The sequence below is a fragment of the Mytilus edulis genome, chromosome 14 (assembly GCF_963676685.1).
Source record: "Mytilus edulis chromosome 14, xbMytEdul2.2, whole genome shotgun sequence".
Taxonomy (NCBI): Eukaryota; Metazoa; Mollusca; class Bivalvia; order Mytilida; family Mytilidae; genus Mytilus; species Mytilus edulis.
This window is the reverse complement of record NC_092357.1, coordinates 49,293,236-49,364,677: the sequence shown is the minus strand read 5'-3', so window position 1 is coordinate 49,364,677 and position 71,442 is coordinate 49,293,236. Positions and strand designations below refer to the sequence as shown.

The following is a 71,442-nucleotide window of genomic DNA, read 5'->3' as shown; positions in this document are numbered from 1 at the left end:
TCTCCCTTCCTTATAGTCAGCCCACCCTCGTTCTGTAAACTTAACAGAATGTTGTCCACATACAAATCAGTCATTCAAACTTTGCGAATTATGCGATGTCGACAAATGCAGTCGTAAACAATTTTGATAGGCATAGTGCTTGATTCCTTCTGTACAGGATGATAAGGAATGTAGTGATACTTTTCTTAAGTTAATCTGTTTCATCTACCTTCTCTATGAATCCTCTTCGTTCATGTTCTTGTATAATGTTCCCGTACTTCTTTAACATATCTGAGTTTTGAGTAAGTCTTTGAAGGACGTTTTCTGTCCTTATGTTCGCGACTACTTAATTTATAGGCAATTCATCACGTTTTCAAGGTAACATAGCGGAATATTTGTTTTCTCAGAACTCAATTGATCTGTCCTGATAGACTTAAATATATGCATTGTCGTCTTCGTCTACCTCCCTACTATTTATTCCTATTGAATCTAAATTCCAAAATCTCTCCAGATTGAATTCTTTAACTTTGTGTGATACTAGAACATTACACATACTAGTCTTCGACGTGTTTGTTTTCTTACCGTATGTAAGTACCGAAAGCATTTATCCGATATTGGATTTCACGGCGGTCGGATCGTTTACACGGACTATATAATCGTTAACAATGTCCCCGTAGTGATATGCGCCTACCAGCAACGATGTCTCAAATGAATCGTGCTTTGTCACCGTGTGCGCTATCTTTAAACCACGCAAATAACCGTTCTGTGTATCAATATTACGTATGTGATTCTGTATAGGCATGCCGATCATCTGTACTATCAGTACTTTGATTGACAATACGTGTCCTACATCGGTTTTCAGATAGATTGTTGACTTTTCTATGTGTCTCGCGTTTTTCTCTGCACCTCCAAATGCCGATTAATATATTATTTATGTTCCCGCTATCTGTAAATTTAGTTAAGTTTTGCGTTTCAAAAGATGTTTGCCCTCCTTCGTCAAAAAGAATATCCGTATCGATAAAGAACTGATTAGAGCCTACTTGTGCCACGGCAGTTTTCAAAAGTACATTCGATTGCAATTCTGTCCGTTGAGAATACAAAATAGTAGTATTATGTTCCGTATCATCAATGTCATTCACGAGTTGAACGTTGGGCGAATTCGAAGATAGTGGGTTTAACGTGCATTACATTAGCTTGTGTGGTGTTTCTCATTACAATGTGCGTTTAGATTTACATTCGTTTAGTCTGTGTATACCAAGGTAGTTAAAGATAACAAATTTGTTCATACGGCATTATGTGTCGGCTGTTTTACTGCAATGAGTTGGTGGATGTATTTCGTGACAGTAAACGCTAGGTCTAATTTTAATATTCTTGTAAGATTTAGATTTTACCAATTTCGGATGTCGACTCTTTTGTCCTGTGTCCGGTATAACGATATCGTCTAATATGCTTTCAGGGAGGTCCGTTATACCAACGTTTTTGTTCTATGTCCTCGCGCGAGATATTTTCTGACTTCAACGGGTAATTTGTTGACAATAATGGGAAGAAGTAGTGTGCCGTATGTTTCATGGGTCTTACCCAAAGTTTCTAGACCTTGACGCTACCTCCATTTTGATCGTAAAAAACTTCGTAAGCTTGTTTACTGATTTATAGGCGAAGGAATTTCTAAATCTAGTGTTTCGTGTTCTACTTCATGAGCTATCAAGCAGTTACACTTTTGTATATTTGTAAGTAACTAGTTAAGATGTACGGACGACTCACATGAGTCCCAGAAGGTTTGCCATTCTGAAATCGTGCCTTCGAAAGTTGGAAGCGTAAGTTTTGGTACGTTACTCAGATTAAAAGTTGTAGGAAATGTACTTTATTGCGTGTTGATTGTGAGAATGGCTTGGGCAAACTTGTTTTCAAACGACAGTGCGTTGTGTAGGTTTGCTATGTTTTGCGTTGAAACAAACGGTATAGTTTTTGGATTTAAAGTGTGCGTTCTAGTACTTTAGTATTTGATTCAATGTGACGGGACTGCAGGATTTTGGACATTTGTATGAACTTACGTACGTGTCAAATCAAGGTTATCATATTAACCGAAAATTCATCTGAATGAAATAATCTAATTTACCACATCTTCCTGTTCCGTTAACTTTAGAATTTGTTCATTCAAGTCCTAAAACAATGTTTGTGTTTGCACAAGTTTTCCTAGTGTTGTAATGACTTCTACTTGATCGAATTTTGTATTCTCCTTTGTTTCATCTAATCTTCGGTATACCTTGAACTACACGTATTTTGCGACTGACTATCTGAACAACGGAACCGAAATTACGTTAGTGATTGCGAAAAGCAGATTAGCGCAAGTGAAAACCCTTACATAACCGCAACTAGAACTTATGGCCGCAGTTATTGGAACTAGACTAGCTTTTCATGTAAAATCGACCTTCTAATGTAAAAACGTGGCTTTCTGGTCGGATAGCTGTATAGTATTGCACTGGTTAAATCATCGAAACTGTTTAAACGATTTATTGTGAATCAAGCGCGAGGAATAACAAAATCTACAAAATCAACATTAATGGAGATATTGCCCAAAAGAATGCAACCCAACCAATCTCTTAACACGAGGAATTGACGTCGATCAATACATCGATAGTGTCCTTTAAAAAAAGACCGAATTAGTTAACGATATTGACAATTACAGAAGAAAACGAAGACGAGGAATTTCTAAACAATGAAGTTCATACTGATCACTATGATATCAGTAACGTTATAGACAATTGGAAATATTGATATTTTCAGGAAAGTGATTTGAGTAACTGCTTACGTTCAGCGGTTTATATTTAACTACCAATATACCGATATATCAAACATCTGAGATAAAAACACAAGGCAATATCCTAGCACTAGACAATTGTGACTCTTCATAGATGACGGTAGCTTTTTGAGATGCAATGGAAGGATTCACAGCGGAATCATTTTAGAGAATACCAAATTTCCGTATTTATTACCTGCGAATCATTTACTTACCAAACTGATAGTGACAGATGCACACGAGCGTTCACTTAATTCGGACTCAATGCTACGCTTACTTACGTATTACAATCGTATTGGGTACCGATACTTAGACAATATGTTAAGGACTAATTGATCAAGTTTTCGCTGTTGTTTATCATTGTAATGTTACGTAAGTGTCACGTGTTGACATTAGAGTCAAAATAGATATACATACATTCTATTCACTTTTGTTATTGTTAGCTATATAGTTGTCCGATGTAACCTCTTAACGATATTGGTGTCCAGTGAACCTCTTAACGATATTGGTGTCAAGTGACCAGGATGAATTTACAGCTGAAATCGATACTAGCAGGACATAGTAGTGCCGTCTCCGGAATATTCCAGAAATTCGACGAAAAATGGGGAGAGCGGCACAAAACTTGTTGATTCCAATAACCTTCGAAACAGAAATCGTTAACTCTGATGATTATTTATTTAATTTAGAAACAAAATACAGCCAATAGCAAAATTTATCTAAGTACAAACATCAACGCTAAACACAAATGCCACAAGTTCGCAACATCACGCAAACGTACTTGAATGCATAATTTTACATACCTTCATACATGAGCTTACGTTATTTTTTACGACAAAATTGAAACATATGCACGTGGTTTAGAATCCCTTGGTCAGACAGAGAATACATATGACCCATTATTGGTCCCTATCATATTGAAAAAGTTACCGGGGACGTACGCATAAATCTTACAAGACACCATGAATCAAATAGTTGGCAATTAAATGAACTACTACATATACTATCTCAAGAACTCAACATTATGGAGAGAGGCAATTCCTCTGATCATACGGAAACTTAAACCACTACAGCAGCATTTCACACCAATGCAAAGGTACGTACAAAATAAATCAACACAAATAAACGTAAAATCATGTGTACTTTTGTAACGAATCACATGTTCCCGTTAATTGCACTAAGATAATTGATCAAACAGCAAATATTTCTGTTGTTAAACAGCATCGTTTATGTTTTAACTGTCTTTGACCCCCAATATAGTTGATTGCAAATCACACAAAAGTTGCAGGAAATGTAAAATAAAGCAGCATACTAGTTTATGCAAAGACGAGGTTAAAAAGATGAAAAACAGAGTAACACTAATGAATATATTACTAGTAACACAATTCAGTAAACACAACACAACGCGAAGAAAACGGGTACAGTTCTTCACTCACAGACACAGACTAAAAACTGTCGTAGCGCAAGTAAGTTCGGGCATTCAATGTACTTACACAAACACATTATTTGACAAGGGCGCACAGATGCCCTCATCACAGAAAAATAAGCTACAGAGCTTGATTTGACAATTACCAGACAGAAGACCATACACTTGTCAGGATTTTGTGACACAAGTGATGGCACAGACAACGGCAAATTACCTATCAACGTTTTGATTGTACCAGAAATAGCTGTACCAATGAAGACTTATGTACGTAATATAACAAATTTAAAGTATTTGTTTGGCTTGAAATTAGACCATCCGGTCTCACATGACTCAATGGTTGAAGATTCTCTATTGAATTATATCTAATTCGATTATTACTGGTCAATTGTCGATGATAGAATAGTATGAGGAACAGGACATACTACCGTCAAGTCGGAAATCCGTAACCTTCTGTCCGGCACAATCAATTGAATACCTGCAAATCCAGATCACAAACTTACGTCAATGATGAACATATTAGTAGGTCACAAAGTTGAAGAGTAGAACTTTTATAATGGAGAAATTTATGGAAGTTGAAGCTGCTAGTATAAATAATAGTGACAACAAATCTGAAAACAGACAATTCCAAGATGTATATAAATCAAATGGTAGAGGTTACTATATGGAAACATAAAGATATGTTGATAAGTTACCTTGTAAGGAGGAACACCACACCTTACTAGACAACAGAAGTATTGAATAACGGAGAACAAAAAATGTCATTAAGCGTCTTAATCGTGAACTTTCACTTTTACAGAAAAACGGAAAAATTATTAATGAACAAGAAAAACGTAGATTTATCGAGAGAGTTGATGAACGATCAGCCAAAACAATTGTTCATTCCATACCGCACCATCATTTCCGTAAAAAGTCGTCAACCACGCCAATCAGAATTGTATTTGACTGTAGCTGCAAACCTTCACCTATTAATCTAAGCTTGAATGATTGTTTGATGGATCTTTGGCCAAACTTTAATGATTTAACCGGAATTTTTCTCCGATTTAGAATGCACAAATACGCCGTCTCGACAGGTATAGAAAAAGCCTTACTTATTATGGGCTGGATGAAGAGGATCGTGATGTTACCAGATTCTCTTATGCGTAGTTACCCGGATGACCCAAATAGTCAACTAACCGCAAACAGATTCAAGTCAGTATAATTTGGAGCAACTTTCTCTCCGTTTATCCTAAATGCTGTTATACGTAAACATTTGACTGCAATTCAACAGACTGGACAGCAATGTCCAAGAAATACTTTTATGTTGACAATATTATATCGAGCTTTAATTAACAAAGAGCTTTGTTAGACTTCTTCCATGCATCACGTTTAGTATTTGTAAATGATTTGTATGATGCGAGAGCATAAGAAATTGAACATTTATCAAAATCATCATGTAACCGAGAAGCTTAATCCTTATGGAACAATTTTGTTTGGTGGATGGTGGGAGAGATTGAGAGGAATAACGAAAAACTGCATTAAACGAGCACATATGGACAATAAAACACTCAACACGATAATGATTGAAGTAGAACGTTTACTCAGTGATTGCCCACTAACATACGTTTCATCGGATCAAACGCGGACGACGAACCCCTTACTCCGTCACATTTATTATATTGAAAACGGACCAAGACGCTACCGTATAACGGCCTTAAAGACTGTAGTTTTCAACCAGGAACCAAAGACACTACGCATGAACCAGTAACTGGCTAGACAATCGAAGTTTCTTTCATTAATTCTTAAAAACTACATAAAAAGATGGAAGCAGGAATACATAAATTCGCTTAGGAAATATTACCGATACACAGATCGAAACACATAGAACATTAACGTCGGAAATATGTAGTTCAGATTCAGGACTATGTATCTAGAGTAAATTGGACTTTGGCGATCAGTGACAAATTTTTTTACGGCAAAGATGGACTTACACGATCAGCCATAATTCGAACAAAAACTGGTTTGATATCTAGACCAATCATCAAACTTGAATTCTTTGGAACTTGAAAATATAGCAGCTCAGAGTGAGGAAAAGACGAAAATGTGTTAAATATAAATCGTGAAAAGTAAAATCATAACGTGTGATTAGCATATGGACATTAAAATGAATTTAAACCGTGGGCTGTTAAATATTTTACATATAAACTTTAAAATTTTACTAGTAATTTATTTTATTAGAACTTTAATAATTAATGTTGTGATCACTTTCATTTATTTTAAAGTAATTCATGTGCGGCCCAAGTATGTTAAGAGCAAAATCACAAACGCAACGTTCTCGCTGCCCATATTCATTGTAACATGTGTGACATGTTGACATTAGAGCTTGAATAGAAAGAATTATTCACACGAGTCATTATATCAGAAGGAGAGGTATCCATTGCCTCAAAAATGACAAAAATCTTTAATGCCCTAGACTCGTACGACTTAGCCAGTAAAGGATAAGGTTGGTACCTTTATATATCACAAAGTCGAAATGAACTATTGCCAGCTGGCCAAACCAAGACATTTTCCACATGGGTACATGACACAAGAGGTATATGTAGTAGTTGTATAATGGCCCATAGTACTTATGTCCTAGACCCGTACGAGTTTGTCAGGAGGGGATAACAAGGGTTGTGGTACTCCGATTCATCACGAAGTCGAAAAAAACTATTGCCGGATGGCCAAATTAAGAAATTCTCCACGTGGGTCATTATATCAGAGGAAGAAATAGGAATTGCCTCTAAAATGACCCATACTACTATACCCTAGACCGTACGACCTAGTCAGCAAAGAGAAAGATGGGCACCTTTATATATCTCAAAGTCGAATTGAACTATTGACGACTTGTCAAACTAAAAGATTCTCCTCGTGGACCATGATACAGAGGTTAAGGTACTAATTGCCTTTAAAATGACCAGCAAGTAAAAGTATGTTTGAAAATTTTGATATACAAGAGTACTTCCCCTACCCTTTTCCTACCAATACGTACGGATCTATGATATACGATACATGGGCCTTTTTAGAGAAAACACCTACGCTAATCTTTTTGCTAGCCCACAAGGAGAAACTCTTAGTTTGGTCTTTGTGATATACAAGAGTACTTCCCTTTGCTGTTCAACAGGTACGGGTCTAGGACATAAGAATCATGGGTAATTTTCGAGGCAACATTATTCCATACATCTGATATGTTTGACAACGCAATCAGGGTTAGTGCTATGGCCCATCTTAAAGGCAATGGCTACCTCTACCTCTGCTAATATGGTCAACGTTTAGATTATCTTAGTCGGTCAGCTGGCAATATTTCATTTTGACTTCGTTGTACACCGGGATACTATATTCCCCTTTAAACCGTCTGCTGACAAATTTGCACAGGTCTAGGGCATGATTGTTATGGGCTATTTTAGAGGAAATGCCTACTTCTACCACTGGTATAACGGCCCACGTGGAGAATCTCTTAGTTTGGCCAGCCGGCAATAGTTCAGTTCGAATTCGTTGTATCCGGGATACCATACCCCCCTTTGAACCCTCTACTGACAAACTCGTACGGGTCTAGGGTATAATTTGTATGGAGCATTTTAAAGGCAATAAGTACCTCTTCCTCTGGTATCATTGCCCACGTGGAGAATCTCTTCGTTTGGCCAGCCGGCAATAGTTCATTTTCGAATTTGTGATATACCAGGGTACCCTCTTTATCCTTTCCTGACTAACTCGTACGGGTCTAGGGCATAATTGCTCTAAGCCATTTTATAGGCAATACCAACCTTTACCTCTGGTATGATGGTTGATGTGGATAATCTCTTAGTTTGGCCAGCCGGCAATAGTTCAGTTCGAATTCGTTTTAAACCGGAATACCATATCCCCCCTTTTAACCCTCTACTGACAAACTCGTACGGGTCTAGGGTACAAGTGCTATGGGCCATTTTAAAGGCAATAAGTACCTCTTCCTCTGGTATCATTGCCCACGTGGAGAATCTCTTCGTTTGGCCAGCCGGCAATAGTTCATTTTAGAATTTGTGATATACCAGGGTACCCCCCTTATCCTTTCCAGACTAACTCGTACGGGTCTAGGGCATAAGTGCTCTGAGCCATTTTATAGGCAATACCAACCTCTACCTCTGGTATAATGGTCGATGTGGAGAATCTCTTAGTTTGGCCAGCCGGCAATAGTTCAGTTCGAATTCGTTGTAAACCAGAATACCATATCCCCCCTTTTAACCTTCTACTGACAAACTCGTACGGGTCTAGGGTACAAGTGCTATGGGCCATTTTAAAGGCAATAAGTACCTCTTCCTCTGGTATCATTGCCCACGTGGAGAATCTCTTCGTTTGGCCAGCCGGCAATAGTTCATTTTAGAATTTGTGATATACCAGGGTACCCCCCTTATCCTTTCCAGACTAACTCGTACGGGTCTAGGGCATAAGTGCTCTGAGCCATTTTATAGGCAATACCAACCTCTACCTCTGGTATGATGGTCGATGTGGAGAATCTCTTAGTTTGGCCAGCCGGCAATAGTTCAGTTCGAATTCGTTGTAAACCGGAATACCATATCCCCCCTTTTAACCTTCTACTGACAAACTCGTACGGGTCTAGGGTACAAGTGCTAAGAGCCATTTTAAAGGCAATAAGTACCTCTTCCTCTGGTATTATTGCCCACGTGGAGAATCTCTTCGTTTGGCCAGCCGTCAATAGTTCATTTTCGAATTTGTGATATACCAGGGTACCCCCCCCCCTTATCCTTTCCTGACTAACTCGTACGGGTTTAGGGCATAAGTGCTATGGGCCATTTTAAAGGCAATGATATAAATTGTTAATGTTAAGATTAATGACTGAGATTGGTCTCCGTAATTTTGAAGAATTATATGTCATTGAAATAGTACTTGACAGTTTTTATTTTTCTGTTGTTTTTATTTCTGCAATTAACTATGTTTCTATTTTTTCTGATCTGTTTAAATAGAAAATACTGTCTGTATTGTATGTTTTAGTTTCATGATTGGACTATATTTGTAGACAACGAACAACGAACAAATTATGGAATGCCCATATGACCATCAATTCTCTGTAATTCCTAAATTTCTATACTAGTATTCAATCATTTTTTTTATTTATTGTAGCTTACATTAATTCAATAATCACAAAATTGTAATAAGAACTGTTCTTTACTTTATTTGATTGTTGTAATGTCCCATTAAATTTCTATATCTAATTATATTTATTTCAACTTGTTATTGCTTCAGTTTACATTATTTCTCTTATCACAGAATGTTAAAAGACCATTACTTTGTTTTATATTTATGGAAGCATTTGCATTGTTTTTATTACATTTACAATGTTATTTAAAGACGCAGACCTAGAAGTCCTTGAAGAAGACCAAAAGTTAATTTAGTAAACGCGGACCTCGAAGAAGACACCCATTGACATGCCTGTTTGAAGTAATATCACATATAAATAGGAACGTTATTTAATCATAGTTATCGTTCATAGTTTCCAACAACACTTCTTCGAACGCAAGTCATCTCATGAATATTATTGCCGGCTCATGAATATTATTGAAGGCTGGCCTCATGAATATTAACGCCGGCTGCTATCGACGGCTAGATCCACACTAGTCAAAACGTTGGTTGTTCGATGTATCAATCCAATTTCTTTTTTTCGAAATTTAACTCAATAAGGTATGGGGGAAATCTGGATTCAGAATATTTTTTTCTGTCACCTTTCTGCTTGACCACAATATTTTTTAGGAAACAACTATCACCTCCTCCCCCATTGAAGTTAAATGGTCGTTCTCTTAGCGCACTACATTTTATGGAGTAGGAATACGACGGAACATAAACTAAAACAAATTCTGATGATTTACATGTAAGCCTGAAGCAATCATTATTCACGACCAGAAAATCTTATATTTTGATCTCTATTTTCTATGAAGAAATAAACATTTTGATTGGCTTACATGTCATATTTTTAAAGAATCGCATTCGTTTTCGTTAATTGGTTAGTTGTTGTCTGCACAACGTCCAGTGGGAAATATTTCATGCTAAATGAAAGCCGAGAACAAGTTTACAATAAATGTGTTGCTAAGTAAGTTCTAATAAATAAATGGACATTGTTGAAAGGCGGGAAACTAAAATTGCGACTGGAAAGATTGATATTCTGAATAACAACTCATATTTTCCATAGCGTCGGATCACTTACAGATTTAACGTTCTTATGTGATCGAATAAAGATTTTTAGATTATACAATTCCAGGTATACATTCATTAATAAAATAAAGAATGGAAATGGGGAATGTGTCAAAGAGACAACAACCCGACCAAATAAAAAACAACAGCAGAGGGTCACCAACAGGTCTTCAATGTAGCGAGAAATTCCCGCACCCGGAGGCGTCCTTCAGCTGGCCCCTAAACAAATATAATTTATACTAGTCCAGTGATAATGAACGCCATACTAATTTCCAAATTGTACACAAGAAACTAAAATTAAAATAATACAAGACTAACAAAGGCCAGAGGCTCCTGACTTGGGAAGGCGCAAAACTGCGGCGGGGTTAAACATGTTTGTGAGATCTCAACCCTCCTCCTATACCTCTAACCAATGTAGAAAAGTAAACGCATAACAATACGTACATTAAAATTCAGTTCAAGAGAAGTCCGAGTCTGATGTCAGAAGATGTAACCAAAGAAAATAAACAAAATGACAATAATACATAAATAACAACAGACTACTAGCAGTTAACTGACATGCCAGCTCTATACTTCAATTAAACTGACTGAAGGCACAATCCTTCCCGTTAGGGGTTTTGTATCATACCATCATAACATATATGAGAAGAACATAACCCGTGTCATGCCAACAACTGTTTTTTAAAATAAATGTGTTTAGTTCCGATGCAAAGACCTTATCAGTGACTCAATATTAACGCCAAAATATGCAATCTTTAATGACTTGACAACAGTATCGTAATTATATCCCTTCTTAATAAGTCTATTCAAAGGTTTTGTGAGTTTCTGAGGTGAATACTGACACCTTTGTGCTTTATAAAGAATATTTCCATAAAAAATTGGATGTGAAATACCTGAACGTATTAGAAGTCTGCATGTTGAGCTATATTTACGAATGATGTCTTTATACCGATGATAAAATTTAGTAAATGTTTTGACTAGTTTGTGATATCGAAAACCCTGGTGTAATAATTTTTCAGTATACATAAATTTCTCTCGTTAAAATCTAAAACATTGTTACATACACGAGCGAATCGTACAAGTTGAGATATATAAACACCGTAAGATGGTGACAAGGGAACGTTTTTTTTATAATTTAAACCGATTTGACTTTTTTTCCCCCCTAAAATTCTGAAAATTTGTTACATTTGTAAACATTTATTATTTCTTAAGAAATTTTGTACATATTAAGAGCATATTTATGCAAAGAAGATTTTCAAAATGTTTTTACAAAAATCCGCTTGTGTTTATCTGTTGTAATAAAAAAAGTTAAGTGTGTCTATCCAAAGGATAAAAAGTAAACAAAAAAAGAAACTTTTAGTAAATGTCTCAAATTTCGACCCCTTTTATCTCTGAAAGTAGCACAGGAGGGTATGTTTTTTATTAGATATCTTAATTGCTTAGGTGAAAAATAACATGTATGAAAATTCCGAATGACACAATTAGTAAACAATTCAAATTAGTCGGAGTTAGAACTACAAATGTGACAAGTTTTTGGATCTGTGCTCATTCTTAAATATAAATTTCAACATCTCTAAAAGAAGCTCATGGAGGTATACTTTTTATAACATTTATGAATTAGTTAGGTGAAAAATAGCTTGTATGCTAATTTTTGTCAAAAATCATTGTGTTATAAAAATAGAATCGTATGCCTTAAAACGCGATAATGACGTCATATTATCGCTTACAGGTTTGAAACGTTTGTGCGTTTTACAGTAGATACGTCTTAGCTTGGTAAATAACAATTATCTCACTAATTTGGACAATTTACGATTTTAAGATGTCCTACAAAATTTCTATTGACACTGCCATATTATGCAAAATGAAATGACTTGAGAGTGCCTGTAACAACATCTATGAATTCATGTCCACACATGACTGATGATGTGTTAATGTTTTTCGATTTCCTTTGCATTTTGATTACTTATAGAACAAACTTTGGTACAAAACAAATTTATTAAATTGTTGATTCTTTCATTTAATTCAGTTCACAGATCAAGCGCAACGGTTATATTAAATTGTAAATGTTTTCATTACTTCAATTCACAGACATTTATTTAAGCAGCTGCATGCTTGACTCTCTGATAATATAATACAAAGTAGGTGAATTCTTTGTAATCATAGTAATGCATGTACGGATTTTCGCATCAGAAAGAATGTGTTGTATCAGGACTTTAGTTCTAATGTCATGTTTGAGTTTTGCTGAACTCGGTCTTTCAAAACAACGTTTTATATCGACGAAAGCAAGGCTTAATATGTTCAGCAACACAAGAGTTGTAATGCCAATAGCACAATCTTCAATCGCTTGTGCTATTTTTTGCTCTATAACTGAGGGATGCTGTTCTGCCAGCTACAATGAGAAGTCCACACAATGTGGTTTAGATCAAACTTGCTGTCCACAAAGTGACTCAGCAGAAGAAGGAATTATAATGAGGAAAACCAACGGTAACTTAGTTATGATGGTTTATGGTTGTCTTTTTCTTCTTTTCACGTGTGATTTAATTATATAGCTAGAAATATGGAACAACTTAATTCAATAATTAATTTGCACAGTTTTCAGGTGAAACTAAATGTAAATACACATTTTTAGTTAAGATTAACTTTTTTTTATAATTCCTGCCGATTGATGTATACAATTTTGTATTTACATTGTGTTACGTTTTTCAGAATCAGTTTCACGGTTATGCCCATGTGGATGGACTCTTCATGAAAGCAAATGTTATTTCTTCAGTGAAGACACAGCAATGTGGAATAACTCCAAGGTATTTACTTAACTCAGTTTACTAAAATGGCTACGTAGAAAATTTACAGTGGACATATACAAGTGCTGCATATCTTGAATATATCAAAAATTATTATATTTGTTTTTTATGATATTTTTCAAAGAACTGCTTTAAAGTTTGACTCTACTGTGATGAAGTCGCGAAAGTCGGTTGTACTGTACTATACAAGGAAATTTAACTCGCATGAATTTAACGTGCAATTAAATGCATGTGAATATCACGTGAAATTCGCGTGAATTTCATCTTAAACGATCTTAAACGTGAAACTCATGTGAAATCAGTTCATGTGAATTTCACGTGATTTTCAAATGAATTTTTAATATGAATGTAGTGAAATAACGTCTACATTTTCAAATTTTATTAAAATCATTAAAACAAAGAGATTTCACCCATGCCATGTGTAACATATGCCTACTGGCTTGTAGTGCATGACCTTATATTTTGCACTAGTGCTCTCTTTGTTTGTGAATACTATAGTTATTTCATTGGCGTCTTTACACTTGAAAGACTATCAAGGATGTAAGCTTCTCTGTTTCAAAATAACAAGCTTTTTTACAATACTGTCAGGAAGAGATTGTATATAAATAAAGTATCTAATAATCATCGTACTGGTTTCTTTCTATTGAGTTAAATCTAGTGCAAAACAAGTTGATATTAATTAACACATGACATGGGTAAAATCTCTTAGTTCTAACTGTGCTATAATCTGAGCTAAGATGTGCATTAACTACCTCAGATATACTGCACAGTTCAAATCTATTCTTACCTTTATGAGCGTTTCCTGGATTCTGAAAGGGGGTGACATGTATTCTATAAAATTAAAAAATATCAACGATTGTAGTGAGACTAGAAACGTTTCGTTCTCAAATTCAAGGATGAACAACCTATTCGTCCCCCACCCCCCCCCCCCCCCCCCCCAAAAAAAAAAAACCTACAAAAAAAAAACAAAAAAAACGAATCCGCCATCTGACTTGAAGTTACAAAAATATGATAAATTAAACACTTTGTACAAACAGCGCAGTTTCAAAATAAGAAAAAAATGATGGATTGATTATTGGTATTTTAACGTCACTTTTAAGCGCCACATTTCGGATATTTCGTAGCGCCCAGTTTTTATTGGTAGAGGGAGCCGGAGTGTCCGGAGAAAACCACACACATTTGATTTGAACTGACAATTAACTTTGGAGTCGAAAACCTCAGCACGGGTGGAGTTTGCCCTCAAACCCTCAGTGTTGACCGTCTAGTGATTACTGTAGAAGAACTACATTTTTGTACTTATAGACTTCTTGGCAAACGAGTTCCAGATGAAAAAAAGAGAGATTTCTCCTTCCTTTTTTATTATCTAAACTGGGACATAAAATATTTTATTTTATTTCGTGTACACAGTGTAAATCTTAAATTAGTGTTTCAAAGTCAGAACAGATAATAACGATTTTTTGTAGTTTCTGCCAAAAAAGAAATAATTGTACTTAAGAATATAATTTTATTCAAATAAATGAAATCTGATTTGAATAAGTTTTCGACTCAATGAATTTCATTACGATTTCTGGCATATTTATTCCTATAAAGGGACTATTTGGGTATTGAATTTAAATTTGGGGTCGGGGTCGGGGAGGGGGTTTAAGATTGGATAGCCAATCGTTGTTTCTGTTTATTTAACATTTTAAATTTATGTACTAAAATCTTCCTCGTTTCATCTTTCTCTAAGCATATCATTAAGGAAAGAAAAGTAATTAATCTTTACTCAATAACACCGATTTGAAAGTACAATATGTTAATCGTCACTAATTTCAACTTTCCAGAGACATGCAAATAAAAAATGATAACTATCTAAACAGGGGAAACATTTTAGCTAATTATCAACCCAAATAAAATTAAAATATTTATTAAAAGTGCTTAAAAAATTTGATACAATTAAAAAAAAATAACAAACATTCCTACCCTGACTGAGGTTATAAATATACATTTAATGTGTATTATTTCTAAGATTACGGATCATTAGTTGTAGGATCAAGTCAGAGTGCCATTACATAATAATAATCTATTGATTGCAGACTGCTTGTGAAGCATATGGAAGTAACCTGGCTGAAGTAAAAACAAAAAGTACACGAGATTTTCTGAGGAAGAAAGCAGCTGAGTATGCAGCTTCTGGTTTGTATTGACATTTCTCTGATATGATTGTTATCGTTGCCGTTTTAGATTACTATATTACATACATATTCCTATTATGCAATTATTTTGCTTCAATGGTACTGTTTAGATGACATTCAGCTCTCTATATACATATCTGTAACTAATCGAAGTCGACATTGTGAATTCTAGAATTTATTTACCTGTAAGTTTTTGCACCTAGAAATCTTCTTTTTGGCAAATTTCACGCATCGTCATGTAAACTCAATTTGCGACAGTCAAACTACCGATTGACGTCCGAAAAGCTTTAAATGCAAAACAGGTATCTCTTAATAATACTCCCGGCCATTACAAATAAGAGAAACCAAAAACATAATTTCGACCAAAACATAAAAAAGGTATCCAGCATTTCCAGACAAGTGTATTTGCTTGTTCTTACTTTAATCTTGATAGGCACACTGAGCTTTCTATCAATTACGCCTTTCACCCAAAGAAGATGTTTAAGGATTTAAACTGCTAGTAGGTTGCCTTATAAATTCAGCTTTTGTCAACAGACGCTTCAATGGTCTGATTTTTCGAAATGCAATCGATTTTCTACCTCAGGAATAGTTTACCTAAACTGAATTGGACAAAATCTATTGATCTTCAACTTTGTATTTCATTTGGCCTCGAGCGTCACTGATGGGTCTTTTGTAGACAAAACGCGCGTCTTGCGTGCAAAATTGTAATCCTGGTATCTACTTGTATGTTAAGTATTTTTAAACTATTAAAGAAAAATATCTCTTTCGTTAAAAATATCAGATATTGTAAACACGGTCATATATCTTGTAGGTTTTGTTTAAGACGAAAGTATTGAAACTCCCAATGCTTTTACGCAAATCGAACTTGTGTTTTTTATCTCGTTAAGGTGACGACAAACAATTAAATTTAAAGGATTATTATTATTGACCAGACTCAAGCTAGCAGCCACTTTTTTTTCCAGCAGCCACTTTTTTTCCAGCAGACAATTTTGAAGATATTTATGTTTTAAAAACAAACAAAAAAACGGTATAAGACTCAAACGTTCCTAATATCTCAAAATCTTAATTCAATGTAATTTAACAGTGGAATTCGACAATTTCACGGCTTGTAGTTATTCTCAAAATATTCTAATCCCCAATTTGATGAGATAAAAATATTGTGGTCAAGCAGATGACAAAAAAATATTCTGAATCTAGATTTTCCCCATACCTTATCGAAACATAATTTGATTGATAGCGTCGAAAAAAAAATCTTACTCTTGACAAAAAAACAGAAACATAACCCCTACCCCTTTGAAGTTAAATGGTTACTCCTTAATTGACAGTGCAGGTGATGCAACTGTGAGTAATGCATCATTCAGTTGTTTGAGTTAAGAAGTCAGTAATTATGATGAGAAAATGGTTACCTTCTGACGTCCTTCAAAATGAGTAATAGAAAATATAACATTACATAAATGTGCCAACCAAAAACATAGGTCAAGGGCATGAAGCACCTATGCTTGTTGATTACGGATTAAATAAAATCTTTTCTTTCGATAAGATTAAGAACAGCACGTTGCAGAACATTGCAGATTCTGTCATACATGCCAAATGGTAGGAATATCAAACAAGTAATTTCTCAAAAGCACCTCTCTTAGATAATGAATTTTCCCATGTGTCATATTCACAACATGATCAAAATTTATAGTAACTTGAATATGAGTTTCTTGTTTCATTTCCTGACACACCTTCATAGAATATGTGGAATATGTGGTATGAAAGCTAATGAGAAAAGTAAACCATTAAAGGTCAAAGTACGGCCTTCAACACGGGGCCTTGACTCACATCGAACGGCAAGCTATAAAGGGTCCCAAAATTACTTGTAACACCATTCAAACAGGAAAACCAACGGTCTAATCAATATAAAAAATGAGAAACGATAAACACGTATGAACCACATGAACAAACGACAACCACTGAACATCAGGTTCCTGACTTAGGACAGGTGCAAACAGATGCAGCGGTTTAAAATTTGGATAGACAGCAACCTACTCCCTACCCTGAAACAATAGTGTAAATTCACAACATAGAAAGACACACTATAAGATATCAATTGAAATGGCTTAACTCAATCAAAAGACATATTAACAAAAACAAGTGAACACACTGAGCAAATAAATTTAATCTATGATACAATGGAAATACCAAATTTATAAAACAAGGGAGTTAAATGTTAAACAATATCAGAAGACAACCATAACCTTGGACAAAATGACGCAAAATAAAGTATTGTACACAGGTAAATAACAAATAATTTTGTTGTAAGTTAAACATAGAGTACGATTTTTTTTTTATTCTACTCAAAATAAGCTTTGTACTTTTGTTATTAAGATTAATTGTGTGTCAAAGTGAAACTTATGCAGACAGAATTAAGAAAATTAACACTTTAACGTAAGCAAATGCTTATACTTACCCTAGATTGAAGATTGTAAGGATAAAATAGGGAAGCCAATATGTGTTAATAAATTTGACCATGTAAACGGTTATTGGTAATTCCCTAAACAGGATACAGACTAAAAGGTGTTTTTGTTTTGTTTCTCTCTATGCCCAAATATTTTTTTTTTTTATCAATATATAAAGTAGTAACAATGGAAACTATACTGCAACTAGTTGTGTTTATTTCCTAAATATAGTAACACAGCTATATTTTGTGCAATGTCAATTTCATCATGGAACACGTTTTCTACCATCAGGGGTTCAGTAAGGGATATTTTTTTCCCAGGTGATAAGTCTCAAACAAAAAAGTTCACATTTTTCTGACATTAACCTAATATTGTATATAAATAAAACTCCGCTGTCACATTTGAAAAACTTGTCACTACAAATTCTCAAAGAGTTAATGGTTCTGTAGGCTACACTGAAGCTATCATATTTTACAATGTTACTTTTAAATAGCATTTACAGCAGGATCTTCTTACCCTTTCAAAACATCTGAAGTCTTCTCCGGTTTTTGTTTAGGTTCGTGTTGCTTAGTCTTAGGTTTTCCATCTTGTGATTTGTGTACTGTTGTTTGTCTTTGTCTTTTTCCTTTTGTCTTTTGCCATGGCATTGTCCGTTTATTTTCTAGTTATGAGTTTGAATGTCCATTGGTATCTTTCGCCTCTCTATTTACAAATATGTACATTGTTTGATAGATTGACAGAAGCAATTTTAACAGTACATATGGATAATAATAGATTTGGTTTAAACAACTGCAGATTTCTATGTCATTTCATTCGCGAAGGTTAAATTAAACCCATCAAGATCTCAAGGTTGTCATATTATAGTTATTCTACCAGAAATTGAAAAATTAAATAGTAGTTATGATTTACTAAAATTTCATGTATCTGTACTCAGCAATTGTTAAAGAATAGCAAATGTTACTCTTTTTGTTTTGTAAAATTTTGCATCGAAGGATGTCTTTACCCACATTGTTTTAATTTTCATCCGAGAGACAATGCACATCTTTACCTTTATACATTTTGTTTTGCTTACTGTTCTCCCAGTCATTTTTAGGAATAATTACTTTTGTCAACAATTAAAAATGTAGTATGGAGCCTATCTTGACGGCATGCATAAAGTTGACGGCAACTTTAAAATGGGCTTTTAAAAGATGTTTTATTCAACCTTGTTTAAAATATCTTTTAAACAGGCAGGGATTTTTTTATGACAAAATAATGAATGCTAGCCATAAATATCCACATTACTAGTAAGGTTATCAAAATCAAATATATAAAGTATGAAACGGCAAAAACTTGTAAAATATACTTAGCGCAGACTCAGAGATATACATAATAATGGCTGTTACAATATACTTCCCACGTAAATCTACATGTATTGGAACCTATTTGCAGACCCTTTGCCGATTTTATTGTTTTAAAAAGTGCAATTAAAAAAAAGACAAAATAACTTTTATTCTTATTCGTATGCATAATAAAAAGAAGTAATGCACAAGAACTCGAAGAAATCAACAAAATAAAAATTAAATAAAATTCCGCGAAAGTCTATTAATCTTTTTGGCGCATTTAAGTCATTTCAAAACATGACGTCATACAAACGAAACCGCTAAAGTTGAAAGTTTTCTGTTACGTGGACCATCGGAATTCGTATGATATTGTATTAAAACTGATTTTTGAGGTAGGTTTTGTTTTATTTTCTATTCTATTGCATTATTCGCATATTTACTCATTTCAGCAAGTCAACATGGCGGCTCCTTAGTTACAAAATGTCAACTTTGGATTTGACGGAAGCTTACGAGAAAAACATGTAAATTAAAAATGGCAAATGTTGGGTTTGAGAATTTAAAGAATTTAAAAAAAATAATTCTAGCAGTTATTCACGAAATAACGTACGCAAGCTACATATATATAAAGATATTTGAGCTTTATCTAACAGGGAGTGAAAAAGAACAGCCACACACACAGCATACCCACCCTCGCTTCAGTTTTTTAATGACCGTATTTGTCCTATTAGAATCGAAATAATTGATGGAAGCCATGATAGATTGTTGGAAATTTACACATGGTCTGGGCCGTGATATTCGTTAATTTTATCCCTCGCTAACGCTCAGGATAAAATTCGAATATCACGGCCCAGGCCATGTGTAAATTTCCAACAATCTATGGCTTCCATTAATTATTTCTTAAATGGAAGAATCGGCAAGAGAAAATATGTAATTGCTATTTTTTTATTACAAAATAACTTGATATTCCAAATGTGCATAATATAACAAGAGGTTTAAAAAAATCTGCAAAATATGAATGATTCGATAATCCAGGCTGAACACCTGAACTTTTTAAATGTCCAGCTGTCATCATGTTACAAAAAGTCAATAAAAAGAAATGCTATTTTCTGAATAGGGTCCACGACATAGTTGCTAATCATATCCATTACACTGCTCTTAGCATATATTTATGTATATTTCCATAATGTGCATTTGCTGTAATTTTTTGTTCCAAAAAAATAGAAGTAAATTGAACGTTTATGTTTAAAGTTATTTGATAAACTAAGTGTCCAGTGTTTTTGTTACGCGTTAGTTTTCTGGGGGGGAGGGGGGGGGGAATGCCTACGTCGTAAAAGATTGACGTTACGTTTGTGGACTCCGTCCTTGTGGTGTTAAAATTTGTAGAAAGTGTGCTTCGAAATAAGCAAAATACATTTATATACGCTTAAATTAAACAAATAAATTGAAGTTAAGATACACAAGACTTTTTAGAAAGTGGTCAATAGAGGAATTAAATTCTGGGGAAATTGGCAATACCCTCACTTTGGGATTTAAAGTCTAAATAAGATCGCAATGTATTATTTTCTTGGTTTTCTTATTCCTATTCCGGTCCTCCGTTAATACCAAATTTACCCGTTGTTTGTTTGGGGTTCTTTTATCTTTATATATCTTTGCATGAGTGACAATAAACTTCTCGTGAATTTTGTTTTCTCACTTTACAGTACTTTGATATGAAAATGTAACAAGAAACAATAATTGTGTTTGAGTTTAGTTTTACAAGAATATATTTAATTTTGGATGTAACGCGTCTTCTGATTGGCTGACGTTATTTTGTTATCAGCCCATAGACATAATTAAGTCATGTGACCGTGACGTCATCAACGTTTTTTCATGGTTTTCTACGGTTTAAAATGGAATTTAGAATTAAATTATAATAAATGACTGTAATATTTTTTCTGTCTATTCGAAATAACATAAAAACTAGAGGCTCTAAAGAGCCTGTGTCGCTCATCTTGGTCTATGTGAATATTAAACAAAGGAAGCAGATGGATTCATGACAAAATTGTGTTTTGGTGATGGTGATGTGTTTGTACATCTTACTTTACTTGTGTTTACAGTCTTGCTGCTTACAATTATCTCTATCTATAATGAACTTGGCCTAGTAGTTTCAGTGGAAAATGTTAATAAAAATTTACAAATTTTATGAAAATTGTTAAAAATTGACTATAAAGGACAATAACTCCTTAAGGGGTCAATTGACCATTTCGGTTATGTTGACCTATTTGTAAATCTTACTTTGCTGAACATTATTGCTGTTTACAGTTTATCTCTATCTATGATAATATTCAAGATAATAACCAAAAACAGCAAAATTTCCTTAAAATTACCAATTCAGGGGCAGCAACCCAACAACGGGTTGTCCGATTCATCTGAAAATTTCAGGGAAGATAGATCTTGACCTTATAAACAATTTTACACCTGTCAGATTTGCTCTAAATGCTTAGGTTTTTTGAGTTATAAGCCAAAAACTGTATTTTATCCCTCTGTTCTATTTTTAGCCGTGGCGTCCATCTTGATTTGATGGCCGGGTCACCAGACACATTTTTTAAACTAGATACCCCAAAGATGATTGTGGCCAAGTTTGGATTAATTTGGCCCAGTAGTTTCAGAGGAGAAGATTTTTGCATGTTTTGTAAAAGAAAACGTAAGATTTACGAAAAATGGTTAAAAATTTACTATAAAGGGCAATAACTCCTAAAGGGGTCAACTGACCATTTCGGTCATAGTTACTTATTTGTAAATCTTACTTTGCTGAACATTATTGCTGTTTACAGTTTATCTCTATCTATAATAATATTTAAGATAATAACCAAAAACAGCAAAATTTCCTTAAAATGACCAATTCAGGGGCAGCAACCCAACAAGGGGTTGTCCGATTCATCTGAATATATCAGGGCAGATAGATCTTGACCTGATAAACAATTTTACTTGGTCAGATTTGCTCTAAGTGCTTTGGTTTTTGAGTTATAAGCCAAAAACTGCATTTTACCCCTATGTTCTATTTTTAGCCATGGCGGCCATCTTGATTTGATGGCCGGATCACCAGACACATTTTTTAAACTAGATACCCCAAAGATGATTGTGGCCAAGTTTGGATTAATTTGGCCCAGTAGTTTCAGAGGAGAAGATTTTTGCATGTTTTGTAAAAGATAACTAAGATTTACGAAAAATGGTTAAAAATTGACTATAAAGGGCAATAACTCCTAAAGGGGTCAACTGACCATTTCAGTCACTTGACTTATTTGTAAATCTTACTTTGCTGAACATTATTGCTGTTTACAGTTTATCTCTATCTATAATAATATTTAAGATAATAACCAAAAACAGCAAAATTTCCTTAAAATTACCAATTCAGGGGCAGCAACCCAACAACGGGTTGTCCGATTCATCTGAAAATTTCAGGGAAGATAGATCTTGACCTTATAAACAATTTTACACCTGTCAGATTTGCTCTAAATGCTTAGGTTTTTTGAGTTATAAGCCAAAAACTGCATTTTACCCCTATGTTCTATTTTTAGACATGGCGGCCATCTTGGTTGGTTGGTCGGGTCACCGGACACATTTTTTAAACTAGATACCCCAATGATGATTGTGGCTAAGTTTGGTTTAATTTGGCCCAGTAGTTTCAGAGGAGAAGATTGTTGTAAAAGTTAACGACGACGGACGACGACGGACGACGGACGCAAAGTGATGGGAAAAGCTCACTTGGCCCTTCGGGCCAGGTGAGCTAAAAATGTGGTGCACACTGTTAAATAACCCGCTACGCGCGTTATTCAGTGTGCAACAAATTTTTTATGTTATTTCTTCATGGACAGAAAAAAATATCACAGTCATCATGATTCCTTAATTAATTCAGAAATACGACATATTCCAGACAAGTATTATAATATGTTATAAAGTGCTACATGTTATAATCACGGTTGTATAATTGGTTATCATAGTAGTTTCTATTAGTTTTCTTTACATGTCAATAGTTTACGAAAGAGTATGTTAGATACCAGATTATATAAATTGATATTTTATCCTATTTGTACATTTTTTGTTTTATCCTATATGTTTAGATACCGTGATAATTGAACATATTATGTATGCATTGCCGTCACGAATCAGTGCATCAACGTCACGTGTGCATGTCCTTCCATGACAATTCATCAATTAAATAAGCTTTATTCATATAACCGCATAACTATCACATCGTCTAGTACTTGTATCAGAGCGTTTTACCACTATTACATTTTATTTCATATAAAAAAATATATTGTTAACATTTTGTAAGTCAAATTGACTACGAAACGATTTTTTTTTATACCAACTTCAGCAGCCTGAATTTCAGCTCACCTAGGTGGGTTCTACTAAATTGTCTTGCTGATAAAGTCGGTATATAAATGCCATTATTTTATATGTTTTATAATGTTGATTAACAAATGCATTTTCCCCAAATTCAAACAGTTTAAATATATTGTTTGTAGCTGAGGGTTTCTGGATTGGTCTAACAGACATTGATGACAATGGTGTTTGGATATGGGCGAGTAGTAAGACCGAGGCCACTGTTACTGATTGGTACTACACTCAACCATCAATGTTTTATAATTCGCAAAAACAGGATTGTGTTGCCCTGCATAAGCCGTTTGGATATAAATGGAATGACCATTATTGTGGAGTTGAAAATCAATATGTCTGTGAAAAACTGTAAGTTAAACAAAAAATAACTGTTCCCTTGAGCTCTTTCTTACATAAATGATTTTTGATGACGACCTTGGACAGTCTTCTTTTTGAGAATCAACACTAACATTTTAATGTTTGATATATGTGTTGCCATAAAAAATGAAGAATTTGTATTCGCCACAATATTTATCACAAAAAGTTAATCCCGAATGTACAGAAACAAGTATGTCATTATTCTCTCAGCCCGAAGTACAATTTACCGTTGCGACTAATGATGTAGTTTAGTAAAAAAAGATATAATTTACTATTTTCATATAACCGCATTTTGACTCTTGTACGACAGATAACTTCTCTTTGGTAGGACATCCTGGTACTCGACCAAGCAAGGGCAACGTAAAGAAGTAAAATCAAGCTTTCAATCGGTACATTTTATTTTTTGAGAAATTAACTGTTTTATCTTTTCTCATGTTTCTATACACGACAAAATAATCAGAAAACAGTCAACTTGCCCCCAAAATTGCACAGATTCTATGTTTGATTTTACTTCTTTAATTTGCTCTTATCTGAACGAGTACCAAAATATCCAACCACAGATAAGATGATCTGTCGAAAAATTATATAATCTGGAGTAAAAAGTCAGTATCTTGAAAAAAGTCTATTGTTGTTTGCGAAGTGTAAGTCCTGCATTCCTAGGCAACTAATAGATTATATAAAGGCGACTAGTAACTACCAAGATTTGCTGCGTACATTTTTACTTTTACTCTCAAATTTGTGGACGAATGATTTATTGAAATAGAGATTAATTCTGTTCTTTATTGTTTTTCTTATTATAATTACTGACATATTTTGACATACTTGTAACTTTCTGGTTTTTTTTTCGGGAAATGAAGCTATTCTTTTTTTTTCTTTAGTCATGAATCACTAGTGCCAGTGTAAGCTTTTGTCATAATCTGGTGTCTGCCCATCGCAGTTTTCATCGTGCTCGACGTCCGTCTTAAACATTTTGACAAATACTTTTCATATGAAACCACCTGGTCATTTAAAACATAAGTCGATAATTATATAAATAATCATTTGTAAATTTTTTGATACAAAAGAAAGGATATGGGGTATCCATCCATTACGCAAAATCAGTACATGCACAGAACAAAACGCAAAAAGCAAAGGAACAGCTCTTTAGTAATTGTTTTTATGCTGATGGATTGGTGGAAATGCTATGATCAATTTTAAACTAACCACTCCATGACTTTGTTCTTCAATTCACAGTTGTAGCGTACTAGATGTCGTCTTAAACTTGCATGGAGTTGAGAGTTTTTGCTCCGTGTTGAAGGCCTCACTGTGACTTTGAGATGAAGAACAGCAATAAAAGTTCTGTTCCTTTGCTTTTTGTAGTGGTATACTGTTTTACCTCTCTCTGTCCGTCCGTCCATCCGTCCATTCCTCCTTCAGTCCGTCCATCCGTCCCATGAATATTTTTCGTCGCATCTTTCTCAGGAACTACATAATAAGGATTTTTGAAATTTGGTTTCAGTGTTTATATAAGTCAGCTATACCGTGTGATGCGTTTTACCGAACACTTACATCATTTTACACATGAGTAGCCAAGGTGAAAATGTTCGTCTTATTTTTCTCAGGAACTACAATACAAGGATTTCTGAAATTTGGTTTCAGGGTTTATATAATTCAGCTATACCGTGTGATGCGTTTTCAGATTTCAGTTTACCGAAATATTTGGCGGGGGTATCATCAGTTAGCAGTAGCTCGCAGTTTCACTTGTTCTATATTTGTTTGTAATGTATTTTAATATAACATTATATAAATAACACATATCTGAGAGGGTGATAGAGCAGATTGTTTCCACGAGAAAACATTGTCAACCGCGGCGAAGCCAAAGTTGACAATGCTTTTTCGAGGGGTACCAATCTGCTCTATCACCCTCTCAGCTATGTGTTATTTAATCTATTATACTGAATTTCCTATCATTATTATATCTTTTGCAGATTAATTTTATCTTTAAAGTATTTTATATGACGTCACGTACGGGTATTAGGTAAAACAACAAAAGTTAAGCAGAATGGTTTTGTTTTTGTTTTTTTTACAGTCAAATAATAAAATCTGAGCCAAAAAGTAGAACTTAAGCATTGTATTTGATTACTTAATGTAAATTCAATTCATTGTTCTTTAAATTATCGATTTTTGATTGGTCTGGACGAGAGGGTAACATTAAAATCAAATTGTCTCCAGCTCAGCCATGTGATAGAGTAAATTAACAGCCTCGTATGAGCCAATCAAAATATGGCATTTCAAAAAGCTTTAACCAGTGGCCAGTAAATACACTATTGTTTTTACTAAGCAATGCGTCATTTACTTAAAATAGTACAATGAAATACACAGTCAGTTTTCTGCATCGTTTTCTGACATTTAAAACAAAATGTTATAGATGGAGTTGATCGTTCTTATGAATTTTTGAATATTATTTCACATACTTGTAAAATAATCACAGTTTACAATGTAGACCAAATTTTTGAAACCCGTGTCGAATATTTGAGTATGCTGATAAAAAGATACAAAAAATGTTGACAAAAATCCGGCTTTGTACATCCTAAAGTTTAAAATTTATTTGACACGAGCAACTAACGTTATTCAATAAATGCTAACATCACATTTTAAACTTCGGAATGGCTACAAATGTATGTATATTTATGCTTTTAGTTTATATCTGTAGGCACTTCTGACCCAAATATAAAAAAAAAACAGAAGAAAAGTTCGAGGAATCTACAACTATTCTTTCTTGGTTTAATCAACTGCAACTGAAATCTACAGAAGTCACAAACTGAAGGGTTTTTCCATTAAATTATTTCTGGATGAAACACCACAACAATTAAAGCAAAAACAAAAGAAAATTCTGATTGCAAAAGGATTAAATCATGTAATTTGAGAATTGTTGTTGTGAAACATTTTGTATTATGAATTGTATATTTTATTGTATAAAGCAATATTTTGGGAAGTCTAAAGCTACTGTACATCCTCTGCTGTCAAATTATATTTCATGATCTTATCAATCAACAATAATAAAACTATATAATTGTTTTTTTTAAATAAAAAAAAGTATATTCCTGCATGTTTTTAAAACTTAGCTGAAAATATAGAATATGTGTGTTAATTAAATAGGAAATTCATTCTTTTGATACATTTATATTGTTATCGAATTATTTTATATTAGTAGCGGATCCAGGTCCAAATCCAGGACAAAACAGGGGAGGGGGGGGGGGGTCCGACTTTATGTCCCAATTTAAATGCATTGAGCATCCAAAAAAGGGTTGTTATAACCCCTGGGACCCCCCCCCCCCCCTCCCCCACCACTGAATATTAAATACATGTATTTGGCAACAAGCGCGCGGTTTTTACAATCTTTTTTAAGGGGGATGGGGGAATGGAATGGCACATCCTGCTTTTTTTTCATCAAAAATAAAGATCACAGCCTGTTTATTCTAAAATTAATTAGCCACCCTCCCCGCTCTCCTTTTCATCCATAAAAATCGAACGTTATCCTACTTACTACTAAAATATTTCTTTAATATATTACTTCTTTACGAAGTTACATTTTAAAAAGTCTTGAATTTGTACAACATTCATATTTTACTTGAAATGGTTCTTTTTTTATCAAATTATTAGATTCCTGATTTGTTTTCCTGAAAAAAAATCTCGGTTGAAGGGAAATGAAAAAAAAAATGTGTTTATACTATAACTTACATTTACTGCTTTATGGCTACATGATCTAATATAAGTTTCTCAAATGTTTAGTCTTGCAAAATGTATAATTACTTTCTTGAAACGTCGTACAAGTCAGATAAAAAAAACCAAAAGTAACAAAAGAAACAGGCCGGTAACAACCAGCCGAATAGTTTTTCTGCACTTGTAGTCAGGTCAAGGTCCTCAGCTATCGCCTCGGACCTTGACCTGACTACTCGTGCAGAAAAACTATCCGGCAACGGTGGTTACCGGCCTGTTTCATAGTTACCTTTGTATTTTATCTTATACTTATCAACCCATTGACGAGTTTATACGGCCAAGTTAACTAATTATCTGGTATTAAAGCGTTACAAACTAAATTTCTGAAGAACGCACTGGAATACAAAGAACAATGATAGACCATTAAGTAATAGAGAAGACAGTCGAGCAGACTACAAACAAGACTAGTAGTGAAATTTGTCAAGGTTATTGTAAATTGGGTGTAACTGTTTTATCTTTTCTATACACGACAAAATAATCAAAAAAACAGTCAAATTGCCCCCAAAATTGCACAGATTCTATGTTTGGATTTACTTCTTTAAGTTGCTCTTATCTGACCGAGTACCAAAATATCCAACCACAGATTAGATGATCTGTCGAAAAATTATATAATCCGGAGTAAAAAGTCAGTATCTTGAAAAAAGTCTATTGTTGTTTGCGAAGTGTAAGTCCTGCATTCCTAGCTAGGCAACTAATAGATTATATTAAGGCGACTAGAAACTACCGAGATTTGCTGCATACATTTTTAATTTCACTTTAAATTTTTTGTGGACGAATGATTTATTGAAATAGAGATTTGTTATTTATTGTTTTTCTTTTTACAATATTTTTGTGCTTACTATATATTTACAGTACTGTAGTAAATTACTGTATTTTGACATACTTGTACCTTTCTGTATTATCTTTTTTTCGGGAAATAAAGCTATTCTTTTCTTTTTCTTTAGTTATGAATCACTAGTGCCATTGTGAGCTTTTGTCATAATCTGGTGTCTGCCCATCGCAGTTTTCATCATACTCGACGTCCGTCTTAAACATTTTGACAAATACTTTTCATATGAAAACACCTGGTCAATTAAAACCAAAGTCGATAATTATAAATTAATCATTAATTTTTTTTGTGATTTTTTAATAAAAAAAAAGGATATGGGGTATCGATCCATTACGATATATCAGTACATGCACAGTACAGTACATACAGTACACAGTCCGTTCATCCGTCCCATGAATATTGTTCGTCGCATCTTTCTCAGGAACTACATCATAAGGATTTCTGAAATTTGGTTTCGGGGTTTATATAATTCAGCTTTACCGTGTGATGCGTTTTCAGATTCAACAACTCTCTGTTTACCGAAATATTTGACGGAGGTATCATCAGTGAGCAGTAGCTCGCAGTTTCACTTGTCCTATATTTGTTTGTAATGTTTTTTAATAAAATTATATATATAACACATATCTGAGAGGGTGATAGAGCAGATTGTTACCCCGAGAAAACATTGTCAACCGCGGCTTGCAGATTAATTTTATCTTTAAAGTATTTTATTTGACGTCACGTACGGGTATTAGGTAAAACAACAAAAGTTAAGCAGAATAGGTTTTTTTGGGTTTTTTTTTCGTATAGTCAAATAATAAAATATAAGCCAAAAGGTAGAACTTAAGCATTGTATTCGATTACTTAATGTAAATTCAATTCATTTTTCTTTAAATTATCGATTTTTGATTGGTCTGGACGAGAAGGTATCATTCATAAAAAATTGTCAGCCGCTCAGCCATGTGATAGAGTAAATTAACAACCTCCTATTAGCTGATCAAAATATGGCATTTTAACGTAAAGTATAATAAAAAGCTTTAACCCAGTAAGTACACTATTGATTTTACTAAACAATGCGTCATTTACTAAAACTAATACCATGAAATACACAGTCAGTTTTCTGCATCATTTTCTGACATTTAAAACAAAATGTTAAAGATGGAGTTGATCGTTCTTATGAATTTTGGAATATCATTTCACATACTTGTAAAATAATCACAGTTTACAATGTAGACCAAAGTTTTGAAACCCGTGTCGAATATTTGAGTATGCTGATAAAAAGATACAAAACATGTTGACAAAAATCCGACTTTGTACATCCTATAGTTGAAAAATTTATTTGACACGAGCAACTAACGTTATTCAATATATGCTAACATCACATTTTAAACTTTGGAACGGCTACAAATGTATGTATATTTATGCTTTACAAGCTTTTTGTTTATATTTGTAGGCACTTCTGACCCAAATATAAATAAAAAACAGAAGAAAAGTTTGAGGAATCTACAACTATTCTTTCTTGGTTTAATCAACTGCAACTGAAATCTACAGAAGTCACAAACTGAAGGGTTTTTCCATTAAATTATTTCTGGATGAAACACAACAATTAAAGCAAAAACAAAAGAAAATTCTGATTGCAAAAGGATTAAATCATGTAATTTGAGAATTGTTGTTGTGAAACATTTTGTATTATGAATTGTATATTTTATTGTATAAAGCAATATTTTGGGAAGTCTAAAGCTACTGTACATCCTCTGCTGTCAAATTATATTTCATGATCTTATCAATCAACAATAATAAAACTATATAATTGTTTTTTTTAAATAAAAAAAAGTATATTCCTGCATGTTTTTAAAACTTAGCTGAAAATATAGAATATGTGTGTTAATTAAATAGGAAATTCATTCTTTTGATACATTTATATTGTTATCGAATTATTTTATATTAGTAGCGGATCCAGGTCCAAATCCAGGACAAAACAGGGGAGGGGGGGGGGTCCGACTTTATGTCCCAATTTAAATGCATTGAGCATCCAAAAAAGGGTTGTTATAACCCCTGGGACCCCCCCCCCCCCCCTCCCCCACCACTGAATATTAAATACATGTATTTGGCAACAAGCGCGCGGTTTTTACAATCTTTTTTAAGGGGGATGGGGGAATGGAATGGCACATCCTGCTTTTTTTTCATCAAAAATAAAGATCACAGCCTGTTTATTCTAAAATTAATTAGCCACCCTCCCCGCTCTCCTTTTCATCCATAAAAATCGAACGTTATCCTACTTACTACTAAAATATTTCTTTAATATATTACTTCTTTACGAAGTTACATTTTAAAAAGTCTTGAATTTGTACAACATTCATATTTTACTTGAAATGGTTCTTTTTTTATCAAATTATTAGATTCCTGATTTGTTTTCCTGAAAAAAAATCTCGGTTGAAGGGAAATGAAAAAAAAAAATGTGTTTATACTATAACTTACATTTACTGCTTTATGGCTACATGATCTAATATAAGTTTCTCAAATGTTTAGTCTTGCAAAATGTATAATTACTTTCTTGAAACGTCGTACAAGTCAGATAAAAAAAACCAAAAGTAACAAAAGAAACAGGCCGGTAACAACCAGCCGAATAGTTTTTCTGCACTTGTAGTCAGGTCAAGGTCCTCAGCTATCGCCTCGGACCTTGACCTGACTACTCGTGCAGAAAAACTATCCGGCAACGGTGGTTACCGGCCTGTTTCATAGTTACCTTTGTATTTTATCTTATACTTATCAACCCATTGACGAGTTTATACGGCCAAGTTAACTAATTATCTGGTATTAAAGCGTTACAAACTAAATTTCTGAAGAACGCACTGGAATACAAAGAACAATGATAGACCATTAATTAATAGAGAAGACAGTCGAGCAGACTACAAACAAGACTAGTAGTGAAATTTGTCAAGGTTATTGTAAATTGGGTGTAACTGTTTTATCTTTTCTATACACGACAAAATAATCAAAAAAACAGTCAAATTGCCCCCAAAATTGCACAGATTCTATGTTTGGATTTACTTCTTTAAGTTGCTCTTATCTGACCGAGTACCAAAATATCCAACCACAGATTAGATGATCTGTCGAAAAATTATATAATCCGGAGTAAAAAGTCAGTATCTTGAAAAAAGTCTATTGTTGTTTGCGAAGTGTAAGTCCTGCATTCCTAGCTAGGCAACTAATAGATTATATTAAGGCGACTAGAAACTACCGAGATTTGCTGCATACATTTTTAATTTCACTTTAAATTTTTTGTGGACGAATGATTTATTGAAATAGAGATTTGTTATTTATTGTTTTTCTTTTTACAATATTTTTGTGCTTACTATATATTTACAGTACTGTAGTAAATTACTGTATTTTGACATACTTGTACCTTTCTGTATTATCTTTTTTTCGGGAAATAAAGCTATTCTTTTCTTTTTCTTTAGTTATGAATCACTAGTGCCATTGTGAGCTTTTGTCATAATCTGGTGTCTGCCCATCGCAGTTTTCATCATACTCGACGTCCGTCTTAAACATTTTGACAAATACTTTTCATATGAAAACACCTGGTCAATTAAAACCAAAGTCGATAATTATAAATTAATCATTAATTTTTTTTGTGATTTTTTAATAAAAAAAAAGGATATGGGGTATCGATCCATTACGATATATCAGTACATGCACAGTACAGTACATACAGTACACAGTCCGTTCATCCGTCCCATGAATATTGTTCGTCGCATCTTTCTCAGGAACTACATCATAAGGATTTCTGAAATTTGGTTTCGGGGTTTATATAATTCAGCTTTACCGTGTGATGCGTTTTCAGATTCAACAACTCTCTGTTTACCGAAATATTTGACGGAGGTATCATCAGTGAGCAGTAGCTCGCAGTTTCACTTGTCCTATATTTGTTTGTAATGTTTTTTAATAAAATTATATATATAACACATATCTGAGAGGGTGATAGAGCAGATTGTTACCCCGAGAAAACATTGTCAACCGCGGCTTGCAGATTAATTTTATCTTTAAAGTATTTTATTTGACGTCACGTACGGGTATTAGGTAAAACAACAAAAGTTAAGCAGAATAGGTTTTTTTGGGGTTTTTTTTCGTATAGTCAAATAATAAAATATAAGCCAAAAGGTAGAACTTAAGCATTGTATTCGATTACTTAATGTAAATTCAATTCATTTTTCTTTAAATTATCGATTTTTGATTGGTCTGGACGAGAAGGTATCATTCATAAAAAATTGTCAGCCGCTCAGCCATGTGATAGAGTAAATTAACAACCTCCTATTAGCTGATCAAAATATGGCATTTTAACGTAAAGTATAATAAAAAGCTTTAACCCAGTAAGTACACTATTGATTTTACTAAACAATGCGTCATTTACTAAAACTAATACCATGAAATACACAGTCAGTTTTCTGCATCATTTTCTGACATTTAAAACAAAATGTTAAAGATGGAGTTGATCGTTCTTATGAATTTTGGAATATCATTTCACATACTTGTAAAATAATCACAGTTTACAATGTAGACCAAAGTTTTGAAACCCGTGTCGAATATTTGAGTATGCTGATAAAAAGATACAAAACATGTTGACAAAAATCCGACTTTGTACATCCTATAGTTGAAAAATTTATTTGACACGAGCAACTAACGTTATTCAATATATGCTAACATCACATTTTAAACTTTGGAACGGCTACAAATGTATGTATATTTATGCTTTACAAGCTTTTTGTTTATATTTGTAGGCACTTCTGACCCAAATATAAATAAAAAACAGAAGAAAAGTTTGAGGAATCTACAACTATTCTTTCTTGGTTTAATCAACTGCAACTGAAATCTACAGAAGTCACAAACTGAAGGGTTTTTCCATTAAATTATTTCTGGATGAAACACAACAATTAAAGCAAAAACAAAAGAAAATTCTGATTGCAAAAGGATTAAATCATGTAATTTGAGAATTGTTGTTGTGAAACATTTTGTATTATGAATTGTATATTTTATTGTATAAAGCAATATTTTGGGAAGTCTAAAGCTACTGTACATCCTCTGCTGTCAAATTATATTTCATGATCTTATCAATCAACAATAATAAAACTATATAATTATTTTTTTTAAATAAAAAAAAGTATATTCCTACATGTTTTTAAAACTTAGCTGAAAATATAGAATATATGTGTGTTAAGACATTCGAAAAGGTCTTAAACAGTATATTTTGATGTTCAGAAGCAGTATTTCACCAAGTTCCTCTACACAAATTTTCTTATACAACAAACTAATGATTTCAAATAGGCAAATGAGAATACGGAAGGCGGGTATTTTATTTTTGCGATTTAAATTAAAAAAAGTTGCATCCGGGAATAAATACTTAAATTCATAGTTTTCAACAAAGTGCTTATCAAAAACTTTTAAGTTTCTTATTCATGTTTGTATCGCACTGTAACAGAAATCTTTAAGTGCGTGATATATTTCGAATAGGATCTTACACCAAGACCTTGTTTCTACCACTAAGGGTTGAAATCACTTTTTTTCAAGGAGAAGTCTGTTCTCGCACAGGATGTAATATATATTAATATATAATATCTGATTGTCTCAAGAAACCATCGCAAAGAGTCTTTGAGGAGTTTATCAGTATTTGTGTAAATCAAACTTCGAAAGCAGTGACACGCCCTTTTATTCAAGGAATATCCAAGTTGGTTTTCTAGAAACATATCATCCTCTTTAGTGCTACTGATAACCATATCAAGCAGGTTTTACTTAATGTTGTTATTACAAATGTAATTGGTAAACATGTGATGGCATTTAAAACTATTAAACGATATCTTAATGACAGTTTTTCATAAAGTTTCCTATTATTGTCAGTAGTACCATCGATAATTGCCCTTTAAGAATGGATAATAGAGACTTTAAAATTTATCACTTTGAATCTTGATAACCTAATTAAATGGGTACCCAACACTTTTACTAAAATTAATTTGGCTCGTTTAATTTTCATAAAATTTTATCAAAGTATTTACTTTGACCCTTTAACAAGAATATAAAAATTTCAAAAACTTTGAACCAACCATTTTGTCAGAAAAATTACACTGGTTATATAGCAGTTTGACAAACACCAATGTTGTTCATTGAGAAGCTTAATATTCCTTTTACAACACAACGTAATTAAAACGTTTAGCTGACTTTAAAACAGAGTTATCTCCCTGTAGTGTTAGGTACCACCTTAATTCTTTTGATAATTGATATATGAATCAACTGAATGGCAACACAAGAGAAATTAAATTCTTTTTTTCAAACTTCAATACAATAGTTATCAAAGGTACCAGGATTATAATTTAGTACGTCAACACCGATATTAGGTATAGCATGCAATAAGTAAACCTTTAGAGCAACCACCATAACATAGGAATACTAAATTTATTGCTTCAATTTACCGACCTTATTAAATTTAATTCTTTTAATATTTGGTGTATGAACCAACTGAATGGTCACACAAGGGAAATTAAATACTTTTTTTAAAACTTCAATACAGCAACGACATTAAACATAGCATGCAATAAGTAAACCTTCAAAGCAATAGCGATGATAGACATACTACATAAATATGTCTAAAGACATGTCACTGTTTATAGGTAAAACATTTTAATTGTTAAAAGTTTTAATTTTATTTGTGCAATATTAATTCTCAAAGGACTCTTAAATACATTTGATAGCTATACGTTTCTAGACTAATGATGCTACCTACATGTACCATTGGCAGTGTGGTATATAAGAAATAAAATGTTATTATGTTACACTTTGTTACGCATGACTTATTCAACTTAATTATGCTGTAAACAGAAGCAAATAGAAATAATTGTTTAAAAAAAGTTTTCTCTAGACTCGTATAAGTTGCGGGTTGTATTTCGTATTTTTTTCGTTTGATGACAGAAATGCCTTAATATTGTTGATGCTTCTTCTAAGGTATTTTCCAAATTTTTAGTCAGCCCGGTTCTTTATGTCATTTACTTCTTTCTATCAGGGGTAATATCAATGATTGGTAGACTCTGACTATTGAGTTGATAACTAAAACTTCCGGTTCAGCTTGTCGGTCTGGTATGAATATATACTTTTCTTCATATTATATTTATATTTTATAGGCCTGAACTTGCATATATTCAATGGGAAAAACTAAACAGAATTGTTAAAATGTCTGTTTCCCGCCAAAACATATGATGAATAAGCGGATGCATTTCCCTTAGCGAAATTTAAATGAAACGGTTATGGCTGTTCTATTCACCTTTTTTACGCTCATAATATAGTTAATACTGCAACATGTTGTGTTTATTTCCTAAATATAGTAACACAGATATATTTTTTACAATGTCAATTTCATCATGGAACTCTTTTTCCACAATCATTAAGGGATGAAAATAATTTTGAAATTTGTATTACAATTTAAATAGCTTAAAGGGAAACTTCGCAAAAAAATCAAAAATTGATATTATGTTCATTCTGTATAAAAATGCTCAAATTCATGAATATTAAAGTTTTATTCTGATAGATAAGAGATCACCATCGATTTTAAATTTAGAGTATCAATTCTCTGAGGTCGGCCATTTTGTTACCTTCACCGAAATGCACCCAAGATATGTCTAAGGACCAAAACAACAGTAACCCGATGTAGTCGTAATTGCGTGTCGATATCTTGTCAATCGTACGGTTGTTTTATCCGACTAGTTAACTAAACTAAGTTGATATGGAAAATTTTCTTATCTTTTTTTTTAATATCCACGATCTGTTATTTTTAACAATAATGATAATATTGGAATTAGGTAAAAAGTAAAAATTTCAAATCATAAATAAGTGTTCCGTGAAACTTGAATTGTTTTCGGAAATCTAATTAGTTCATAATTCTTTTATGTAATAAACTTTATTCAAATAAATTAGGATCTTCGCTCCACTGATCACCTGCATGGCTAAAGGTATTACTCCCTATGGTATTGCAGGGGGTGTGACACGTCCAGGTATTCAAGCGATTTCTGTCGAGCTTGCAAATTCATGCATCGTTTCACTTCTTAGGGTATTGATCAGTGTACACGGCCGATAACTTATAACTTTCCATTTTGAACTATTAGGTGTATAATATGCATCTCTATCTTGCGTGTCCGAGAGTGATAGTATATACTAGTCATTACTAAACTCATACGCTTGTTTATGAATAACATTTCTGATGAAAAGAAAATTATTTATAAAAATATAGATAGTTCCTAAAAATAAACAACAGATTTGATGAAATAAAGATCCAAATATACATATTTTTTGTCCATGGTGAAGGACAGATCGGACCAAACCAGAAATTTTGATTTTAAAAAATGTACGCACTTGTCGACCATTCGTATATACTACGCCAGGATGAAAAGTTACGGAACTATAGCGCAAATTCAAATATATACATGTTTACATTGCACATAAGAAAGAAACATACATTTTGTGTAAATTGGAGTAAAAGTTTAGTCCACGTATGTAATCATCAAATGTCGAAAGACTATTGTATACCAAAAGAAGAAGAAGAAGATATTTAAATACAGGTCGATATATAACTTTCTTTGGCTCATCGAAGTTATGGACATTTATATATTAATTAGATTGTTCTCGAATAAAGGAAGAAATTCTTCATCATCGCAATTGTTCCGACATGCATGTTATATGTACGCAACTGGACGTACACTAATAATCCCTAAGGGATGTAAATAAACTATAGAGTATCAAAGTTTCAAATCAATTTCGGGATTTATTTTCTTTCTTGATATTCAATGACAGCAATTTAAAGAACAAACCGCTTGTCCGCTTTATGGGTATTCTTGCCAGTTGAAACAGACTTATAATAACATTAAACAATAGGGAAAGATGAAATTAAATTCGTTCTGTTTTTTTATACATTGTTGGTCAAATAGCTAAAGTATTATATATAGTTGCGGTGTGAGACGAAGACTATTTTGTTAAGGACATTCCCGATTATGTATAAATTTTGTTGATGTTTTTTTTCACACTTAAAAGCATATATGTTCGTAAATTTCGATTCCATTCCAAAAAGATTCTTAAATTTTCTGTCAATTTTTAAAAAAAATTATCAAATATCTGAAGTATTCGTGCGTTGGGATTTGAAATATTTTGATGAAAACATTAATTCCTAAATAGGTAATTAAAGATAACTTTGGATGGACTAAATTATATAATTGCAATTGTTAATGATCTGTTTGAAATATTTAAGGCTGCCAATCCTAATCTAAAATAGTACAATTTATAGTTCATACACTCGTGATTAGAAGGCTATTTTTTTATTTATGAATTTATACTTCAATTAAAATAATTAAGTATTTTATCGTTACTGAATTAATTAAAAGTCATAATTCATTTAAAAGTGATCTAAATGCTTATGCAAAAAATAAAAATATACAACAGCTATCCAGTTATTGTGCGACCTTATTATTCCCGTTATTTTTTTATTTATTTTTTTACATTTCTGCAGGGACGTCTTTATAAGTCCTTGATTTCTGTGTCTATAACTTTGACTGACTCTTGTTTTCGATTCATACGAAATGTTGTTAACACCTTTAAGCCAATAAACCGTGACATCTAGATTTCACTGAATGGTCACAAAACAATACACATTTTATTTCCACCGTACAAGCAAGTGAAAATGTTTGCTGGAATGAAGCAAAAAGGTTAGAACACAAACGTGTATTTTTATTACACTATTGATCATGTCAATTCATATGTTTGTTTAAAGTATTTGTAGAAAAAATCATAAAAATGTTCTATTGTATGAATTAATTTTATTATTAAAATTCGTTGCAAGATATCCACACGATCTAATTTTAAAAGTTGCATGGCTATCACCTATTTTTCGTTGGTTAATAGCTACACCAAAAGTCGTCGATGCGCTTTAAATCGCGTTATTAGATGGTTAACGAACAAGACTTAAATGAGATATTTTCACTCCCGGCATGCATCAAAGACTTAAACTACGTCACATAAGTCAGGAAGTTTCAAGAAATAAAATTGATAATTCCCAATTTTCTCCTTTATTAAATTTCATAATAAAATAAAACTTGGTGAATATGTTTTTTATGGTATTATGAACATAATAAGATGAAAAGTGAAAAATCGCGAATTATCCCTTTTAAACTTTCAATATATTAATTGAAGTAGCAGTATAAAAACAATATTAGGTCATTAAATATAACCTTTTTGTATTCGACACAAAACTGAGAAACGGCTCAGTAAAACCTAGACCTTACCCAGTTTCTCGGCCTTATACCCAAAAGTATTCTGAAATTTACCTAATATTGTATATTTAGAGTGCACGCATTTGCTCCAAATTAAAAATACGAAGATGTGGTTTGATTACCAATGAGACAACTCTCCACCAGAGACTTAATTGGTGTAGAAGTTAGCGACTATAAGTCACTATAGGGTCTTAAACAATGAGCAAAACCCATATCGCATAACTAGACTTACCAAACTTAAATGTAAGTGTTGGCCGTTTATGTACTATAGTTAAGAATAAATTATGTACAAGTTTTCATAATCATTAGAAAGAATTTAGAGAAAATACTGTTAAATCAGGTAGAGGTAAACTCTTTACCTATTTTTCAATTAAACTTTTTTTCGGTACAGAAAAATACCTGCAATTAAAAGAATTTAAAGATAGACAAGCACTGTGCAAGATCATAATAAGTGCACATCCCCTAAAAGTAGAGACAGATAGATATGCTAAAACCTGTATAGATAAATCACAAAGATTATGTAAAAAAATGCACCTTAGATAAAGTTGAAAACGAAGAACATTTTATATGTCAGTGTCCTCTTTATAACTCTTTAAGAAAAGAATTTTATGATAATATTTCAATAGGTTGTAAAAAAAATTAAAAGTTAAGCACAAGTGCCAAATTTAATTGGCTTTTTATTCAAGAAAACCTAGAGGTATTGAAAAATTTTGCTAATTATATTAATAAATGTTTGGAACTGAGAAAACTATCAATGTAGTATAGATATTGTGTTATTTAACATTTTGAGAATATTTGCCTGTTAATAAAAGATATATTGTTATGCCTTTTTTATGTATATGGCTCTGATCTGGTTGTAGATTAACATATAAGAAATAGTTAAATTCATATTTATGATTTGTGTCAACATTATTGTAACAATTATAAAAATCATTGTAATAAATTGGTTTGCTCTTCATGGGCCCTTTAATTAGAATAAAAATATCTTATCTTGTCTTATCTTATTATAGTAAGCTATAAATGCTAACGAAGTGATGATGCAAAACTATCAAAACAAGAAAACAAATAACAAAAACTGCTTACCCATATGTGTGCCTACACGTGTTCAACTAAATTTGGGTAGGGTTGTTGTTGCTTAGTCTTTGATTTTTTTGTGGTGTTTTATGAGGTTTTTTTTCTCTTTTACCATATTGTTGTTTATTTCAACTTGTGGTATTTAGTTTTACCCTTTTCACAACCAACCTCATTACAACAATTTTAAACGATTAACAAAGTTATTCGTCTTACAATAAAATTATAAAGAATACAGTTCATGGAGTCTATAGTCTGTACGGAGACTACTATAACACTAGTCTCAGGTCTATAGTCTGGTTGAGTTCATACTTTCTGTAATTGATTTGCATAATATGTTCTCTGTGGTGTCATTGCACAACAGTGATTCGTCTCACTCGAATATCACTGCCTGTAAAAAAAAAAAACTAATAAAAAATGACTGGTTATTTTGTACCTTATATGCGCGTTTCGTATATACATGGACACGTCAGTGCGCTAGAATTAAAACAAAATCTAATACGAGGTTGAAGAGCATTGAAAATATAGAATTCCGAAAAGCTAAGACCGTAACCATCTACAGGCATAGCATAGCCTTATCCTTTCGAATAACTGAACTGGTGATATACGCTGGAAAGAAACGTCTGTCAGCAGTGTTAGCCAGTAACATAATAACATGTTCAATTGGCTGTTTCAGAATCCAAAGGACAACGGGTAATTTGATTGTTCGTACCACAAAATGAAAATAACGTCACGTCATTGGTTGAATTTCCATTGTTTTTAATCAATCACGACGTTTTGGTGTACACTTTTGAAAATATCACCCAGAGTTCATTAGATTCTGAAACGGCGATTTAAATGTCGTAATTTTCAATCCGCGATAATTTTAATCTATAATTCCATAGCATGCGTGTAATTTTTATGTACGTCATTTCAAACCTCCGAAATTGAACGGTCTGGAATATTTTTCGTAATCCCTTCGGTTATTGATATAAAAGTAAGGATGTGGTTCAAGTTCAAACGAGACAAGTTGAAATTTCAACAAAAGACCGAAAGATGAGGTTGTAAAGAACTCCCGTTCTTCGTTAGGCCTGGCTTCAATAATGAGAAAATATCATACTGTATCATAAGCTGTAAAAAGGCCAATATACCAAATAAAGGCAACAGCAGTATACCGCTGTTCGAAATTCATGAAACGATTGAGAAAAAACAAATCCGGGTTACAAAGTTAACTAAAACTGAGGGAAACACATCAAATATAAGAGAACTACAACAGAAACACAACATTAAAATGTAACATACACAGAAACAAACTATAATAAACGCATTCTATTTGAAAAAGAGAATTTCTATTTTATTCTCTTTTTTTGGTGGTTTCAAATTCGGTTGACGATGTGAATTGAAATAAACACTTTTTGTCAACAAATCTATAAGTTAATGGAAATGCGCTTACATGATTTTATCAAATTTGAGGAAATCTCCCCACTAAATGAAGAAAACTAGTATTCTTGAATTGAAAAACGTACCAGTGGGGAAAATCCCCACATACACTACACATATAAAACCAATAACATTAGAATGGGGAAATATCCCCACATTCACATCTACAACCAAAAACATCAGAATGCCGAAATTCCCACGATAAGATTATTAATTGGAAAATACAAGCTTTAATATTGCTGACCATCAAATGGGGAAATTTCCCCATAATCTCATTATGTTCAAATCATAGAAAATATTGTTGACTATCAATTGGGGAAATTTCCCCATAATCTCATCATGTTCATATTAGATATTGTTGACTTCAAATTGGGGAAATTTCCCCATAATCTCATACGATTCAAATTTACGGCAAATCAAATAATTGTATGTACTAAAACTGTCATCCCAAGTCGTGAAATTTAGACAGTGTTTAGACAGTTGACTACTTATGAAACAAATGTGTACTAATGAGACAACTCTCCATCCAGGTCCCAATTTGTAAAAAAAAACCAACTTTATAGGTATAAAAAGGTCATCAACACGGAGCCTTGGCTCCTACCGAACAGCAAGCTATAAAAGGCCCAAAATGACTAGCGTAAAACCATTAAAACGGGAAAACATAAGGTCTAATCTATATCAAAAACGAGAAACGAGAAACACTTATGAACCACATCAACAAACGACATCTACTGAACATCAGATTCCTGACAAAATGTTTGAATATTTTGTGGTTATCCGTATGAAGAAGGCAGAATGTTTTGAATACAGATTGCTTTTAAACACGAGGAGCTTACTTTAAATCGTCATCATTAGGAACAGACCTCCTTAAAAGAGAGGCAAATGATACCAGAAGAAAATTCAAACTCATAAGTCGAAAATAATCGGACAACGCCATGGTTTAAAAAGAAGACCAACAGACAAACAATAGTAAAAACACAACATAGAAAACCAAAGACAAAGCAACAAGAACCCACAAAAACACAAGGGATTGTTATATTCTTACGAAACCACAAAAACCACAAAACGCACACAAACAAGGAATTTAAATCTATGGTTGTTTAAAATGTAATAAGCAGACACTACCGACCGCACTACTAAAAATCAATTCCAATCAATTTGTTATACCAAATATCGATATTCTTAAATTTCAAATAGTTTTCCTGAAGCTGTTGATGTTCAGAAAATATCTATCCTGTATGTAAACGGTGGTTATGTTTTAGTGAATTTATAAAAGTAATTCTTTCAATGATGAAACTCAATAACTTGCACAAGTACATCATCATAAATTTTAATATGCTCGGATTGTGTTTACTAATTACTATAAAAAGTGCTCTACGACACATTGTTACATATTTTAATATTGCAACTATATTGAACAGCTTTATGTGCATAATGTTGTAACACACTTGGCGATTCTACGCACATCTATCTGTTGTTGATGATTTTTGCATACTTTTTCATCTATTTATTTTCGCCGTTGATGTTGTCTCATTGATGGTGTGATAATTACTTCTTATTCTACATACAGTTTGTCATATTAAATTACAAGCACATTCAGACCAAACAAGCTAATTATGTGAATGTTTGTTTTTTTGTCATTAAGATACCATGATAATGTCCCAATATAAATTAAATAACATATATAACCTTGTTCATTCTTGTATACATGTATAAATATATAGGATCATTTGACTGATGTTAAATGTCTTTTGTTCAAGGACAAGGAAATACAGCTTCCTTTTGTTGTTGATGTTTATTATATCCTGTTTTGAGAACATTATCAGATGACTTGTGAGTTTCTTGTAAGTTCATATATATATGAAAGTGTTTTGTTAAACAAAACACCTTCAGCTGAATTCATCTCGATGTCTTTTGTCGTAGATTCTGTAGACCTAACACTCTTACTAAGTTGTCGTCTGCAAATACGACTTTGTAACCTGTAAAATAGAGACTATCCAATCAAAGGGACAGAAAACCAAACACAAATTATGCATATACAATTAGATCAAACATATATACATCTTTCCTTTCATATGATGTTTCCCTAGACTTTATCGAAATGTTGACTCCTTAGTGAGTCTTTTACTTCGAATGATATGTGCATTGTTTCTGTTGATTGGACATGTGATGCTCTGTGTTCTCTCCAGATACGCCAATTTTCTCAGCCAAGAAATGCAAACGGTCATTTTTATATAAATTAGACCGCTCTTCGTTTTCCTGTTTGAATTGTTTAACACTAGTAATTTTTTTTGGGCCCGTTATAAAAGGTGTCAGACCACCAATTAAAAGTCCCTATCTGTTCAACCAAATTTTGCAATTTTCATAGATTTCTAAATTTTTTATCTTAAGTTTAACCTCTTACAAACCAGGTATGTCCTGAATCGTACAGGTATCACCTTTCTTCATTCCAATTTTCGACATACCTTTAAAGCCATATAAGAAAGAAGAGACCTTCCGAATGGATGTACCACTAAAAATAACCCCTGGTTTTCTTGAAATCTTAAATTAGTATACTATGGAGCGCATTAATCCTCAATTTTTAATTTCAACTCATAGACAAGTAAATTTGGGCTCAAAATGGTCTTAATATATTTCTCTTTCACCAAAAGTTTCATTTCTGCAAATTTGTTGTGTAGTTTAAGTAAACAATGACATCAAATGCACTATTTTTGTCCCGAGTAGGCCTACTTTTACGTTCTAAATTTGAGGGAGTAATTGGTGGTCTGACACCTTATAGCTTGCTGCTCGGTATGAGCCAAAGCTCCGTGTTGAAGGCCATACCTTGACTTATAATTGTTTACTTTTATAAAAAAAATTCATGGATGGAGACTTGTCTCATTGGCACACATACAACATCTTCCTATATCTATGATATAGCCTAGAGTGCACAATGTGGCCTTAAACAACAACAAAAAAACTACCTGACAATCAATCAACTCATTACTCATCGTTCTTTTGTAATCTCTCTTTAATGTTTATCATGGTTTACCTGATTAAGTTTTTTCTAGGACTGTTGCATTATACCATTTCTTCTCCAGTTTCCAGAAGCCCATTACTTTTTCGTTCATTGCAAAATCCTGAGAAAAAAATTTAAACAATGTAATCTTCTTTAGAATTTCACCTCTGTTTGAATGCTGCTTTTAATTTTATTAAAATGATATGTTTTAAACTAAATAGGAATACAAAGATGTGGTATGATTTTTAGTGACAATATCACATAGACGTAAATTGATTTGGATGTAAGCAGCTATATTTTACTGTACAATATTCAACAATAAGCAATCATATGCCGTAGTGTAAGCTTAAAAAATACGATTTAACATAATGTCAAACAAGAATGTGTCCATAGTACACGGATGCCCAACTCGCACTATCATTTTCTATGTTCAGTGGACCGTGAAATTGTGGTCAAAACTTAAAATGAAGCGAACGGACGAACGAACGTACGTACGGACGAACGGAGGCACAGACCAGAAAACATAATGCCCCTCTACTATTGTAGGTGGGGCATACAAATTTAAACGTGAATATCAACGGCCGATAAATAGAAATGCTTCATAGATCACAAACAGCAACCAAAACGACCACTAAATTACTGATTTGGGACAGACATTTAACATGTACAAATGTGGCCCAATTTAACGTCAAGTAAAAAACAAACAAATATTTCAATTAAGTGTGAAATCATTCCAGCAATGACACATTACTGGAAATAATTATTAGATTATTTTTGAAGTTCACAAAAAATGCAAATGTATCATGATGTTCCAGGTTTACACCCTCCCCACCTTTTCCGCGAACTGGATCCCAACCGGTTTTCCAAAGAAAGCTGAATTATAACACAACGTGCAAATCTGAACTTAAAAATAATATAAATATATGTTTTTGTTTTAGGTGCTCGTTGATATTTTGCGGAGAAGACAGAAATATAACGGTTGATAGCTTAAAACTACATTGCATACACATGTTATATATTTCACTGATTCACTTTGCCCAAGGCATTACAATTTTGTAATCTAAGTTTCAGTAAATTATTTCATAATCCACGACATGGGACTAGCAGAAACAAATAAAACATACTCATACTTCATACTCACATTTGTTACTTCCAATGATCTGATGTTTATCTGATTCTCAGGTATCTTCATTTCCTTTGAAAATAATTGAGTTTGTAAATCAAAGTAATCATTGTTTTGTTTAATTGACTAACCACACATACTGAAACGTCTCGTCCGATTCACTAATCACTGATTTCATGTGGAAATTATTAAAGAATAAGCTCTAACTACAAGTATCGCATAAACTTGACATTTTAAAATATGATGACAATGAGCATGATGAGGTGAAGGTCAAATAAATCCTGTCAGACAGATATATACACAGAGTTCGAGTCAGCCTTATCCGGCCATCTTTTAAAAATCAAATATCTCGAAATGAGCTCCATGACATTTCAATGTATTTAGCTTATTTTGAGGCTTATCTAATGCTCTTCCGGGTAATAGTAACAATCTTAAATTCTTGCTTTATTTAATTTCACCTAAGTTCATCCTCAACTTACCTCGTTTGCATGTAAAGTTCTTGACTCGAGCTCAATTGTCATCTCTGTTTCCTATCAAAATAATATTTTGTTTTGATAAAAACTGTCACATTTTTACAAATAAAATCCTATTTTGAGGTTCAATTTATCATATTAAAAAGGTTAACCGCACAATCAGCAGTAAGCATACACTACAAACTGCTCAGAGTCTGAATTGACCAGTTTTTGTGCTCGACCAGTAAAATCGAGCACACATTTTACTCGACTAATCTCGACATTGTCTCGACTGTACTTAACTGTACTTTAGTGTACTCGACTATGTCTCGACTTTACTTAATTAGTCTGATTCAGTACTTGATAATCTTTGTGTAGTCTGAAATGGTCTTGACCAATGCTCGACCTGTCTCGACCTGTCTTGACTAGTCTCGACCTGTCTCGACTAGTCTTGACCTTCAAATTTAGTTTTGACTGGTGTAAATCAGCCCATCTAACTAAATTAAATATTGATCTTACAAAATTCAAGCTTATTAGGTAGTTTATTTTATTGCTGTGAAATGAAAGAATTTAATTTTACAATAGGTAAAAATTAAAATTATTATATAAATTCAGATAGGCATCTTTAATTTTTTTTATAACTTTTTCAAATCAACTTGGATTTTCATCAAACTATGTAGCTATCTTAGATATATATTAAGCTTACTAAATCCCAGGTCATTTTATTTTTTCTTGTATTGCTGTCAAATTCAAGAATTAAATTAATCTATTTATTTTTATCTATTTGTGTTACTAAGGAAGCTACCATTTAATTTCTACATGTTCAATGACTAACAAAAGTCTTACCACGGATATGATTCCACGCCTTTAAGAAGGTTGATCTTGAAAATAAAGTCCCTTTGAACTGGTCTTTAAATAAGGATTTCTGTGTATCGAAATCTTTAAGCTGAACACTTTGAACCTCTCCATCCACTCCTAAAACCTGAAATATTCAAATAAGTCAACGAAATGTATTGCTTGACCCTTATAGGTGTAATTTTGCAATAAAGATTAGTATTAACAAAAACCATAAAGCCTTGAACCTGATCGCGTTCAGTTATATTTAGAAAAAAAATATATGCTTTGCGAATTGATGTATATCATGTATTTAAAATCTAGGACGCAATTTCATCGGACATTTTACGGGCAAACGTATTTACCCATTTCAAGGCAAATATTTGTAGTCAAATATAGTTAAAAGTACAATTACATCAATGCCAATTTTATAACAACATAAATGAATTAATATCTTCCTTTTCTTAAAAATTGTTTCACCTTTTAAATTTTTCTAGCTATTGTAGTTTTCAAGATTATAGGAAAAGTTAGCTTACTACCAATTTAATGCTTTGAACTCTGGTGGATAGCTTTCGCATTCGCATTTCCTTAAAAACGTAAAATATTGGTAAAACTCATCCTGTTACTGATAATTTGAGTATTTGTAACTTATGTGCAAATTGCGTATTGTTGATCATTTCTTGCTACATCTATTTTAGACGTTAAAATAATTGGCTATAACGCAAAAGTCATTATTATATATCATGTATATAGTGCTATAACTTAACTTCTAGATTTGATCTTTTCGGTAATGCATATATTGCCTTCATTATTATTTTTAATGTATCTTTTATAGTAGACTATTTTGAAACAAAATGAAACTAGAGGCTCTAAAGAGCCTGTGTCGCTCACCTTGGTCTATGTGAATATTAAACAAAGGAAGCAGATGGATTCATGACAAAAATGTGTTTTGGTGATGGAAATGTGATTGTACATCTTACTTTACTGAACATTCTTGCTGCTTACAATTATCTCTATCTATAATGAACTTGGCCTAGTAGTTTCAGTGGAAAATGTTAGTAAAAATTTACAAATGACTACTAAGGACAATAACTCCTTAGGGGGTCGATTGACCATTTCGTTCATGTTGACTTATTTGTAAATCTTACTATGCTGAACATTATTGCTGTTTACAGTTTATCTTTATCTATAATAATATTCAAGATAATAACCAAAAACAGCAAAATTTCCTTAAAATTACCAATTCAGGGGCAGCAACCCAACAAAAGATTGTCCGATTCATCTGAAAATTTCAGGGCAGATAGATCTTGTCCTGATAAACAGATTAATTTTGCTCTAAATGCTTTGGTTTTTGAGTTATAAGCCAAAAACTGCATTTTACCCCTATGTTCTATTTTTAGTCATGGTGGCCATCTCGGTTGGTTGGCCGGACACGTTTTTAAACTAGATACCCCAATGATGATTGTCGCCAAGTTTGGTTTAATTTGGCCCAGAAGTTTCAGAGGAGAAGATTTTTGTAAAAGTTAACGACGACGGACGACGGACGCAAAGTGATGGGAAAAGCTCACTTGGCCCTTTGGGCCAGGTGATCTAAAAAAGAAAACCTGTTAAATTCGTCAATTAAGAAAAATAAAATTTCTCGTTAACACATGACCAGTACTGAACCATTTCCGGTCATTATCGCACCCTGGTGGATTATGACGTTTAAAGTCTTTAACATTTCTAAAACAATAACTGAAACCAAGCAAAATGTACTTTCTTGAAAGTGAATTTTAATGAACTCTTGAAATTTTAAGATTTATTGATTACTTGTTGGTGTTTAATGCAACTTTCATCACTTTTGGCTATAATATTATAGTGGATGTCAGCTTTTGATTGCCCAAACGCTAAAAATAATTGTCAATCAAAACTACAAAATGTATTGAAAAATGTAATTTTAAATTAGAAAATGTGAAATTATAAAAAAAAATCGTTCTCATTTTTTTCTGCATTGGCATAAGCCAAGACTAAGTTAACTTAAGCTACAGTACCTTTTTAAAAAAATCCTAATCCTCCAGGTATGATATATTTTATTTTTCCCCATTTGAAACGTCCAAGCACAAGATAAAAATCACCACTGTTTAATACAATGTCCCAACTTGCCTTAATGAATATCCTACCAATGAGTGTTTAATTAATAATATGTTCACACTAATTTATACTTCTCACCCTAGCCTGCATGTCAATCACAGTTAAAATTTGACCCTTCTCTTGAAAACAGCCGGTATTTGACACGCCCACATCGGTCTAGATGTGTACTTTGAAATAATCGTCGATTTTATAATTCCACCATGGTTTTCCTAATTTAAAATGTGTTCTTTTTATTTCTTTCAATGCTTATGATATCCGATGCCGTATTTAGCGACAGCGAAGATGAGACAGAAAAGGGACAGGTATGTATAATTTTATTTCAACTTATTTTCAAATTAAAATCGTTATCATGGCGAATGTACGCATAATATGATATACACTTTATGAAAAAAAGCAATAAAGGTTACGTTCAAGTGCGTAAAACAAGTATTACCATTCCTTAAAACCACAAAGGAATTTCCAATATTGCAAACGTGTATTTTCAGCACATTTTTCATTCCACGCATGTATCTATTTTCTCCCCGAGTGTGATAGATATATGATATATGTACATTGTCGGAAAATATACAACTTATGTGTATGAGCATTCGAAACATGACGAAAAACTAACTTCGCCGAGCTTTTCTCAGACTCGTAGCAAGTACTTATATTTGTTTTCTCCGAAAATAAACGTATATTATTTTTATCCTGAAATTTACACCATTCACTTGAAATTTTAGTTGTATAAAATCTAAAAAATGTGTCCCTTATTTTTCAAAGAATTTGACATGTAGCTTAACGCGGACCCCAAAAATTAACTGTTACGTAAAAAAAGGAATATCCGCATTACCGCTCGTTCAATATGGAAGTCGGACAACAGAACATTAATTTGAACAAGTAGAAATAAAGCAACAACAAAAATATTAGTGTACCTGTTGTTTGTACAATAGTTGGCTGATTGCAGGATAAAGGAAATATAATATAAGCGAATATACAAACACCGTTTAACTTTATTTAAAAACGTTGATCGATTAACTGATAATTGCATGCTTAACGTTTAGTTGCATGTTTTTGAAATACAAAAAAAAGTAGCAGTTTATACTGTATAGCTGTCCATTATTAAGTATCCTTCAAGGCAACGTATTTATTCGTATACTAGATAACATTTTACAAATAGAACTAGACTAGATAAGGGATCCTCCATTTGATTTTTATGGGGGGGGGGGGGGGGGGGGTGCTAGGATGAAATTTGAAAAAAATAGGCAGGACAGGAGTTTTGAGTTAAAAAAAAAAAGATGAGACACTTGCAAAAAAGTCAGGATGACAATTTATGTAAAAAAAGCAGGACCGGATAAAGTGAAAAATAAAAAGGTAGGACAGAGATTAAAACTAAAAAAAAATGCAGGACAAGATTTTTCATCCTAGCCCCCACCCCCCCCCCCCCCCCCATAAAAATCAAATGGTAGCTCCCTAACATTTTACAAATATAACTAGACAGATGCATCCTGATACCTCTGCACGCAGAATACATATGTATAGTATGTGATTCTAGTACTGTCAACGGTACAGAACATTTTCTTTTTTTCCATTGCAATGAATAAAGACGATAGAATGTCTATGTTGTCTAAAATTGCTAAATTGCAAAAGTTACTGACAGGGCTTTCAATAATGGCTAAAGTCATCACAAAATTATTTTGCTATCTAAGAGCATAAAACGTGTGTACATTTAGAATATATCATCTTTTAAATGCGTATATCTTAAAAAGTCAAATGTAGCACATGAAGTTGACTATAGTCCTTAAGCGTGATAAAGATATTTATTATGCTAATGTTTTTAAATTGGAAAGGTAGCAATGTTGATACGAAACTCTACTAGTACTGCCAAGCTTATGTTTGTAATGTTCATGTAACCCCGATTTAAACTTCTCATGGGCGGATCCAGCCATTTTAAATAGGGGGGTTCATGACCCACGACAAAAAAGGGGGGGTCCAACTACATGTCCCAATTAAAATGCATTGATCGTCCAAAAAAAGGGGGTTCAAACCTTGGATCCACCACTGCTTCTCTTCTCTTCTATTCTCTTCTATTTATTCAATAGGACACATTTCCACACATTTAAAACTTGACGGTGACACCGTCAAGTTTTAAATGTGTCTAATGTAATTTAATTTTGTTTTAATCTTTAATGAGGTCTTAAATTATTGATGTTATTGCATTTGTCTATCGGTTGTCCTTAATTTGCACACAGCAACAGTTAAAATAAAAATAAGAATGGTTATGAATAAAGGAGGAATAAAGGTAAAACAATTAGACTGCCAAAATCATCCGTGAACTAATATAAAAAAAAAAAGGGGCATTGAAAATTTGGCGGGAAATCATTCTCTCTATATTTTTCATACATTTAACATTTGCACCTTTTTTCTTACAAAAACTTTTAAAAAAATAACAAGGATTTTATTAGATTTTTAAATAGAACTTTGTGTAATAACATTATGAAAATATATAAAAGTAGGGGTTAGCGGGCAAAATATTTTGGGAAGTACATAAAAAAAAACCAGAGGATTCCGAATATCTTGCAAAAATCCTAAAAACAACATGAATACACATCCTAAGACGCTTAAAAAACATTTTACTCACTTACAAACGATTTTTATGAATTAATGTATAAATACGAATAAGCATAGAGTATTACATGGTATTCATTTGTTCCGCTCTTTAACGAATGGCCAGTTTAGGTGCATGTATAATGAACCTATCTGGTTTTCCAGATTTTTGTATACTAGTATACATAATTGTTTATTTATGATTACGATAAAATAGCTTGTGTTTGTATCATAATATGTTTACTGTCTCAGACGCGAGATGTGGTAATGTTGTTATAATTTTTACTACAAGCTTTAACTTGAGTTTTCATCGCAGATAAAGATCAGTAATTTTACATTTACAATGATTCGTTCGTTCATTAGAAACTATATTATCTCTGACATATATCAATACAATAACTAGTAATCGACTTGTCAATTGGTTTTACATTTTACATCATCTGAAAGGTGTATGCACTACACCACTCCTTTATTCAGCTACACAAGAAAGATCCCATGTGGTTTGATTCTTCAACTGCCCGGAAACGTTTAATATTAAATGATATCCGTGTTATAAAATGAATGAAAGCTATGGTATATATGAGTGGTTTACTATTTTCGACTTTAAAACAATTTCCATTAAACAACCATCTATGATGCATAATACATGTAATACTGTGCTAGCTATCAAACACATACAAAACAAAAGCGTAAGAAAACTAACTTTTATTTACGGTATTAAACTTTTTTCAGAGAAATTTTATCTATATAGTATCATGGTAAAACAGCATAATTACTTTTTGGTATGTTTTATAGTAATTGGTCTAGATCTGATGTGTGACATGGCACAGTATTTAAAAAAAAAATGAACAGAACGACTGATGAAGATATTACATGTAAAGAATAAATATATGACGACATGTTTTTTTTTCATAACTATAACTTTTATGTATGCACGTTTTTTAAAATTAGTGTTATAAAATAGTTATTCTAAGTTAAATGTTGTTGGGTTTTTTTTTTTTTTGCGTAGATTTAACATAACAAATCACTGCATTGTGTGCAAAGTGGCGCAAAAGCATTACAATAAAGCGGTCGTAAGGATTTACAGGCTACCCGTAGGTCTTTAACAATGAGAAAAAAATATCACATACTATACTCATGGTCGATTCAACAAAACTTAATCTTCTTTTCTGTATTTTGAAAATATATATATTGAATAAAATTAAGGGATATCGAGATGAAAAATATGATCGAATGGAGCTATAGATTGTTTAAAAATAATTTAGATTTAAAAACTCGTTGGAAACGCTTTACTTCATTCAAAAAACAAATGCATACATTTTACGAACTGGACTCGACGATCTTTCAAATCGTTCCCTCAAGATACTATGTTGTTCCCACAAGATAAATATCTCGTTTCCTAAAGATGATATGTCGTTCCCTCAAGATGTTATGTTGTTCCCCCAAGATAGTCATCTTGTTCCCTCAAGATGATATGTCGTTCCCTCAAGAGATCATGTCGTTCCCTCAAGATATTATGTCTTTCCCTCAAGAAACGATGTTTTCCCCTCAAGATGATATGTCGTTCCCTCAAGATGCTATGTTGTTCCCTCAAGATAGTTATCTCGTTCCCTCAACATAGCAATATCAATACAATGTTAAAACTATGTTGAGGGAACAACATAGTATTTTGAGGAAACGACATAATAACTTGAGGGAACGACATAACATCTTGAGGGAACAACATAGTATCTTGAGGGAACGACATAGCATCTTGAGGGAACAACATAACATCTTGAAGGAACGACATAGTATCTTGAGGGAACGACATAACATCTTGAGGGAACAACATAGTATCTTGAGGGAACGACATAGCATCTTGAGGGAACAACATAACATCTTGAAGGAACGACATAGTATCTTGAGGGAACGACATAATATCTTGAGGAAACGACATATTATCTTGAGGGAACGAGATAACTATCTTGTGGGAACGACATAGTATCTTAAGTGAACGACATAGCATCTTGAGGGAACGAGATAGCTATCTTGTGGGAAGGACATATCATCTTGAAGGAACGACACAGTATCATGAGGGAACAACATATTTTTTTTTCTTTCATGTTCGCATTCTGCCACCGTAGTTTCATGACCAAACTACAATCTGAATGTTTTTTTTAATTGATATACATATTTAGACTAACTTAAAGACCTTATTGCTAAACAATTGATAATTCAATAAAAGGCTATTGTTACAGTTTTCAGTCATGATTTACCTCAAAATTTAGTGAGTCAGGGGCCTGGTTTTCGAAAGTATCTTATGACTAAGACATGTCTTATGATGGTCTTATGACATGTCATAGTCGTAAGATATGTTTTCTAAAGTGTCCTAAGTTACGAATTGTCATAACTTTTGTGGTAAACTTAAGACCCCTCGCGACATGACTTATGATGGTCTTATGATTGTAAACTAAAATTTTAATTACTTTTCATGTTTAATTTCATGTTAATTGCAATACAAATATTTGTTGTGTATTTCAGTTAGCTTAATAGTAAGGATTTTATTTTTCTCAACTACGTGAACTAAAATTTGAATCTCCTGCGACATATAATTTTGAATTCTTTTCTAATAGTCATGGTTTTGTATAATACATATACATATTACTTAGTTCCTAGTATAGTTAATAGAACCAGAGACATATATATGTCTCTGATAGAACTATATCAACGTATGTGCACGGGCATTTCGATAAGCGGGTACTCGATGTACCGAATCTAAAAAGTATTCACATTTAAAAAAAAGTATGATTATACACGAAAACGAAGTTCAAGTTTATTATTTATCACAAACTAATTTTTAACAAATTTTCAAGTCAAATATCAATTCCTTTTTATATAAAATTTCATGTCCATTATATGAAAGAAATAAAATATTCGTAAATATTAATATGTTCATACTTTTCATTTTAATTTTTATATTTATCCCTTTTTAATACAATATATATATTTCTATCTTTATAAGCCTCTTTTCGTGCTTTTAGTTTGTTAAAGGAGAAATAGTGAACAAAATTAATAAGAACAAATAACACATTATACGTTTTTAGTAAGTTTAGGTAATGCATGGATTCAATTTTACAGTCAACATTACGCTTTCAAAATGACAGCAGAAATCACTATTCCGTTGAAGCCTTTGCGATTTTTTTTTTAATTTTCAAGCGTCATAAGTTTATTTGTCTCTATAGATTTGACCACAATGTTTATCTAGAAACAATATTTAACTTATTAAAACTGCAAGTATTCTGCATGTATGATTTATTTCTCATGCCATAGTTTATTAATTTAGAAATATTTACATAGCCATGCAGTAGTGAACAGACAATTTGTGTAGTAATCAATCCTCCTGAGAAAATAAAATGACCAACGATTATGATAGTTATTAAGTAATGTACGAGATAACTAATGACCGCAAAATCTGAAGTTTATCCCAACAAATTCCCATCTGCTAATTCCTCAATGTCTTGTTTCATGATTTACATGAACGATCAGATTCAGTATAATTATTCCCGGAGTTACTAACATGACTAACATGTTTAACCCCGCCACATTATTTATGTGTGTGCCTGTCCCAAGTCAGGAGCCTGTAATTCAGTGGTTGTCGTTTGTTTATGTGTTACATATTTGTTTTCATTAATTTTTTGACATAAATAAGGCCGTTAGTTTTCTCGTTTGAATTGTTTTACATTGTCTTATCGGGGCCTTTTATAGCTGACTATGCGGTATGGGCTTTGTTCATTGTTGAAGGCCGTACGGTGACCTATAGTTGTTAATGTTTGTGTCATTTTGGTATTTTGTGGATAGTTGTGTCATTGGTAATCATACCACATCTTCTTTTTTATATTCTCACTAAACATGCTCAGTATACAATATATGTTATTTCAATTGAACACAACACTACTGCACAAAAACAAATACAAAATAAAACCGCGAAGAGCCTTAGGCCGCCATCATCGTCATTGTATTTAACTAAAATATTTAAGTTATAATATGAAATCTACTTCAACATAATATGCTACGAAATGAGGCCTGTATGGTTTATTGCTTAGGGCTACGTAACGTTTTCCCTTGACCCAAAATTATCCAGTTATGCAGGGTTCTGTTCGAAGAATGAAACCAAAGTACTGAAATACTGAAAATCGGATGACCGCAAGTTCTTGTGAAAGGTCCGAGAAGCACTTGTCTCAGAAAAAACCCCATATCTATACCTGAAAATGAGGTTTTATGTGCAGATATAATTTTTTTCTTGGACAAGTTCGTGCGTAGATAAATTAATGACAGGGAATTCATCCTCACCGTAATGACTATTATATTGAAGTACGTGATACAAATCCGTATAATTACTCAGGTATATTATTGTTATATAGTATATTAATACTTGTATATTACAGTTACGTGTATTTTCATTGTATATCATTCTATTCTTCTATATTAATAATAGTGCAGTGCTAGTGCATGGTTGAGTTATCGTTGCTTAAGATTGCAAACGTTCTTGAGATATTCTACCGCATGCGTGTGCATATTTATTTTGAATGATTTTTCACTAAATGTTTATACGTATAACAAAACATTTTAATATTATTAATTTATCTTTTCAAAAAAAGTATGTGATGAGTAATGGATTTTTAACAAGCGATAAGGAATATAAGTTTGCACTTGATGATGTCTTCATCATGTTTATAGATCGGTTCAAAAAACCAAAACGAATATTACGTAATGGAAATCTAGGCGATAGCAATACACCGGAATGCCCTCATCCGCTGTAAAAATTGATAATTTACAACACCTGGCATTCTTGACCTTGAAATACATTTTAAAGAAACTAATTATTATATCTATACACACAGAAATACAAAAGTAGCTGTCAATCACAGCATGTATTCCGAGGATTTATTATAGGTGAAGCAATACGGCAAATAAGAAATATAAGTGGCCTTAACAAATCAATAAACGATGTAACTAATGTCAAAGTGAAATTATTAGATAGGGGTTATTATAACGTCTAAATATGTGAAATAAAATTGAGAATGGAAATGGGGAATGTGTCAAAGAGACAACTACCCGACCAAATAAAAAAACAACAGCAGAAGGTCACCAACAGGTCTTCAATGTAGCGAGAAATTACGAGGAAATTACCGCACCCGGAGGCGTCCTTCAGCTGGCCCCTAAACAAATATATGCTAGTTCAGTGATAATGAACGCCATACTAATTTCCAAATTGTACACAAGAAACTAAAATTAAAATAATACAAGACTAACAAAGGCCAGAGGCTCCTGACTTGGGACAGGCGCAAAAATGCGGCGGGGTTAAACATGTTTGTATTTATATTGATGCTTTTTATCAATTGACGTAGTGAATTATTACAACAAAACAAATCGAAACAAAAAAAAATATTCGGTTTTAATGATCTTTAAAAACTAAATATTACCCATATACATGTATACATAAGATTAAGAAAAGTAAGTACTAAGTAAGTAAATTTTGTTTAGGGTCGGCTTATATATACACAATAACAGACAAAACATGAGCTCTGACTACTGATGCTAAATTTGGTTGATTATGATATAGGGAATTACTGAAGCAGGACCGGAGCGGGCCCCCTCTTAGGCAGTCAGTGGGCCCCGGCTTGTGAAAAATTCTGGATCTGCCACTGATCAATGGTATAGTGTTTCATGTATACAAACCTTTGGATATGGTAATTAGGCGCAAATGTCAAAATAATCGGATTTATAGCATCTATGACTAGCATCAGTGGAAATACTACATTAGAATAATAGAGATTAATTAGTTTGACAAATAGCTAATGCATTTACAAGTCGACTGTGGTTTAACCGCATTAAAAATAAATACTGGCATCTGATTTGTTTCAGATACTTCTGATATTATCAAGCAAGTGATAATATGAACCCATAATTGATATTTGAATTTATCAACTATTATATATCATGTAGCAAGAAATTTTAACCTATTCCAGCGGCCCATTCCTGTCACTCATTGCATAGTAAGTGCCCCCTCTCCACCCCCGAGTAAACTTGAAGCATATCTTACGATATCATTTTATTAATGATTTTATATTAGACATTGACCATTCATTTTTTGTGGAGGTGGAGGCGGCAAGAACTTTTTAAATAATTATTGTGGGTTCCCATTGAAAATAACAGGATTTAAAAACAAAATTGTTCATATTGAGATAAAAATCGAATGTCGAAAAAAATGATAGTCCGAGAATCAAAAATTCCTTAACACGCATGATAGTAACTACTTTCACAACGAGAGGATTTCCCTCAATAATCGTGGTTAATCCTTTAATAACAGATAGAAATATTAATATACCTATTCCAATCAAAATGTACAAATGCATTAATTATTTTGTTTATATAAAAGCTTTAAGAAGTAGGCACTTCACATCGGTGTTAATATTTACGCACCCAGCGGCAAGTTGTCATAAATCACGCACTATGAAGCTGGGGTTATAAAACGATTTTTTTTTGGCACAGACATTTTATGAAGATAATATGGTATTCAAAATTAAAACTATGATTAATCTAATTGATCGATGTGTGCAGCCGATATGTTTTATTACTAGATGCTTCGTTCACTCTGCATTGTCATAAAAGGAAAATTAACATAGTTTACTCAGACCTAATAGCCCTCAAAAGAATTTTCTACTTTTTGCTTGATACTTTTTTTATTGCATAATTGATAGGCATGGGAGATACTTTTATTAAGTACAAATTGCGTTAAAAAAAGCAACAGCAACCTATATTTTTTTCTTACTAAAACATACTACAATTTTCTTTAATACGGTTTCGTTCTTAAAAATATTATTTTCATTAGAATATTTTTTGTATGGAGCGCGAGAGGGTCAAAAAGCGGAATTGAGTATTGTGTTATTCAAAATCAATTTCTCGACCATGCTTTCAGGGCTTCACTTAAGTATCGGCAGGCACACCAGCAGCTGCCCTTAGTCAATGCACTACTGTTGTGGCCACAAAAAACTTGTCCCGTGTTGACGTAAAGCGAATGTAGCGCTCCTCCCTTGACGATGGTTGTTTTTGGTCTACGACATATTGACCTATCCAGTGCTGTTGCAATTTGTTGATAACTGTTTTTTAGTCTATAAACTGTTGACTTATGCACATTAAATCGATCCACTACGTCAGTAACACTCATGCAAGCATCAACCATTCCAAGAGCCATCTGACGGTCATTTTCGGGGAGGCCTGGTTGACGCCCCATGCAATTTTTTCAAACGTTTATGTGTTTTTCTTAGGCAGCAACCATTTGATTTTCTGGGGGGGGCTATGGTTTTTTTTTTCTGTGCAAACTTTTTTTTTCGCCTTTGCCGAAGAACAATCTCTTTTTTTAGCGACAAACCGAAGACAATTTTTTTCTTTCAATTTTAGCATTACATATAGTGGCAGCTGAGGGTGAAACAAACAATTTTTTTACTCAGGGTTCAAAACAAATTATTTTTTTCACCAAATCCTGGAAACAAACTTTTTTTTCCAAAAAAAACCATAGCCCCCCCCCCCCCCCCCCCCCCAGAAAATCAAATGGTTGCTGCCTTACCAATGGTGTGTTTCTGAACGTTAGTGCAAAACCAAATTAAATTTCGTCTTAAAAGTACAGGTACAGAAGGTAAAACATCAATTACACGCGCAAAGCTAAAATGGCGCAAAATCAATCACCTGGAAAAAAGTACGACTGCTTAAAAATACAGGTAATACTAAGGATTATATCAATGATGTTTATTAAAAAAAAATCCAGAAACAACCAAAAAATTTAAAAAAAAACGTGTTGCTAAACTTTTTTGGCTCAGTATAGGTTAATTTAATTATTTAGGAATTGTTTAATCATGTCATTGTTTTAATGTCATTTACAATGATTATTTTATTTGACGACACATTTGTTCTGCTATTTTACACACGATTATCTCTGCCTTTGCCTTTACTTGTATTGATTTATTTGAAATAGAAAAGCATGTATTTCATATTCATAAATGATAAATTTATAGAAACCACCATTGCAGAGTGCTGGAATGTGACAAGAGATCAATGCCACCAAAAATTACAATTATAGATCACCACACAGCCTTCAACAATGAGTAAAATCAATGTCCATAATCAGCTATAAATATTACAAAACAACAATGCAAATATAGAACAATTCAAACTAGAAAATTTCAAATAGCCCTCAGTAGAAATGATCCGAAATAGTGCGATACACAGATTATCAGTTTTATGCATACATAATTATATTGACTGAAAAGATTCACATTATGACTGACTAAATTATGCTATTACTAGATAGTAATATCTATTAAACCGATTATCTTTACTTTTCCACTTTAAGGATGAACTACATATTAAGTTCATGGTTAATCATGAAGAGACATAAAAAAAGAAATATCATTTTTTTTTTGTTATCTGTTAGAAGTCAAGCCTACTAAAATGATACAGCCTCGGTGGTTTAGTATTCTTATAGAATATTTTGCATTATAATTGAATATAAAATCTATGAAAAATGTATATGTGTTTACATGCATACGTATGTGTTTAAGTCGACTTCTGCGGGTGTCTGGGACATTCTTAATACAATGTATCTTGATATACAAAAAGCAACATGGATTTCAACCAATATTTTGTCTTTTCATAATTAATATCGAAGTTTAATTCGGTTATGTTACAAATATAGCATATACCATACCACATCAAGAAGGGGGAAAACATTACAACTACGATGACAAAACAACTAAAAGCAACACGGTAGGGAGGAATAACACATATTGGTGTGTATGTTCATTGGACATACTGTACTTGCTAAGGCAGTATTATATACTTGCAATTATTTTAGTCAGCTACAGCTATTTAGTGGACAACAAACTCCTGTTTTGACACATCAAGTAATGAATGAGCAAGATAAATAAAATAACATGTTTAAGGTTTGAATTATAATTTTTGCAGGGTGGAACGTTGCCTCCAGTATTGTATATTCAAGCGGACAACTGCTGGCGGGAAAACAAAAATAAATATGTTTTATCGTTTTGCGAGTTACTGGTGCACATGAAAGTATTTCAAGAGGTAGACATTTGATATCTTATAGCCCACAGTAATCATACTACTGTTAGATAATAGAATTCCTATCTAAAAAAATTCAGGGAATACAATCATGACAATGGACACACGTATTTTTATGCCCCACCTACGATAGTAGAGGGGCATTATGTTTTCTGGTCTGTGCGTCCGTTCGTCTGTTCGTCCGTCCGTTCGTCCGTCCGTCCGTTCGTCCGTCTGTCCCGCTTCAGGTTAAAGTTTTTGGTCAAGGTAGTTTTTGATGAAGTTGAAGTCCAATCAACTTCAAACTTAGTACACATGTTTCCTATGATATAATCTTTCTAATTTTAATGCCAAATTAGAGTTTTTATCCCAATGTCACGGTCCACTGAACATAGAAAATGAAAGTGCGAGTGGGGCATTCGTGTACTGAGGACACATTCTTGTTCCTACTGAATTGATCGGTGATTCCTCCTACCATTTTTATAAGGGTCGTATCATTATGTATTAACATGAATAACTGTATCCAAATAAACATGATGAATAAGATATAATAAAGCGAGAAAATATACCGACGGAGAATCATAATGAAAAGTCGATTAAAATAAATCATCTCAATATTCAACAGTAAAACAACTAAGACAAACCATTACATAAACATATAAAGTAACCCCAATACCACCGGAAAACTCGGTTAACAGCTCCTCGAGGGACACCCGTCGTATTTTTAGACTAACTGAATTCATGATATGGAACACCGTCCCTGAAATAATGTATCAAGTGTAATATATAAATACTCCACATACATCCACTATCATGACTGTCGCAATATTGCTTCAGAGAAATGTCAAAACAATTAGCAAAAGAATGCACATACAAGAATCGTAATGCGGACAGTTTTAAAATATAAATCAATATAAAATTTGATAGAATTTTTTATGAAAATATTTTTTTTTGCAGGTTCACCTTTCTTTTCTGTATGTTGGACACACACATGAGGATATTGACGCCGGTTTTCAGCAAAATAGTAGATTCCCTCCGTCGAAATGACGCAGAAAAAATCCCTGAGCTTTTGGATCTCTTACCAAATCCAAGCAACTTAATTTGGCAATACGATATTAGGAACTGGCTTCAACCATTTATTGCTGATGTACGGAAACATATCAAGCCATTACATTATAGATTTACAATGGATGAAGTATCTAATAAGATTAAACTGTGTTACAAATCCAATCATGCGGGGCCTTGGAAGATTTCAACAAGTGGAATGTTCATGTTTAACGATAAAGGTGAAGTAGAATTGCCAAAGGGTGTACCAAAAGTATCCACGCCAGTTTTTGACAAAATATTTATCGAAAAAATTGAAAGTGGAATTAATGACTGGAAATGTCTCTTCACGGATCAAATGTCAAACGCGTTGTCTTTGCTTACTAATATCACTGAGAAAACTAAATATTTATCTTCTTTTCAAATTAAATATTTTTCATTTGAGCAAAACATCTGGACGTTTTATTAGCAAACTCAACTCGAAATCGGTAATTGACTACTTTATAATATTTATTTGTTTTTCTTTAATCATCAACTAACAACATTTAAGGTCGAAATCAATCGTTGTTTTTTTATGTATTTTCAGGAAATACGAAGAACATGACAACTAGACGCACCATATATAGCTCATATCTATATGGCTATATATGTCAAAAGAAACAGATATTTTATTCTATAATACAGGAACTAATAGAACTCGTTTTCTTTTTTGATTTGATTTGTTATATACATGAGGTATCATATTTGTTGTGGCTATTTTACCTAGCAGTTGAACAACATATGGTTTCAACAGCAACAGTACAATTATGTTTTATTCAAAATAATGTGCATGCTTTAATATGTAATTTTCAAGAGTTTAAATTTTCTACTTGTGCTGTACTGACATTAAACAGTTTGTAATTATGTTTTCTCTTGAAAAAACATTGATTTCTATCTCGTTTACTTTCCTTTAATTTGATGGATACACGAATACGTGGTAGCGTGATCACCCCGAGTGCGAGAGGTCGTAGTTTGGAACCCGGCTGGATGAAAACGGAGACTTTAGAATTTGTATTTGTTGCTTCTCCGCTTAGCACGCAGCATGAAGGAGTTTGATCAAAGGATTGATTGGCTCGAAGTGATAATACTATGTCCGTTTCGGTGGACTGTTATCTTATGAACAACGTGACGGTTGTCACATGTGAAACAGTATTTTCTTCCCTTTCGGAGATGCCGAGATCACCCCAAGCTTTTGGTGGGATGCGTGTTGCTTGTAGGTTTTAATTTCTTTGACGTTTCTTCCTCACTATTGTTTGTCTTTTCTTTTGTAGCCATGGCGTTAGTTTACTTTCGATTTATGCGTTTGAATGTCCCTCTGGTATCTTTTACTCCTCCTTTATGAATTAGCTTGTTGAAAATCCGACTCTGCGCGTGGTTCAAGTGAAAAGTAAAGTTATTTTTCATGTTACATTAAATTGTTCTTGTCCTGAATATGCATATTTATTTCCCACTGGACAGTGCGAATCACCAAGATTCATCTTTTATTTCGTATTTGAATGTTTCAAAGTCATTTAAAGTCTTGCACATGTACATTAGTTAGTGTTAATTATGACCTTCAAATCTAAGGCCCGCTATCTAACTTTGCAAAAAGAATTTAAAGCAGTATTTTCATTAGCTTGACTTGTTTGCAATATAAAAAAAAATCAGTCGAAAAGTGCATTGAGAATCACACTGCTTTTCCAAGCTTCACCTGATAAATGTTCGTCATTTTTATATTCAAGATTGACATTTTTAGACGGAAAGTAAATCTTTGCAAAATGCTGTAGAAATGGATAAATACACATAATGGGGACATTTCCCCATTCCATGTATATTTTTTATTTCTTCGACATAGAAAATGACCAATTACACAGCTTGTTTTAAAGATTATTTTCATGTGGGGAAATTTCCCCAATATTGTTAAGTGTTCACGTATGTGTTGTCTTCCTGTATGGATGTTTTCCCACTACTTGTAATTTAATGGGGAAATTTCCCCATTTCGTATTCTTTTATCACCATATTGAAAGTCATATTTAATTTGGGGATATTTCCCCACTTTATTCATGATGTTAATTACAGTTACTTACACATACTTCTCAAACTTATAATTATATTTGAAGAAAAGTGGGGATATTTCCCCAGTCTGAAGGTCTTTTTTCTGGGGATATTTCCCCAGTCTAAAGGTCATTTTATTCCGGGGATATTTCCCCATTTTCATTTATTTTTAAATTCATTATGATAATAGATGAGGAAAAATTTCAATGAGTTTCATCATTCTTTGTTGCTGCATGAATATAAAGTTAACATCAGGTGTAATTCTGGATAAATTTTCACTAATTTTTAGCAACTGAATCGCCTCGCGTCTTCAAATAAAGATGTTTTTTACAATAAACGTTGACAATCTTTTTGTTTACCGAATTTGAAACCACACTAAAAAGAGAATAAAATAGATTTTCTCTTTTTCAAATAGAACGCGTTAATATAACAATGGCCATTTTCCTGACTTGGTACAGGAAATTTAATAAAAAAAAGAAAAATGGTGGGTTGAACCTGGTTATGTGACATGCCAAACCTCCCACTTTTATGGCAATGTTAAAATACAACATTAAAATGACGACATTACATGATAGACTACAATACAAAGAAATGGGAAAACATGTAGGACAGAGAAACTGAATGAACTGGATGATCAATGATCTCTACCAAAACACACGAATAAAACAGATATAAAATAGATTTACTGCTACAAACGATAAGACATTTGACAAAATCCAATGAGAATAACAAATATTACATCAAAACAGAATACATGAATTTCGGATAGAAAAGTACCGTGTCACGTCTTAAAATTGTAGCAATGCGAATTCACACTCAACAAAACAGTCACGATCGGGAAAACGTCACGTTCGGCTTATATTGGGTTGGTAAAAGGGGAAATTCTAATGATATTGTTTACTCGGACTGATGTACTGCTTTTTTTTTTATGTTAATGCTACTATTTGAAAAGAAGCTACAAATTAGGAAAAGGCACTAAGACTACGATATATTATCAACGAAAGGACTAATAAATATCAGAAGATTCAAAAGAACACATGGACACAAGTTTATGATAAAAGTATGCATGCAAAGTAAGCGGCATTTCGATATTTGATAGACATCCTAGCTCTTAAACTATTTGTTTGTGTAATACGATTCTGCATGTTACAATGAGTCTGGCAAACACTGGAAAAAGGTTTTTGATTTCTTTGTCTGTTATTGTTTGTAACATATGTTATATTATCTTCCATTTATGTGGTTCAATGCAAAGATGAGACCTTTTCGACAAATAACAAAGTCAATGCTCAAACTAGTGCAAGGGCATTCTTGAATTAGTACTTCGTCGTGAACTTTTGGTCCATTTTGAAGGCCACACTGTGATTTTGAAGACAAGTGATCAATATTATTAAAATTAATGCGCTATGCATTGTTGTGTTACATGCACGTGTGTTTTGGGATCTAGTGTAAAGAACAATCCATTGCTCTTTTATTCCTTTTCATTTCATTCCAGCGGAAATTCAGGGGAGATAAACAGAAAATCTGAAAAAAATATTTGTTAGTAACGGTGTTTTTGCTGCTTTAGTCCAAATGTTATTTAAAGTACCTAACGTCAACATTGCAGGTTTTTTTTCCTAATATACCAAATGCATGTACAGTTCTTGATTTTGAATAAGGTACTATCGTCGAACCTGTTGGATTTAACGAAAATATGAATATGACGGACCGGCGGACTACAGTTGGCTGAACTAGTTCTGTAGTTTAACATCTTCCGTGACAAGTTGCAATTTTCTACTGTAACAGTTGTAGTAAGATAAAGTTATTGTTAAAAAAATGGATCACTTAACATGAGTATGTCAATAAAATCGACACCAAAACTTGTATATGAAACTTGTATTTCTGTCGATAAATTTTTCAACATGGTTAAAAATTATCGCTGTTTTGACATGCATTTGACATGAATGTCACATTTACTGTCCAGCAACGCATTATTAATATATTAACATAAATACTTTACATTTATCAACATTTGTATTCTACCTCGTGTATATATGTGTATTAACTGTCACCTTTGACCATGTTAATGTGACACGACACATTCGGGACGGATAACTGATCTTTAAAGCATTTATTTTAATTGCACTGTTGGTCTGGAATGCTATGATTTTTATTTTTTTAAAGTTTGTTTCCAGTTTTTGGAGAAAAAAATAATTTGTTTGCGACCCTGAGAAAAAAAAAATTGTTTCACCCTCAGCTGCCACTATATGTAATGCTTAAATTGAAAGAAAAACATTGTTTTCGACTTGTCGCGAAAAAAAATGGATTGTTTTACGCCGAAGGCGAAAAAAATCTTTGTCAGAAAAAAAATCCATAGCCCCCCCCCCCCCCCCCCCCCGAAAATCAAATGGTTGCTGCCCAAGTAAATGATAATATAAATATTTATCTTACCTCCTATATATTTCTAGGAATATGATTGGTTAAAAGCGACCTCGTGGAGACCGTGTATATTCAATATTTAAATTTAGGTAAGTAGAGTGGCGGGTCTTATTTCAATCCTGTATGAAACAATTCACGGAATATAGTAGGAAAATTGCTTTGAATTCCTACCAAAAAAAAGTAATTCTAGTCAGACAGTAGAAGGAATCATAATAATTAGCAGGAATTTCCTAGTAGGAATATTGTATAATCCTACTAGGAATATGCAAATTAGCAGGAATAATTTAGTAGGAAAATAAAATTCCTACTTGAAAACCTGGTAGGATTTTTTCAAAATTCCACCCAGAAAAAATATTTTCTGGTAGGAATCTAAAAATATACAAAATGTAAGTGTATATTCACAAATACACATCTGGGTCAATGATAAGTTTGAATCTCAACAACAAAGAACAAAGGAAATTCATAGAGTATATTGATTTCCTTTTTAAAAAAAACATTTTTTTTTTAAGGAAACTGCAATATATGCAAGCTATAAAAAGTGTAATACATAAACATGTAAAACTAAATTAGTTTAATGAACAAATAATGAGTAAGAGTATGCACTATTAATGAATTATTAATTGATTACTAAATATTTTTGGCAGGCAGATAAAAAAAATCATCTTGAATGTATAAAAATTACCGTAAGGGTTTATTAGCCATATTTTCCTACATTTCTATATTGTTACGTTGTGTGATCCTAGCTTGCAGCATTGTATATTCCAACACAACTTTTCAATCTTTCCCCTCCAACTTTTGAATTTGTGAACTGGAACTTGCTTGCATTTAACATTGCAAAATGTGTGTCATTAGCAAACATGCAGGAATCCAGTTCAAGATAACTTCCCAAATAGAAAGATTGACTGGTAGGAATTTATAAATTAATTATGATAGGAATCTTAAACATGTAGTAGGAAAATAAATAATCAAATAAGTTTTTTAAAAACAGAAAAAAATCCATACAGACTTTTACAATTCCATGCACCTAAGTAGTAGGATTTTTGAAGTAGGAATATTCAAAATTCCAGTCAGAATTTTGTTAATTTTCAATGTCCGCCTACTTTCTATATGGAATCTTTGAATCTAGATGGATTCCTACTTCAATCCTACTAGTGTCTAGGTGGAATCCTACTACTTATTTCGTACGGGATACACCATTAGTTGTGAATTTACGACTTGGGCACTGTTTGATTATTTCAAACTTTTAAAAGTTCTCATTGGCAATCATACCACATCTTTTTTACACTGTTTAAAATTGTTGATATCAAGGTTGTTGATAATAAATATTTATCGTTTACATTAGTTGTTTAGTGCTGACCAAATGAAGAAGGTTCTTAAAATTGAACACTTGAACACTTTGATACAGAAATAATAAGATGTGTCATGGTAGCAAATAAGACAACTTAAGTCTAAATTCAACAAATAAAGATAGTCGGTAAGATAAATTCGTTACATAGTGTGCTAGTGACCTAATATGAAATATACAAGTAACATGGTAAGTAAATTCTATATTGGGTCGAGCTACTCTCTCATCCCATATGGAATTTACTGCCCTGTATATATCATATTAGGTCACCAACACACTATGTACATGTAACTAAATATATCCATAGATATATAAAATAAGTAAGATCAAATAAATATATGATAATTAGCGTCCAAATAATCAAGACGTCTTTGAGGGCTATTAGGCGTCTTCCATCGATGTTAGGGACGACATCAAAAGTTCAATGTAAGATAACAAACAAAAACAAACAAAAACAACAACAACAACAACAACAACAACAACTTATAATTCATATAGTTTTTTCGCTGACCCGCCCTCCCCTACCCCTCTCTTAACCTAATTTGGGAAAAATTGATTAACAAATAAGGATATATAAAAAATCGTTGTCAATTGAACAAAACTTGCAGCAATTTTCACTCCCACCCCTTAACATTTTGAACCAACTTTATTATCCGACCTTCATTGATTTTTTTTATGTCATCCCTAAGGCGTCAAAGACAAAAAATATAATAGCCTTTCAAAACGCCGTGACGTCATAGTTATTTGGACTACCAAAATGAAAGTAGAAAATAAGCATGTAATAATTATGACCGCCGTTGATGATAAATTTGGAATTGAAGGAAATAGCAAATACAATGTACTCTTTATTTATAATAGATCATGTATGTTCATAGTATATCATTAATCGTAAATGTATCACCTTTCTACTTGCCAGTTTTCAACCAATGTTTCAAGTGGTATTATAAGAAAATTCTGATCTTGAAAACACGGGTACTACCAAATAAACTCCCGGTTTTCTGGAAATCTTAGATAATTGTACTATCATGTAGCGCAGTAAATTAAATCCTTAATCTTTAAAGCAAACCCATAGACAAGTGAATTTTGGCTCAAAATGGTCTTAATATATCTCCCCTTTCACCAAAAGTTCCAGTTCTGCAAAGCTGTTGATTAGTTAAAGTAAACAATGACATCAAACGCACTATTTTGTGTCAGAGTAGGACTACGTTCTAAATTGGAGGGAGTAATTGGTGGTCTGACATCTAATTTATCGTTTTTCTCCAAAAAAAAAAACCAAACAGAATAATCATAATTAAGCAAAGATGACAAATGCGACTTTGCATGGTACATATGTATAGAGACACAAAAGCATGGTGAATAATTTGTTGAGGAAGGAAGAGCAACGACATACAAAATGACGTATTTTCTTTTTTTAAATAGTACAGCAGCTGTAGTATGAGTGCCAATAAGAAAACCTCCATCCACTAAGGACATAATGCGTAGAGATTATTTTAAAACTAAACAGAACAAATCACTAAAGCAAAGACTACTCAGATAAGGCGAAACTACTTCAGTGTATATCATCCGTCTACAATAATTGAATGATCAAAGTGACGAGTTGATGTAAGGTACCTATAAAGATTTAATTGTCATAATTACTAATTATATATTACATCAACATCGACCTTTACGTTACAGAATATCACCCATTGAGGGCCCCGGGCAATTAACATGTTCGCGAAGCACAATGTGCATACTGTCGAGAGTGTCTGATATTTATGGAGCTAGCTATGGTAAGACAAATCTTGAAGTTAATTTTGTGATGTCGCTTGACTGTTCCTTAAAGTATGGCTTTAAATTAGCCTTAATTTCGAGTAATCCTCGAAGAACTGCTGCAAATTTCGATTTCATTTTGAAATATGTATATCAATTACGCACTAATAAAGAAAAAAGAAAAAAAAAGACATTGAATTTTACATGTTTTTAATAGTATGTTTAAATGGTCAAAATCATACAAGTAATTCACTTGGTTCAGACTTTTTCAAAACATTACTTCAGACCGTTCTTGGTCCTCTATACATTTTCCACATCATTGGCTTTCAAAAATACAGCTGTGAACAATCATGACGAAGGTACATCCAGAGAAGCACTTTGGACGCATGAAATGTAAAGAGTGATCTCTCTTTTTTTTTGTGCCTATTTTGCCTTTTCGTAATGATTGATTGATTGGTTGATTAAATGATGCTGGGTTGCTGAACGTCCAGCTTCAAATATAGCATACAAGTTCAGGACAACAATAAGTTAACAATTAATACAATAGGTAGTTCCTGTTAGAGAGGACGTCAGGTATGATGGTTGCAGAATTTCGATTGCCACTGGAAAATGTAGGTATATTGGATAGATAACACGTTGGCTTTACAACAAATCACCAACGGACCCCAAATAGTTGCTGCAAGGGTTCTTAGCGTACTGAGAGTGTGGCATTTTTTCTTCACAATGCATCGGATTTAACATCTCCGTTCTGACCGGACGCAGCTGCGTACTTGATACATCCCGTACAACTAAACGGACGCACGTTTCTCTTCGGCTAGGCTTTTACTGCCGGTTGGAAGAAGACATGTAGTGACCTTATTTCTATTCCAAAATCACCCGTCGGTCTTAATGACCAAAGTCGTAAAAGAATATGTTTTGCTTAATAGGGTTGTCGCTGGTTGCTGTCTGGCGTATGAAGTTTTTTGGTTAATGATGAGGTTGTCGTTTGTTTCAGGATTGATGTGTAACATATTTTTTTTCATTTTTATTTTTTTTTTACATAAATAAGGCCGTTAGTTTTCTCGTTTAAACTGTTTTCAAGGAGTATGTCAGGTAAGGACCGATTTTGGCCTTACATTTCAGGTTCATCTGACTAAAGATTTTGACCACTTTTGAAACACTGAAGTGTCTATTATATTTTGTTCAATACGTTGATGTGGACGATTTTAACTGATTTAGTCATTCAAAACATATGCCAAATATGCCCCAAAATAACACTTTTCAGAGTGATCATCCTCAATCTTTATATATGAATGTGTCCTTCCCCCCAAACGTGTCCGATTCCTCCAAACATGTCATAATATAATCATCAAATACATCTTACATTTTGATATAAAGGATGAAAACGAATGCGGCCACTTTCGTTTTAATACACGGAGACCGTATAAAAAACTAAAATGCACGAATTGTGAAGATTTCAGTTATTTGTAATTTAGCATGACTTAATGAAGCTAGTATCCGTAATATGTACATTGTATGGTCAAACACAGTCACATTTATGCAGCAAAAGCATTCTACTGTCTAATAAATAACTAAAAGTATACATTTTAACAAATTTGTAAAACTGCTATATTGTTGGGCCAAACAGGGGTCTAACGGACCTAGTACTCCTTTATCATTTCGGGGTCTTAAATAAATTTGCCCATTGTTGAAGGCCGTGCTGTGACCTATAGTTGTTAATTTATGTGTCAGTTAAGAGAAAAAGTAGGACAGGAGTTTGATTAAAAAAGATGGAATAAACTTTAAAAAAGGCACGACCGAATACAGTGAAAAATAAAAAGCCAGGATAGAGGTTAGTCAGTTCATTTTGTTAACATAACGTTAAATGGATGATCAAGAATTGTCTCACAAGACGAAATAATTAACTCACTGGCCAGCATCGACTAGTTTAAAATATGTTGAAAAGTACACCTTTCGGATATTTTTTTCTTCCAAGTAAACTACTTGTAACCGCGTGTTACTTTCAATTTGTGTTTTTGTTAGATGTATTTCTTTTTGAATCCATCTGATTAGTTACATTTAAGCCCTTTTTAACTGTTTTTTTTTTAGTTTGTTCTTATGTTGTTCTGGTAAACCACAGTGACTGTCCAATATTAGGTATAGGCTTTGTTCATTGTTGCAGGCCGTACGATGACCTATATTTTTGTGTCATTTGGTCTCTTGTGAATCGTTGTCTCATTGGCACCATGCACATCAATTCTATTGTTTATCTATAATTTGATTTATCTCTTTCGTTCTATTTATTTATCCTAAGTCAGGAATATGACAGTTGTTATATTCGTTTAATGTGCTTTAGCATTTGATAAGGGGCTTTCCGTTTTGAATTTTCTCGGAGTTCTC

General features: G+C 32.9%; 2 long non-coding RNA genes across 3 annotated transcripts; one reads left to right on the top strand and one right to left on the bottom strand.

Annotated features, from left to right (window-relative positions):
• Positions 1 to 42,607: 42,607 nt before the first annotated feature.
• On the bottom strand, positions 42,608 to 48,783 carry LOC139504513 (uncharacterized). Of its 2 annotated transcripts, XR_011659246.1 has the most exons (5): positions 48,659 to 48,783; positions 46,641 to 46,776; positions 45,822 to 45,872; positions 45,361 to 45,414; positions 42,608 to 43,200 (listed from the first exon to the last, which is right to left on the bottom strand). It is a non-coding gene; the product is annotated as an uncharacterized lncRNA (long non-coding RNA). The 2 variants fall into 2 exon arrangements; XR_011659245.1 differs by lacking the exon at positions 48,659 to 48,783 and having other exon boundaries at positions 46,641 to 46,901.
• A 99-nt stretch (positions 48,784 to 48,882) lies between these two features.
• On the top strand, positions 48,883 to 62,381 carry LOC139504514 (uncharacterized). The gene is made up of 4 exons (XR_011659247.1): positions 48,883 to 49,060; positions 60,342 to 60,458; positions 61,392 to 61,720; positions 62,065 to 62,381. It is a non-coding gene; the product is annotated as an uncharacterized lncRNA (long non-coding RNA).
• The last annotated feature ends 9,061 nt before the right edge of the window (positions 62,382 to 71,442 follow it).